General features: G+C 41.6%; 1 protein-coding gene and 1 long non-coding RNA gene across 4 annotated transcripts; one reads left to right on the top strand and one right to left on the bottom strand.

The window, feature by feature from the left end:
- Nucleotides 1–12,532: 12,532 nt before the first annotated feature.
- LOC146559101 (uncharacterized) lies at nt 12,533–22,522 on the top strand. The gene is made up of 5 exons (XM_085244680.1): nt 12,533–12,669; nt 14,239–14,245; nt 20,250–20,417; nt 20,538–20,633; nt 21,383–22,522. The coding sequence occupies exons 1-5, from the start codon at nt 12,533–12,535 to the stop codon at nt 21,698–21,700; spliced, it is 726 nt and encodes a 241-aa protein (XP_085100806.1). The 3' UTR covers nt 21,701–22,522.
- Nucleotides 22,523–25,318: 2,796 nt separating this feature from the next.
- LOC146559102 (uncharacterized) lies at nt 25,319–29,501 on the bottom strand. 3 transcript variants are annotated; one of them, XR_014888283.1, is made up of 5 exons: nt 29,155–29,501; nt 28,389–28,454; nt 27,882–28,038; nt 27,337–27,429; nt 25,319–27,038 (listed from the first exon to the last, which is right to left on the bottom strand). It is a non-coding gene; the product is annotated as an uncharacterized LOC146559102 (long non-coding RNA). The 3 variants fall into 3 exon arrangements; XR_014888284.1 differs by lacking the exon at nt 28,389–28,454; XR_014888282.1 differs by having other exon boundaries at nt 28,389–29,501.
- Between the last annotated feature and the right edge of the window lie 42,588 nt (nt 29,502–72,089).

A 72,089-nucleotide genomic window follows, 5' to 3' on the forward strand; every position in this document is an offset into this window, starting at 1 on the left:
GTCTACAGTGTCACAAGATCTTGTGAAAACAAGAAAAACATTCTTACCATCTTATTTTTGACCACTTTAGTATCGTCAGTTTGTTTTTTACTTAAGCAGTTATTCAGATTTGATGGAATGGTTCTGGTGCCTCCCTAACAATTAGAACAATTAGTGAGCATAAATTCAAGATTGCAGATTTCAAGCTACCATGTTTAGGTCTAGATTTTGTTTAGATATTTGGCTATGCAAAGTGAAGGATTTGGGGCATGCAACCTATGCAGATATGCTCACGTTCAGTTTTCAAGAAAACAAAAGGAAAAGAAAAACAGGGCATTGAACAACAGTGATAAAGATATAACCCCTCTGTGTCTCATTTCAACAGGCATTACGTCTTTAGTTTTACAGCATTGGTCTTCTAAAGGTTGGTTGTCATTTATTGGGGTCCAATTTTGACACCAATTGTGCACCGAGGTACCAGTGCCAAAGAGATCATCTGTAAGACAATGGGAACATTGTTTAAAACAATTCTGGGATAAGCATGTGTTGTTCTAAAGAAAAAAGCTAGACAATATCAAGGGTATGCTCTGAACAGGATGGCTTAATTAAGGCCACCACGTTTACTATAACCTGTTCTGTTCTTCATTAAACTTAAAATGGAATTGAAATATTTACTCAAACATCCAGGATTCTCTCACATGCAGTGTACATGGAGTTCTACACAACACTTGAATTTCACACAGACACACGCACACAAGGATACCAGGATCAACTAACTTGTTTGTTTTTCTTTTTGCACTGCTTTTTTTCATAGCTGCCAACAACACACACAACAACATCAAGGACCTTTTATTTGTCTGCAGAAGTTATCGGTTCAGGAATGTTGTTTGTGATACAGCTCTTACTTTAAGACTTTTTTCCCATAATGAGTTGGACCCCTGAGCCCCTGAAATAACCACTGAAATAACATCCTCAAGAAATCAAACAGTGGTTCTGCTTTGATGGAATTTCACCATTTCAGTGTACAATCACATGACTCTAGAGGATTCACTTTCAGTCACTGAAGGTATGTTAACAGCATACTGAAAGACTGACACACAAAGCTATATCTATCAGCACAAAGAAAGGGTTCATGGAGGCTAAAAAACAAATGAGATAAGATGACGCCAAGATCATCAATGATGATAGAATGGAAACTAAAAATAGTGTAAGGTGAGATAGTAGATAATACAGTGTCAAATAAGCAAATGACAGTAATTTATAACAAGGAACTTCTTAAAAATGAAAAAAAAAATTGCTTTTTTGTGCACTGTAATGGCAGTGTCATATATTTGACACAAGCTCTAATGGAAAAGCTACAATCCAGGAACTTGCGAGTGAGTGACAAGAAAGTATGAGCTCACTGTGGCCCTAACACTGCCCTCAGCGCCTGCAGCAGACAGCCGCTAACCTCAGACTCTCCTCTCGTCCAATCGTGCACGAGCTCATTACTGCCGCAGCCTCATTGTGTTAATTGAAGCCACGCTAACTACACCATTCCTCCTGCTCTATAAAAGCAGAAGACTCGTCACCCTCTTTGGCCGCTTCTCCCTCCAGCTACACAGGTAATTGAATTTCGGCAGGTCTCTCAGTAAGCTGGCTTGTTTTAATAACTTCACTAGATTATGTTTAATAAGTGTGCCTTAAACGCTTTTTTCGTCAGGCCAGGGAGGATGAGGAGGGTCAAATGTGATAATAGAAATGAGGAAAAGGGCCATTTTCCTGGCACTGCTCTAGGGATAGATGTAATCACTGCAGCCTATCACCTTGTCTGAGCAGTGTTAGGTTCAACTGTGGGCCATGGTGCCGAAGTTAAGGGAGATATGCTCCAATTCACAGATGATGTTACAGAAGGGGGACAAAAAGAACAAAATCATACTAATTCCACAAGCTTTCCTTTTCTGTACAAAATACATTTGTCATGTCTCCTGCTAGGAATTTTTATAAAAACACAAAAAACTAGGGCATCGTATGAGGAGGCTCTGAAATTAGAGCTAGAAGAAGAAGCAAGAAGCAGAGTAGCCAGAGTGCTCCAACTTTCCAACAAACTTTCATTAAAAATCTTCTCTGTTTTTTTTTTGTTTAGTTTTTTTTTTACATAATCTTCTTGACAGTCAAATAGTATCTCTTTAACACCTACTTCTCAGTTTCTTTACAGAGGAATTGGATAAAACATCACTTTTGTTCTTTTCTTGTGAAATTCAGAAAGATGTCAAAATGCCTTTCCTGGAATAGAGAACCTGTAGATCAAAATATTTTACAGAAATTAGAAGAAGAAGAAACAGAACACTGGAAACATTACTTTTATTCTAAGGGTGTCACAAATCTATCCAAATAATTAAATCAGAACCAACATCTTCATAATGTTCCAATTTTCCAGCTAACCTTCATAAAATCTGCCCTGGTTTTTTTTTGTTTTTACATAATCTTCTTGACAGTCAAAAAGTGTCTTTAACACCCACTAATTCTAACCAATTCTTGTTTCTTTGCTTTGCATTTAATAGTAGATAAAAGTAGTGAACTGACTGGAGCTTTTTTCACTCACTTTTCTGAGTGCAAGTCGTCCCACATGTGTCTTAAAGGCATGTGCAGTGGAGCACCCCCAGAGACAGTGAGACAGTGAAATAATGTTAGTTAAGTTGATGTCAAACAGTTTCTGTTTCTGTAACTTGAAAAAAATATCAGCTCCAGACAAAACCTTGGTGGATCATTTCAGTGGTATAAACTTAGTCATTCTGAGAGACAGGGCTCTAGAGTGCGACCAAATTGGTCGCAAATGCGACCAAATTTTTCAATGGTGTGACTAAAAAAAAATCTTAGGTCACACCGGTGCGACCAACTGTTCGAGTAACAAAAAAAAGAAAAAAAAATACTCTGAAAGTCTTCGTGTGGTCAACAGCAGACACACATTGTGCTCCTATCGTGGTCCAAACCAATCAGGGATAGTCAGGGGCGGGAGCTCTCTGATTGGTCGTGGTCTAGATATTCATGTAGTCCGCGTGTACGTTTGAAAGTGCAGGGCGGAGGGAGAGAGAGAGGTGAGTAGCTTGAATAAAGCGATATCGATTAGTTAAATCCTGAATTGACTTTTAAATATAAATGTATTTTGCCAGAAACGCCAGAATCTCAGGTCACAAAACCTTTTCAACAACCACCAAACAGTAAATGAGAGCAGGCACACGGACTCCACACAAAGACGTAAACGCAGAGCGGACCCGACGCATCAGAATCAGATTTCTCTTTCTCGGCTTTCTCACCCGACGGCCCGTAGACGGACACGCCGTCGGGGCTGAAAGCCGACAGCTCACTGATTCTGATGCGTCGGGTCCGCGCTGTGTTTACGTCTTTTTTGCGCTCGATTCTGAGCTGCAGGTTTTGTCTCTCTCCAACCAAAATTCACTGAACCATGCAGTAAACTACGCTTCACATTTGATAAACATCGTCATGAATTCCCTCTGACTTTTGCTGTTTTGCCTCCACCACGATAAAAATCACACTTCATGCACAGCTCTCTCTCTCGCTCTCTCTGTACTTCAAGAACAGTTTCCCATCTCAAATCTGTTTTCTGTATTATTCATTCGCTTATTACCCACCAATGTACCGTTGTTTACAGCGCTGTCGGCTGCTGTCTTTTTTTTTTCTTTTTTTTGTTTTACTTAATGACCTCAGAAAAGAAAGTCTAATTTCTGCTGTTCAATACTGAAGAAGACATTTAAACTTTTTAAAACTATGCAAAATTGCAGAATATTGCAGAATATTTTAAGGTTATCTGCTATAAAAAGCCAGACCAGGAGAATCTCCTTCATGTTTTTTCTGAGTTTTATCCTCAGTTACTTTCACACAAAAGCATCTGCTGTGATGTTAACAATTCTGATGAAGTCTCACAAGTGTCAGTACTGATAAATGATCAGAATTATAATATTTCTGACTGTCTGAGGCAAAATTGAATCGAATTGGGACTTTGTGAATCAGAATCGAATGGATTATAGAAATCAGTGATGATGCCCAGCCCTAGTCAGCAGCCTAGGCCTGACAGAAGTGGATGTAGCTGTGGGTAATAAGAAAAAATTAAAAGAAGGATTGATAACTTTTTTGTTAACTTAAGGCCTGATCCGTCTGAAATTCATAGCCAGCTCTGACACAGAGCCATCAATCTCTAAACGCTGAAAAAGCACCGTGTATCCGGAAAACACATTATATGTCATCATAAATGCACTGCCCAAGTGTCCCCTCTCCCCACTGCCTTTTAGCGGCAGGCAGCAGCAAACAGGTCGTCAGAGGAGGCCAGGATGATGATTAAGTTTAACATTGTCTACAATATTGCCAAAGAGTGCCAAAGCACTTTAAGCACAAGCACAAGATTGTTAGTTAATCATTTACAAATCAATATTGTCTGTATGGACAGCAATTTTCCGCCCAAAAAAGTACACATGTAAAACTGCGGTGTTAAGCGATGTGGTTGAAAAATTTGGCTGCGCCTAAGAAAAAAAATTTAGGCACACTAGTGCAACCGTAGCAAAAGGTTAGTCTAGAGCCCTGAGAGATCAAAATTCATAACAGGTAATTCACATTCAAGTTAAACAGGAGAATATTTTTCAAGAATTTTTTTATGAAGAATTCAGAATTTGTTGAAATTTTTGAGAAGAGCATATTAATAGAAATTCGCTCAGAAACAAATATTTTTGATTTATCAAAATTCTCTCTCCGCTCACTTTCTTTAGTCTACCAGGAGTTTCTCTGGCTATGATTGTTTTGACTAGCTCTGTTCATTTTAAGATCATCTGAGAGTTCAGGAGTTTAAAGGTCAGACTGGGGTCAAGTCTTATCATTCTTGATGATGGTTTGGATTTACTGCCAGCCACGTGTTAGCTTCAGCAGCTTGGTGAGGCTAAGCTGTAGTGAAAGGCACGACAAAGAGACACACACAAATGTGTCAAAGGTTACACCACTGAGCAAATAAGAGATAAGGGAGCAAAAACATGAAGGTGTCCTGTGTCAAGTTGGTTCTAACTATAATGTGTCAAAAATGAGAGACTGATCAAAAATTGACATTTTTTTCCCCAAGACACAGTAATAAAGAGAAACATGTGAGCAGAGGGGCAAAAATAAAGACAGAAGTTTAGACAGTGAAACAGAACGGGAGAGACAAATTTGTACTTCAGGAACCAGATGTTGGTAAAGAGGCTGAGACAGGCTGCAGACAGAGATGCATGGGGAATGTAAGTAAGCTGATCAGCACTTGGAAAGGCCATTTGAGACACACCAGCAGCAACACCACTGTCACACGGAAGCATATTTACATAATATTGTGTGTTGTCAGTGGAGTGATGGCTAGTGCAGGTAGCTATCTGTAGGAGCAGGATATACATGTTAACCTGATTGAGTATGTGTGTGTGTGTTTGGTTGTGTGTCTATTCTGGCCATCTCCCGTCACCCTCACTGGACAGGTGGCATCCCCTAGCCCTGTGATTAGCATGTCAATGTCTTCACATGTTGATGGGAGCGCCACTGCAGGCATCTACAATTCATATATAAATGTAAATTCAAAACCCTCCCCCATCCCGTCACCTTCACACACCTGCACCATTTCAACTCTGACAGTTCAGGATTAATTTGGTTGCTTCCCATCTGTGGAGATGGTGGCAGAACGGGTACTGGGATTGCCTCGGACACCGCCAAACAATCATGACATGCGACAGGGATGGTGGAGCCAGGGGAGGAAATGACAGCCACAGAATGTCCCAATCAAGAAAACTTTGTATGAAAGCCATCTAAGAAACTTTTGACCCCTTATTTCGTCTTTCATATTCTAATGATGTGTTTCTGCAGATGAGTCCTCATCAGGACTCAGACAAAATGACAGGCTTCATCACATTCTAGGAGTGTCCGTGCTGTCAGTCCAAAAACAGTGATTTAGAAGGGTTTGGAAACACTTAAACTCCATCCTGAAACTAGAAGGTTTCAACTGAAGTCTACAGCCTTAATTTTATTTTGCTTATATTTGATGTGTGTGTGTGTGTGTGTGTGTGTGTGTGTGTGTGTGTGTGTGTGTGTGTGTGTGTGTGCGTGCATGTGTGTCACACAGTCTAGATACTGTGTTCTGAAACACTGGAAATCCCCCCAGATTATGCATTTCATATCTATATATCTATTCACCTCAGTTCCACTGGAGTAAAGACAGAAATCTTAGACATAGATATATTCGTACAGAGATCCTAGAGAATGAAATTAAAATTGCCTATATCACAGGTATTTATCCTCCAACATTTTTTAAATTACATTTTCACAAATATTAGTCTATTTATTGAATTTTCAGTGGGATCGTATCAACGATCCTTTGAGATGGCACTGCGCTAAATTAAAATCCAATAGATAATTCATAGTAAATTCTGTAAACTGTTAATTGGTCTTCAAGATGAAAAGGGCCATTAGTGTAAGTTCTGTTTAGTAAAGACTTTAAGTAATCTGTGTAAAAAAGGACTAATAATATTTTGAGAATGAATGCATGAACTTTAACACCAAAGTTAAAATAATATTGGGTATTTCAAGAATTTCATTTATATGTGGTATTTCTCCTATTCTGCACTCCCATTGGCATCAGTGGCCACATTTAACATTGGACCAACCATTTTATCAGTAAGGTAAAGAACAGAATGACCATTTTTAATACATGGTTAGAAACCTGACTGAGCTAAATCAATGAAAAATGGTGAACTTGAAGGGCACATATCAAACACACCCTCTGCCAACTAACAATTTTATACAAAATCAAATATGTGAAAAACTACCTGCAAAGAGTTCAGATGCAAAACTGTCTAAATATCACTCCCATGAAAATCTGATAAATGACACAATGATATTAAGTTCAGTTCAATTCTTTTTGATTTAAATATAACACATAATCACAACAGTTGCCTCAAGTGAAAGCTTTCAGTAGAATATTCAAATGCTTTTGCTTGGAACTTCCAGTCATTTCTATATTTAGTCTCCTCCACTTTGCCACCATCAATAAGAACATATGATTCAGATCATGTGATATTCAAAAAAGTCCCCTTTACCACTTTTTTCAAACCTATGTAATAATAATGTGCTTTACCAGCTTACGTGACACGATAACAGTACAATTTGCTTATATCTATTTATTTTACCTACTTATTTCAACATTTTTAATAACTCATATATTGATTGCGTATTTATTTTGAGCACAGTGCATGGTAGAGTGCATTATTTTGTAATGTCTTGTGTTTTTTGATTATTCTGTTATTGTTTGGCAATTAAATGTCATTTGCTATAATTATATGTCGTCGTACTGTGCGGTTATTGCTGATCAGTGTGTTTAGTGTTCCATTTGAATTTTGCTTTCACAGTTTGTAATGTTTTCAGCTCCATCTTCAATAATTTTACAACCATTTCCTTTGTTCCTTTATAGTGTCCAAAGAAATGGATTTAGAAAATCCTGGCAAATTTGCGAAATTATTTTTGTTAAAACTTTTGGTTTTCCTTTGTTGATTTTCAAATATCTTTTATTTGTTATACATCACATTAATATTTCATATCGGAATTCAGAGATGCACATATTTTATTTTGTTACATTTCCCCCTCCTTCTATGATCGTACGCTACTCTTTAAAGAAAAATATTTGACTTTTATAATATAATCAAACAATTTAAAAGGCTGCCAACTGACAGTAAAATGTAATATAAAAAATACAGCTTGTGTGTGTGTGTGTGTGTGTGTGTGTGTGTGTGTATGTGTGTGTTTGTGTGTGTGTGTGTGCCATTCCAATTAAAAAACATGGGCAGGGAAGAGGAATGTGTAGTTTTTTCCTCAGAGACTAAAGTCAATACAAACACTAAATGACACACTGATGCAAGCAAGAAGCTCCCTGCACGGATGAACATGCAGCTGACACACACACACACACACACACACACACACACACACACACACACACACACACACACAAACAAACCCGTCAGCAAAACAAGTTAAAGCCACCCACAGACAGAATCTCTCAGACGAGATAGCAAAAATCCTGTTTCTGTTTTTTTGTTCATCTTTTCTTCTGCATCTTGTGACTGGCCTAATTGAGTTGTAAATCATCACAATTATAAGTTGATTCCATACTGTGATGTCAGAACATTTCTTCACAAAGCTGCAGAAAGGCATAATTACAGAGGGAATTAAAAAATGTGCCTGAATGTGCTGTTCCAAACAGGAACAACAAACATATTACATTCCCCCGAAGGCTATACCAACACTAACTGTACAGTACGCTGCATTCAATAATAATGCATTTAATTAGCTATTCCATTCTTCAGCAGCTTCTTTAAATGGGTTATGAAATGGGTTAATTAGAAAAGAATAAAAAAATACATCTGAAATTTTATTTTTTTTCTTCAAAGTGCACTGTTCAGAATATTGATGGGAGCAGATGGTATTAGCAAGCTGCATGCTGTGTGTCCATGTGCATGTGGCAGGGCTAGTTTCAATTCATGCTCGCTCCACACCTTTGATAGTCAAGTGGATTACACCTTGTGTTCAAACAGAAAAGGGAGGAAAGAAAGCGGCAGAACACAAAATGGAATTAGAAGGCTGCTTATAGGCCCTGATTCATTTATTGTTAACTCCTTCCAGTTCATTAAGCCTAATCCCTGTTAGGATGGTGATGTGGTGAGTAGCAGAGGGTTTGAATGGGTCCAGGCTGGCTGTGAGGCCAGTGAGGGTTGGGGAGGGTGGGCCGGGGTGGGGGGCTATGTGTGCTTATTGTGGACGTCTCAGTCCTAGTCCCCGCGGTGTGTTTGTGCATTGTGTGTGTATGAGATGGGGGAGGAAGAGGCAGTCAGCTGGACAAGGGAGTGAACCCTTTTCTCCTGCTGGGTGCCAGTGCTCTCTTGGGTAGGTGTTGAGTTCCACCCACCCACCCTGAGGGTTTTGTTTTAGCCCCCCACTGCTGAGTCCCTGTGACAAGCGTGAAGCAGTCCTTTCCCTTTGTGAATCAATCTGGCGGGGTTCTTCGCGCCTCGCCTGGCCAGACACACATGAACACACACAGACACACGCACACACACACACATACACACACAGGCAGGGTCACCAATGGCCATGTTAATACAGATGTACATGCCAATAAGGTCCCTTAATCAGTACACAAGAGGGAGAGATTGACTTTTAAAGAAGACATACGGCCGCTTTCTTTCAACCCCAGCGGAGCTGTTCACTCTGTGCAGCACTGACTCTTTTAATTTTCCCTGTATGGCTGACCAAGGCCACATTCTGCCTGAACAGAAGCAGAGTGAAAAAATAAATCTAGAATCTGTAAACACACTATTTCATTAATAAGACAATTTGTATCCACACTGGCAGTTAACGTGCTCTAAAACGTGCATTAAAAAATTACACAAACGTAGTGAACGACAACAACAACTAATAAAAGTTTAAAGAAAAAACACTGAATGTAACATCTAAAAAACTTTTATATGTTACAAAGAAACAACATCGACAAAAATATAAAAATTAAAATAGATTAAAAATGTCGACATCCTACGTACCTCCTTCAGCAGATTCATGTGACAACAGCTTTTAAGATTCAGGCTGTGCATTCATCATTATGACCAGTGAATCTCAAATCTCCAGGAGAAGCAACAACACAAGGTTTTGCCTGGGCGGTTCTTCTAAAGCACCATCTTTATTTTATTTTTTTATTTGCCACTTGCTTACTGACATGTGATGATTTCCAGGCTCTGAAGTGCTTTTCCCCTCTGATGTTTAATCAGATTCAATGATCTTTGCTTGGATTCATTTGGTTTGGCCTGCTGAAAGTTCATGTTTTACACACCACTTTGCAAAATCCTGTTTGGAACAAAGAGATACATTTCCAAAACTCTTACAGGATATTTTACATATACAGTAATGTCCCAATGCATAAATTATATAACAGTTTTCCTGGAAATTTCAAAAATATATAAAGACTTAACTGGAGGCTCTACTTAGGGAAAAATATGGGCTCACGGTTCTTTTTCATACAATGAATAACATAGAGCAACAAGTACGACACACAGTTATTTATTTTTTATTTAATATATATATTCATTAAATATGACTCAAGTGAGTACATCAATCTAAAAAGAAATCACATTGCTTTTATACTTTTGTAATGTTGTGGTCTTTAATGAGAGCTTAATGGTATTTCTGGTGTTAAAATAGGTCAGTAAAATGAATTTATGTCTCACAGCTGTCGTAATATAATTGGCTTTTCATTATGCTGCCTGCACTGTTAACATGCACTTCATAAACAACCGTGCTGTTACTGGAAACTCTGTCATTTTTTTTCCTACTGGAAACATGAAAAATCAAACTCCTCCCTTCACCCTTCCCAGAGCTTTATATGACAAAGCTTTCCCTTCTATGTAATGTAGCTTATAAAGTACCCAAGAGCGTAGATTTGGTTTTGGCATTGGTGGGGACGGATGGTTCAACCACCGAACCTGCCCTGTTTCTTTTTTTCCCTTTTTGTCGTTGCTTCTTGATAAATAAAGGAGAAATATACTTGCCTACATATGCTATTCTACATGCTTTTAAACCATTTAAAATTACAATTCATAGTTTTATATGTGAATTATATAATGTTAAATTACTATTAAACAAATGAATGACTAAGTATTTTAGACTTTAGTTTACTTCAGCCATATTCCATATAACTCAGGTATCATACAAAAATAAAAATAGAGTGTGACAATAAAAGAATATGACTTTAAGGACTTAACAACATTACTTCAGTTACACCAACATCTCTGATACATCAGCACTAAGGGAACACTGAGTGACCTGGTGGGTTTTGTCCATAAAACTACTCGTCTAAGATTACCACAAAGTAAAAGATCTCTCAGCAAAATTATGCAACATTTTAGGCACTATTGCCCCGATCAACTCAGTGAGCTGGGATGTTTTATTCTAAACATGAACTACGGTTACAGCAACATGGACTACTGGTGTCCCACACAACAACTCAACGTCCACTACACTGTAAGACCGAATAGTAATAGGTTGATAAATGAAATGAGTTCCAACTACTTAAAAACCTGTTATAAGTTCATACACCTTTATTTTTTTGAGTAGTTTGAACAAGTTTGTTTTTCAAGTTATTAGTACTTGAATATATTGATTAGTTTCTGGCATTGCCCTCAAATAATTTGAGTTTTAACACTGACGTCACTTACGTGCCTACGTACGTACCTACGTGCGCCACCTGTTTCTTTATGAAGTGCTGGCAACCATCTTGGATTCCTCGCTTCGAGTGCGAATGCCCGCTCATTACTCCGAAAGAAACTTGTGGAACGTTAATATCCGAACAGAAATAAAAACATTTGTCAAGGGTTTTTTTGCGGCATTGCCTTTGACGCTGGATAAAGGAGGGCATGCTATGGTATGTTACGGACTTTTGAACTGGAACAGCTAACGCTCTGCACTTGGCTAGCTGCATTTACCGCCTTTGCAGCATCTTCAGGAGCGCTTTTGTGGTAAGTTTTATTTTTTCTGAAACTATAGTTCTCCGTTGTAATATGGGTTTTTTATCGTCATAAATGTACAACTCTAGCAGGCATTTAAGAATTACATGCATGCGTCGTTTTATCCATGTTGGCTTGGCCCCAAAGTGTTTTGCATGAATTATGCTAATAAGCTCATATTTAGTATAACACATTATTAGTCCCAGCAGAGGCTGGGACTAATAATGTGTTAATAACTTTTCTAATCTCTTACTATTTTAAAAGAAGTCTTTTGAAGGCGTTTCTGGATTTGCAGATTATAAACTGCCTTGTGGTTAAATTGTTGAATCTATAATCACTGCTGCGCTGCTTCACACTTAGCGCATACGTGGATATTGACTTTGGCTAACCCATTTGCTAACTGGTGGAACTTAAAACTTACGTTTAGTTCTCTGGAGTTGTACATATTAAAACTGGGGCAGCAAAATTGTAGGCACAGGACATACTTACAAAAGCAGTGATTAATCATTACATAATTAGGCGGTAGAACTTGGTTTACATTGCAAATAGTTATGTATACCAAGTTGAAATGTAGAATCTTCTGAACTGTAAAATTGTTGTGCCTGGTCTATTTTAGGTTAGCTTAAGGGTGAATCCATCAATAATATATTTACCAAACAGTTATTTTTTCGTTTTATTTTATTCTGATGCCCAGTGTTCATTAGTGAAAGACTTAGTTTTTTATCTGTCAGGGGCTGGGTCTGTGACACAGCATTTTGAGTTTATTTTGTATTTTTGCTTTCTTATGTTATATTGAAATGAGGTGAAGTTCTTGTATTGTTGTTATTATTAGTTAAGGTTTAGTTGAGTTCTGGGCTGTTTATGTTTCATCTGTGTCTCCTTGGTTGTGTGTCTTTTCTGTTCTCTGTGTCTTCTGTGTTTTACTGTTATGTCCATGCCAGGGCAGAAGTAAATTTTCAGGGGTGAAGATGCTGTTTACCATGGCCAGCTAAGACTACAGATTGTAGATGAAGTCGAGAAAAGTGAAAAGAATCCTGATTACAAAGCTGATGCACACAACTTTGGCCTTGCAATGCAAAGAGATCATCAATGATGACCTACCAGTAGGTCAGATCCTGGATTGCTGGCCTACTCTGAAATCCCAGTGTCACGGGCGAGAATGCGGTGGACTCAAGAGCAGACTCAATTTGCTTCGAACTGTGTATAATTTATTGAAAAGAACAAAATGTGAACAGAACTGGGTTTAACAGAAACCATACGCAGAAACTAAGGGAAATCCGTGGGCGGAGAGACCGGCGTAGAGCACGGGGAGAACTCTAACGGGAACTTCTGTAAACACAGGAGAGAGATGTTACTGAATGGAAAAAAACGAGTAAGGGACAGAGGTACGGAGTGCCAGTGGATAGTCTTGGGCTTACTTGGAGACCCTAGTTATAAGGCGGGAAAAGGGCTGCCGTGGGAGTATTCCAGAGAGGGTCAAGAGTGTGGAGAGTCCGGTCCAGATTCCAAGGAGGTGGAGAATACGGACTGAAGGGCAGGCTGAGGAGAAGTGGAGTATATAATCCTCGGGTTCAGAGCAGACGGAAGAACAGAATGGAGACCAAACCAGCACTACTGATGAGTGCGACGGGTGGTGAATCTGAAGAATACAGGAAACAAAAACACATTAACCCATGGTCCAGATATACAGAGTCAGAGCTCAGAGGAGGGCGAGTTTACCACAGATGGTAGCAGGATGAACTGGCGAGGAGTGGCAGGCCGTGCCGGCTTAAAAACCCTCTAGGTGGAGCCCCGGAGATTGACAACAGGTGATGAGCTGGCCAACTCCACCCCCAGGGACGAATGACAGGAACCTGGACCACGCCCGACCAGACACTCCCACAGCATATGACAGTACCTCCCCCTCAAGGGCCGCCACTCGGCGACCCCCCAGCCCGGGCCCTGCGAGGGGAGGAACGAAATGCAGCAATCAGGGACGGGTCCAGAATGAGCGACCGGGGAACCCAAGAACGCTCCTCAGGCCCATACCCCTCCCAGTCCACTAGGTACTGGACACCACGACCACGGCGGCGCACGTCAACGATCCGCCGGACCGAATAGGCCGGATGACCGTCCACGAGCCGGGTGGGAGGCGGGGGAACAGATTGCGGACACAGAGGACTGCTACGGACCGGCTTGACCTGAGAGACGTGAAACGTCAGGTGGACGCGCCAGGAGGCCGGGAGCCTGAGACGGACCGCCGAGGGGCCGACAACAGCAGTGATCTCATAGGGGCCAACATAGCGGGGAGCCAACTTTCGAGAAAGCAACCGCAAGGGAATGTCCTTAGCACAAAGCCACACCCGTTGTCCAGGCCGATACGCCGGAGCGACAGAGCGGCGACGATCCGCATAGTCCCGTTGCCGGTCGACAGTCGCAAGGAGAGCCCGTCGGACCCTCCGCCACATCCGCCGGCAGCGTCGAAGGTGATGCTGGACCGAAGGAACAGCCAAATCCGTCTCATCCTCCGGGAACAACGGTGGCTGATACCCCAGCGAGGCCTCAAAGGGGGACAAACCCGTCGCTGAAGACGTGAGAGAATTATGGGCGTACTCCACCCAAGGCAACTGAGACGACCAGGCAGCCGGGTTCAGCGACGAGACGCAGCGAAGAGCGGATTCCAACTCCTGGTTCAAACGCTCAGTCTGGCCATTGGTCTGCGGATGGAAACCAGAACTCAAGTTGGCCTTGGCACCCAGGGCTGTACAGAAGGCCCTCCATACTCGGGAGACAAACTGAGGCCCCCTGTCAGACACAATCTCCGAGGGTATGCCATGAAGACGGAACACATGGTCTGTAAGGATCTGGGTGGTCTCCGCAGCCATCGGCAGCTTGTCCAGGGCCACGAAATGAGCCGCCTTGGAAAACCGATCAACTATGGACAGAACCACCGTCTTCCCCGAAGAGGCTGGGAGGCCGGTAACAAAATCCAAGGCGATATGAGACCAAGGCCTATGCGGGGTACTCAGCGGTCGGAGTAAGCCAGACGGGGGCCGATTAGAGGTCTTGCTACGGGCACAAACGGAACAGGCAGCCACATAAGCCTTCACATCCTTGTCCATAGAACGCCACCAGAAATACCTCTTCAACAGAGCCGTGGTCCTACTCACTCCCGGGTGGCAAGTAAACCGGGCTGTATGGATCCAATGGATAACAGCCGACCGGGCGGGCCAGTTCCCGGATCAGCGTCGTCCCGCAGTCCTTGGCGTATAGCCTCCTCCACATCCCAGGTGAGGGAGCCAATCCTGCAGGTGGAAGGGAGAATGAGCTCCGGGTCCCGGGAGTCCGAGTCCGAGGAGTACTGGCGAGACAGAGCATCAGGTTTAAGATTCTTGGAACCCGGGCGATAGGAAATGTCAAAGTTAAATCGGGCGAAGAAAAGGGACCACCGAGCCTGGCGGGAGTTCAGTCTCTTAACCGTTCTGAGATAAGTCAGATTCTTGTGATCTGTCCAGATGATGAATGGATGTTCCGTCCCCTCCAGCCAGTGGCGCCACTCCTCCAAAGCCAACTTAATGGTCAGGAGCTCCCTATCCCCAACGTCATAGTTCTGTTCGGCAGGAGATAGGCGTCGAGAAAAATAGGCGCAGGGCTGGAGCTTGCCATGAGGACCAAAACGCTGAGACAGCACAGCCCCCACCCCCACGCTTGAAGCATCAACCTCCACCACAAACTGCCTACTCGTGTCAGGATGGACTAAAACAGGAGCTGAAGTGAAAAGCCGTTTGAGCGTGGCGAAGGCCGAGTGAGCCTCGGGGGACCAAACGAAGGGGACCCGGGAGGAAGTAAGGCGAGTGAGAGGCGCAGCCACCCGACTGTAGTCCCTGACAAAACGCCTATAGAAATTCGCGAAGCCAAGGAACTGCTGCAGCTGTCTACGCGAACCAGGAACGGGCCACTCCACTACTGCCTTAACCTTTACAGGGTCCGTCTTCACCTGCCCTTCCACCAGTAGGTAGCCCAGAAACGAGATAGACGAGACATGAAAGTCACACTTCTCGGCCTTCACATAAAGGCGGTTCTCCAACAGTCGCTGCAGCACACTCCGGACATGCACACGATGCTCTTCAAGGGACCGAGAAAAAATCAAAATGTCGTCCAGATAAACAAACACAAAAACATTAAAAAAAATCCCGGAGCACGTCATTCACCAGTGCCTGGAAGACTGCAGGGGCATTGGTGAGGCCAAACGGCATCACCAGGTATTCAAAATGCCCCAGAGGAGTGTTAAAAGCAGTCTTCCACTCGTCGCCCTCCCTTATGCGGACAAGGTGGTACGCGTTCCTCAAGTCCAACTTAGAGAAGACAGTGGCCCCATGGAGGGGTTCGAAAGCTGAACTGATCAAAGGCAGGGGATACCTGTTCCTAATCGTGATCGCATTAAGGCCCCTGTAATCAATGCACGGCCGGAGCGACGCATCCTTTTTAGAAACAAAAAAGAAACCAGCGGCCACCGGTGAGGAAGAAGGACGAATGAGACCGGCCGCCAGCGAATCCCGGACGTACGTCTCCATAGTCCCCCTCTCCAAACGGGACAGATTATAGAGACGGCTGGAGGGCAGAGGGGCACCGGGGAGGAGATCAATAGTACAATCATAGGGCCGATGAGGAGGCAGCGACAGAGCCCTGTCCTTACTGAACACTTCTTGTAGATCATGATATTCAGGAGGGACAGAGGTAAGGTCAGGGGGGGAGACAACCACTGGAGGAGAAACAAAAGCCCCCGAGGGCAGTGCTGACTTTAAACAGTTGGCGAGACAAAACAAACTCCAACTCGCTACTCTCTTCCCTGCCCAGTCAATGTGTGGATTGTGCTTCTGCAACCACGGAAAACCAAGGATCACTGGCACGTCAAGGGAAGAGGTGGTAAAGAGAGTTATGTCTTCCTGATGATTACCTGACGTGACTAACTTGACAGGCGCGGTCCGGTGAGTGATCATCGCGAACACCTCATTATTCAAAGCGGCGGCCGGGATCGGAGGCTCGAGCTGAATGAGGGGCAAATTCAACGATTTAGCCACCGCAGCATCTATCAAATTCTGCTCCGACCCGGAGTCAACGAGAGCACAAAGAGAATGAGCCCTAGTACCGGACATCAACGAAACCGAAAGCAAAAGACGGGGTTTATCACTCTTAAAAACACTGCCCACCCGTAACCCCGGACTTACCGGCGGGCCACGCCTTTTGGCCGGACCGGGCAAACAGCGATGCGATGGCCGCTTCCTCCGCAGTAGAAGCACTCTCCGGCTCGGAAACGCCGCTCCCGCTCCTCAGGAGTGAGCCGACCGCGGCCAATCTGCATAGGCTCAGGGGAAGGAGAGCGAGGACGGACGGATGATGTCACCGGAAGCGACGGGGGTAACGCCGAAACGGCCGCGGGTCGAAACAGTGACGGAGAGGGTCTGGACCGCCTCTCAGCGTCTCTCTCCCTCAGTCGACTATCGATCCTGAGAGCAAGAGAGACAAGCGCTTCAAATGTGGCCGGCTCGTCGTGCACAGCCAGCTGATCCTTCAGTTGTTCGGAAAGGGACGCTAGGAAAATACCCCGCAGCGCAGCGTCTGGCCAACCCGCTTCAACAGCAGCGGTGCGGAACTCGATCGCGTATTCCGCAACGCTGCATTTTCCCTGGCGGAGTCCCAACAGCCTCTTAGCTGCAGTACCCTCAGAGATCGGGTGAGCGAACGTAGCCTTGAATTCCTTGAGGAAGTCCTCATAGGAACACAAGGCAATCGGATGAGAAAACAAAAACGCCTCAGCCCACGCAAGCGCCTTACCCCTAAGCAACCCAACAAAATGGGAAATCTTGGCAGCATCATTAGGAAACGCATGCGGCGTGCGACTGACGAACAATGACCACTGAAACAGGAACCCCCCACACAGCCCCAGCTCTCCGTGAAAAGGCTCCGGTGGAGGGGAAGAGATGCCCCGATAAGCCGATTCAGGACGCGCAAAGGCGGGTGCAGACAACGGTTCCGGCTGACTAGGGAAAATGGGTGGATTCGACTCCCTGATTTCTGAAAACCGGGTAAGTAACTCCTCCTGTTTATCACTGATAGCATTACACTGATCCATTAAGGACGTCAAGGTCTGTTCATGCCGTCCTAACACCGCGCCCTGTTCATTAATGGCGGCGCGAATTGGGTCCGCTGAGTCCATAAGTGGCCAGTTCGTTCTGTCACGGGCGAGAATGCGGTGGACTCAAGAGCAGACTCAATTTGCTTCGAACTGTGTATAATTTATTGAAAAGAACAAAACGTGAACAGAACTGGGTTTAACAGAAACCATACGCAGAAACTAAGGGAAATCCGTGGGCGGAGAGACCGGCGTAGAGCACGGGGAGAACTCTAACGGGAACTTCTGTAAACACAGGAGAGAGATGTTACTGAATGGAAAAAAACGAGTAAGGGACAGAGGTACGGAGTGCCAGTGGATAGTCTTGGGCTTACTTGGAGACCCTAGTTATTAGGCGGGAAAAGGACTGCCGTGGGAGTATTCCAGAGAGGGTCAAGAGTGTGGAGAGTCCGGTCCAGATTCCAAGGAGGTGGAGAATACGGACTGAAGGACAGGCTGAGGAGAAGTGGAGTATATAATCCTCGGGTTCAGAGCAGACGGAAGAACAGAATAAGATAAGATAAGATAAGATAACCTTTATTAGTCCCACACGTGGGAAATTTGTTTTGTCACAGCAGGAAGTGGACAGTGCAAAAGTTATGAGGCAAAAATTAGAATACAATAAGAATAAATACAGTACACAACTGTACAGAATAGAATAAAATAAAATACTATATACAGTAGAATAAAATAAAATAAATATACAATAAGATAAAAATAGAATACAAATACAAATACTATATACAACTGAGTAAAAATACAACGATGACAGAAAGGATTATTGCACTTAGTATTATTGCATATGTATGGATGTGTGTGCTTGATCAGTTAAAGTCTTTATTATGGAGTCTGACAGCAGTGGGGAGGAAAGACCTGCGAAATCTCTCCGTCCCACACCGTGGGTGCCGCAGTCTCCCACTGAAGGAGCTGCTCAGTGCTGTCACAGTCTGCTGCATGGGGTGGGAGATGTTGTCCATCAGGGATGACAGCTTAGCCGCCGTTCTCCTGTCACTCATCACCTCCACTGGGTCCAGAGGGCATCCTAGAACAGAGCTGGCCCTTCGGATCACCCTGTTCAGTCTCTTCCTGTCCCCAGCAGAGATGCTGCCGCCCCAGCAGACCACGCCATAAAAGATAGCAGAAGCCACAACAGAGTCATAGAAGGTCTTCAGGAGTGGGCCCTCCACTCCAAACGACCTGAGTCTCCGCAGCAGGTACAGCCTGCTCTGCCCTTTTCTGTAGAGGGCGTCTGAGTTATGAGTCCAGTCCAGTCTATTGTTCAGATGAACACCAAGGTACCTGTAGCTGTCCACAGCCTCAATGTCCATACCTTGGATGTTCAGTGGTTGCAGTGGAGAATGCTTGTGCCTGCGGAAGTCTACCACCAGCTCCTTGGTTTTACTGGCGTTGATCTGGAGGTAGTTCAGCTGGCACCAGTCCACAAAGTCTTGGGTCAGACCTCTGTACTCCTTGTCGTCCCCATCAGTGATGAGGCCGACTATTGCAGAGTCATCAGAGAACTTCTGCAGGAAGCACTGGGTGGAATTGTGGGAGAAGTCTGCAGTGTAGATGGTGAAGAGGAACGGAGCCAGAACCGTTCCCTGTGGGGCCCCCGTACTGCAGACGACCCTGTCCGACACACAGCCCTGAGTCCTCACATACTGTGGTCGGTCGGTGAGGTAGTCCAGGATCCAGGTAGTGAGGTGATGGTCCACTCCAGAGTTAACCAGCTTGTCCTTTAGAACCGAGGGAAGAATGGTGTTGAAGGCACTGGAGAAATCAAAGAACATGATTCTCACAGTGCTTCCAGCGGTCTCCAGGTGAGCGAGGGAACGATGTAGGAGGTGAATGACGGCATCATCCGCTCCAATGCCAGGCTGGTAGGCAAACTGAAGTGGGTCCAGTGATGAGCTTATTAGGCGCCGAAGCTGAGCCAGGACCAACCGCTCCAGGGTCTTCATCAGGTGGGATGTCAGAGCCACCGGCCTGTAGCTGTTGAGGTCCTTGGGGCGTGAAGTCTTTGGCACTGGTACAACACAGGAGGTTTTCCAGAGCTGTGGGACTCTTCCCAACCTCAGGCTCAGGTTGAAGAGGTGTGGAGACCAAACCAGCACTACTGATGAGTGCGACGGGTGGTGAATCTGAAGAATACAGGAAACAAAAACACATTAACCCATGGTCCAGATATACAGAGTCAGAGCTCAGAGGAGGGCGAGTTTACCACAGATGGTAGCAGGATGAACTGGCGAGGAGTGGCAGGCCGTGCCGGCTTAAAAACCCTCTAGGTGGAGCCCCGGAGATTGACAACAGGTGATGAGCTGGCCAACTCCACCCCCAGGGACGAATGACAGGAACCTGGACCACGCCCGACCAGACACTCCCACAGCATATGACACCCAGTCCCAGGTAAGAATGTATATAGATGTATCTAACAAGATGTATTTTATATCAACTCCTGTTATCTGGCCTGTCTGAACAAATTATGCCTTTGGAGTGTAAGGATTTTGATGTATTTTGCAAAGATTTCTAGACTAATTGAAACTTGTAAACACAAATGTATCCTGTGTGTTCAGATCTGTGCAGAATTCCACAGGATTACAAACCTTCACCTGAAAAACCACTTTTATGCTGTGCTGGATCAACATGCTCCCCGGCTCCAGAGCTTATTCAGAAAGAAAGCTGTTTGCACAGGGAACGTGTCTGATGTCCTGTCTCAGCTCTTCAGAAGCTATAATCTCCAGGTTAGTGGGTTTTTGTCTTGTTTTTTGAGCTTTAATTAATTTGATCAATTTTTCAATTTTAATTACCATTCTTGACTAGGTTAGCCAATAATTTAAAATAAAAATTTTCTTGTGATGTAGGAACAAGCTGATATCCATGCCCAAAGTGCTGGTGTGCTTCATGCCCTCTCTGCCTATTTGTACGAAGACACCTGTACCTTCATCAAAACATGGGATGTAAGTTTTGGACAAAGTTGTGAACAATATCTTAGTAGCATCCTTGTTTAGATTTCTCAAAACATTATGACACTTTGACAGTTTGAGAAGCATCTCCATGCTTGGATCTGTCTACAACAGTGTCCATGTCACATAATGGAAACACTACATGTTTTTAATGTGTGTAGACCTTCTATAATGTTCCTAGCCCAACCATACATCACTGTACAAATGAAAAAAATATATAACTCCTATTGACTTTCTGTTGTTATTGCTACGAAGAGGTATGACTTTGCTTTACTAAAAGTACTATTTTTGTCAGTTTGTTTTCTCAAATCTTTGGTGTGTTGTGGCTTTTTTGTTGTTCAAACAATTGATTTCTGAGCTAGTAATAATCCAGAAATGTGACTTGTATAGATGAAACTAAGAGAAATTCAACTTTAATTTATATATTTTATCTTATTCTTTCCCAGTTAAATTTACCCTTCATTCTAATTTGTGTTGTACAGTTATTTCATTTTTAACCTTAATTTATATTTTATTCCTTCCTAGTAAAATTTACCCTTTTTAATTTTTCATATTTATTTCCCTTTTTAATTTTTCATATTTATTTCCTATCTTATTCATAGCCTTTTCCTTTTTTTGTTTTCTTTAGGTCACGAGCAGTTGTCCAAGCATTTCACTGCATATCGTACTGTGTATGACTGTGTACGTGACAAATAAAATTTGAATTTGAATGCACTAACATGAAGTAATTTTGTTTTCTGTAGATGATGCATTCTGATAGACCAGATATTAGTGAAGTGCCACTTGGACGAGTCCTGATCAGAGCCAATTCCAGCGATGCAACATTCTTCTGCCCTGAGAAGACTGCAGTTTTGGTCGAGGGTAACATGATCATTGTTTTCACCACCCTGGCTGATGCATTTCTAGTGATATTTGGACTGACCTACGCCCTGCACCTAAGCTACCCAAAATGTTTGGCCAACATTTTTGACTTCATTCAGAACGTTTTGATGGGTCTGGAGGGTGGGAAGTTGAAGCCCAAAGTGCTGAGTCTTAAAAATGATCTTTTGGCAGCAGAATAATGTCCAGGGTTCTTACACAGCCCTCAAGTGCCTGTTAAAGCAAGTAATTCAGTTTATCATGTTTCCAAGTCTGGATAAGTTTTTTTTTTATTTTTTTATTTTTTTTAAGAGAGAATAGAATAAAGAAATCTTTGCAGACTCTGTTTCATACTTCATTATCTAAAAGCCACATCCAAAGTAAAAGGGGTGATTTTTATTTTATTAATTTATTTTTTCCCCCATCATCACTTGTGTTTTTAGTTGATTTTGATTGTGTTTTTAGTTAGATAACTGTAAATCTATAGAGAAAATGAAGGACAATCTCACTACATTTCTGGCTTCTAGGTGGGATCTTGAATGTCACGTAAGGAACGTTCCTCCTGAACTATTCATAACTGACATAAGGCACTAAGGAGGTTTATAACACTTTGTTTTATGTCTCTAAAGAAGTATTTTTCTATTTAATGTTTTATTGCTTTGTTGTTGAGACTGTGATTGCACTCTACAAATGTGCATTTTGCATAACCACAGTATTGGCATATTAAAAAGGTTAACAATTATATTTCAGTGTATTAGCTGCACTATACTATAACTTTCATTCGGTTTTCCCACCTAATAATGCAGGATTTTCTTTTCCTTTTGTTTGTTTTTTAATAAAAAGGCCATACTCATGTGTTAATCAAATTTGAATACTCTTAAAACATGTTGTGAAATTCTTTATTTCTAATATTGTAACCTTGTGCCAAAATTTCCGACATTATTCCCTATAAAATGTGGTGGATTTATGTCTTTGGGCTTTTTGTTAGAAAGGCTATGTGTTAAAGTAACTCAATAAATTTGTAACTTGAATTTATATTTTCTGTCTTATGTTTTTACAAGTGTAATTATTTTGGGCACTTTTTTTTTATATCAAATTCAAAACACAGTAGATTTGGATATTACAAGCATTTGTATTTTAAATTTTTGAGTTGTATTAGCTTAAAATGGTTAACATTTTGAAACTAAAAATTAATTCCTTAAAGTTACTTGAGCTAGATTTGTACTTGAAACTCAAAATATCAAGTAGACAGTACTAAACCAAAAATGTGGATATAACATAAAAACATTTGTCAATGGTACTTAAAAATATTTATCTAAAGCTAATAAATAAAGTGTGTTTATTTAACTTTTATTTTTAAGTTTTAGTTACTTAAAATATTTTATGTAATCAGTTTCACCAAAAGTTTTGAGTAAAATTAACTTATTGGGTTTTAGAGTGTATGTGAAGCAGCCAAACACATGCCTTCTCCTCTCGTTAACTGAGATAAACTGCTGGCATATTGGTTTTACATCTATACTGTCCAGTATGTCCTGGTGGACATACAGCAGCATTGTTTAATCTCATTTGAGTCATTGTTGACCTTGGCCATGTTTTTAGTCTTCTGAGAGCACTGAAGCTTCTTTCATCCTCAGTACCTGCATTTTATCCTGAGATTAAAATTATTATTCTGTGCTTAATTTCCCCCAGGGATCAATAAAGTATTCTGATTCTGATTCTGATTCTCACCTTTGGCCCTGGCTCTTCCCCTCTGACTGCACTAGGACATATTGCCACCTGATAAAATAACACATTGATTTGTGCCATATAAAAAGTGAGAAATGTCAATTCAGATTCTTTGTCAAATGTACACTAAAGAATCAATTTACATCAGCAGCCTAACAACTGTCGTGATAATAAATACTAGTTAATCTATAGCACCAAAACATCAGTCAGTCACCTGTGACCTCGCCTCTTCACCTCTGAGCTACAACATGGCAGAGCTGCCTCTGTCACCTGATGAATAACAGTGAGACATTCCACATACATGCAGTCACACATGTGCTTCAAATACAGTCATGAACCAACACGTCATCATCCAATTTCACCTGTGATCTTGTGTCACCATTACTCTCTGTGTTGGTTCTTCTGACACCTGACAAATAGGACATACAGTGGGGCAAAAAAGTATTTAGTCAGCCACCGATTGTGCAAGTTCCCCCACTTAAAATGATGACAGAGGTCAGTAATTTGCACCAGAGGTACACTTCAACTGTGAGAGACAGAATGTGAAAAAAAAATCCATGAATCCACATGGTAGGATTTGTAAAGAATCTTACAGGTTTCTTTGAAAAATACTTTTTTATAGCCAGGTTCTTCCTTTTTGCTGCCGTCCTCCTCTCCTCCTTGCATGTCCTTGCAGCGCAGGCTTGCCGCTGCTAAAACTAAACAGAGCTCCCTGAAAGGCACAGCTAATCACATTGGCCATATTAGTCACATGATGTAGGAGAGAATGTAATTTAACTCTTTCTGCTCCGCTGGGTGAATGAGACATTGACAGATCGTTTTTTTTTCTTTCTATCGGGTTTGTTTTTCTTTACTCGAAGAGATCAAATTATTGGTGGGAACAATTCAATAATCGCTGGATATTGGTGGGGACATGTCCCTTCCGTCCATACCAAATCTACGCCCTTGATAGTACCTCTGTGACCTAATATTAATTCTGTTCATTTCAATTTCATTTATTTACTTATATATATCTCCTTAAGGTGCTTTATATTGTCAGGTAGAGATGTACAATAATACAGAGAAAACTCAAACGATCACCCTACCCCATCTGAGCAAGCACTTGGCGATAGCGGGAAGGAAAAACTCCCTTTTAACAGGAGGAAACCTCCGGCAGAACTGGGCTCATGGAGGGACAGCCATCTGCTATACAATGCATCAATACAATTAGGACAGTGAAAACAGGAAACACTAAAGCAAAAACACAGTTAAAAAAAATTCTAAATAGCTTGAATAGCAATATTTGCAACGACCACCTTTATTCTTCAACATAGTCTGAAATCTTTTTGTGAAGTTTTCTTGTAATTTCTTCAAATAGTCCTCAAGAACAGCTCTCTATGCTAAGGTTCAATAGTGTCCCATTGTGTTTTTCTACAAAGGGACGCTTTTCCTGCATTAGAGGTGTCTTTGGAATGAAAAATGGAGTCTTTGCCAATCAGACACATTCCAGATGGTACTGCATGGAGGGTCAAATCTGGCTGTACTTTTCTGCATTCACAACTGCATCAAATCTGACAAGAACCTCAGCACCACTGGCTGAAGTGGCCCAGACAAAGCCTACACTGCTTTTACAGGTGGCTGTAGACACTCCCTGTTGTACCTCTCTACTGACCTTCTTTGTTCTATGACCACTTTCATTTATTTGAACCAAAAAATTTCAAATATGGAATTGTTAAGGAAGACGTCTAGATCATTTTGCTTAAGACCATTTTAAAAATGACAAGAACCTCTGGCTCCTTGGAAGCAAAATATAAAGAACTTAAGGGTTGCTCAAGACAAAACAAAATATAGAGTATCCATCCATCCATCCATCCATTTGCTTCCGCTTATCCTTTTCAGGGTCGCGGGGGGCGCTGGAGCCTATCCCAGCTGCACTCAAAAAAATGAAACGTTGACTTTAATTAAAATTATTTTGTCAACAGGTTCCACGAAATTGAATTATGTTAGTTTAAAGCAAAAATCTTTAGTTCATCTAATTTAAAAAAACTACTTAAGATTAACAAGACATATTTAAGACTAACTAAATCAAGTTATGTTTTATGAACATAGATGATATATTTTCAGGTTAGATAGTTTAGATTAGTTACTTCAACACATTTCTTATTTGTGGCAGTAAAATGTTAAATTTAAGTTAGATTAATTCAAATATTATATTTTCAGCCACCTTGTGCTTTATTAATTAGTTTTACATAAATCTATTTTGTCAACAGGTTCCACACAAATGAATTAAGTACATCCAACTTATTTTTTAAAATTTATTTTATTGCCAACACATTCAGTCAGCATTTGTGTAAACCCAGTCCAAAATAAAACACAACAGCTCATTAGGGTTAGTAATTAACAGTATGTAGACAGATGCAACATCAAGACTTTAAATTAAATGTCTGTATCTACCAGAAATAGAAGAAAGAAAAAAAACGCATTGAAGATCACATAACACATTGATAAGATGACACTTGAGTTATGCACATGTGATGCTAGTAAGGTCTGTGAGTGTTTTTTTTCTTTTAGTGTCTAAAATGGATAGCAAAGTTGCTATTTGCAATGATTGCTTAGGGTCAGTCCAGTAACACAATGCCAATGAAGTGCTTTCCTTTAACAATGCAAAGTGAAGTGTCCACCTCAACAGCCACAATTTAAAAAAAAAAAATATATGTAACAACAACAACAATAATAATAATAATAATAATAATAATAATAATAATAATAATAAATAGTCCACTGATATTAGCAATCAAAGAAAATTACATCACCATCCCAAATAAAACTTTAACAAAACATGCCAACATTATGGTCTAACAATAAAACAGCTTGTCAGCGTTCAGTTTTTTTGCAACAGCACAGCAGTAACCATTTAACACTTGCCACTGTCAACATTTATTTTACCAGTGTTTGGGCAAAAAACTTCAGATGTAAACATTTTAACATGGAAACAATTGTTCGTCTTTAAAAGTCCACAAAATATACATTCATCCTGCATTCCCAACTTGGATGATCTGATATCCTCGTGTTGGTGTTGTTCCCAGACCATCATGAAAATGTTGTTCCAGGTTCAACATTGCAAGTGACCAATCACATTGTTGTGACGTTATTCTATTCCAAGCCATTTGTGCATTTATGAAATTCCAATGTTGCAAGGACAATATCAATTCTGCTTACTGTTTATTAAAGGGTTAGGGTTAGGGTCAGTTGATCGGCGGACAGAGGCGGTTTCACGCAGCTTAAGTACAGTTTTTTGTTTTACGCTGGTTTTTCCCGAAGTCGCAAAAGTATGACGTCACAACATTCTGATTGGTCACTTGCAATGTTGATCCTGGAACAACATTTAGTATGATGATCTGGGAACAACACCAACACGGGGATATCAGATCAACCTCCTAACTTACCCTTATTTTTAGTATGTATTGCAATTACCTTTACAATGCACACAATGTAACACAAACTGAATATGAACATATTTCCACCTCATAACAATATGCCTTGAACGCTAATATACACACCACCCTTCAACATTTCTGGTGCAGTATCATCTCTCAATTAAATCCTTTAAATCTCAATACTTTTGATTGTCTCTTAGCTTTCAGTCTTGAGGTTAACTGAGATTCAGTGCATATATCCCACCCATTAAGAGTGCACATGCAGAGGCCAGGTCTTCCAGGTCATGCAGGACACACTAGATGGTTATACCCACATCGGCTGGAGGAGTGCTGGCATCAGCTCTTTCGATGGTAAAGATAGCAAGGGTAATTTGTTCCAGCTCCCTCTGAACAGCTGTAGCTTAGACACAAAAACATAGAAAAATGGCATCCAGTTTTAAAAAAAAGAAAGAAAAAGGGCCAAAGCTACCCTTTAATGACGTAAACACAATATTAGGAACATGCACCCCAGTGCGCCACTATTTCAGACTACAGATTCAACGATAAATATAAATAGTTTGGGTATACAAGAAGATTTCCCAAAACATTTAAACAGGTTCCATGCAAATTACAACAACAACAACATTACAACATGCAACAACATTAGTTATTCAAAATTAGTTTTTTATCTGTATTAAACCAAAACTAAAATTACCAACCAATTATTCTTTGAAGAGGATGCTTGGGTCTTCATTCAGGTAAAAAGGTAGTGCCCTGAGGACACACTCCCTCCCCTTTTCAATGGTTTCCTTCTGTAGAGAGTGGCAGAGATACAGGAAGAGAAAACAGAAATACTTTAGGATGACAGAAACTCACATTATACGCAAAATGAATGACATATCCACTGCACAGATAGACATGTACACAAGACCAACTAATCATCACATGGACATGAATAGTTAACCTGTTGGGCAGGGTTTCCACCACATTATACATGTCCATAATGGAGGTAAAGACAAACTAATACATCATCTTTTTTGCATTCAAAACATAACATAAAAACATTCACTTCTGGTTTAACCTAAATCAAGGGATCAGATTTTACATATGTTTAGGTAATTTAAATTTTCCAACGTTTTGAGTACCAAACTTTGTCTTGCTTAATATAAATGTAAGTGCACTGTGCAGCTACCATACACTAGCTGTTTAAATTTGAAAATGATCTTATTAGCCATAATATTTTGCTACCAACAGAATAACGCACCTGTGTGGCTGGGGCCAAAGTTTGTCTAATTTTCTTCCCTGCAACGCCTCCTTTTTTTCTTGAAGACTTTTATGAGCTGGTCAGTGTATTGGTCAAGTTGTGTAAAAAGCCTTGGAACATGTGCAGCAGTAGTAATCCTCACATATTCTGCTTCCACCTGAAAATATGTCAACAAACACAACATACTGTACTGTAAATATACATACTATATGTACACATATACAAACTAAAACTAATGTAGAAAGACCTCATTAAAGCTATAATTTTAACACAAACATTTACACAAAATGCTAATGGAGCCATTACAGCTTTTATTGTTATTTATCAAGTTCCAAAAAATATTGATCACAGCTGATCTGAAAAGAATTTCATGCCTCAGGCCCTTGAACTGCAACCTTTACCATGGTTCAGATGTGGAGACGAAATAACAGGGGCATGGGATGGGTCACAAAAGAAAACTTAACTTATAAAACAGTTTTGTTTTTAAAAGTATAACAGTTCACATACCACATACAAGCTCAGCAGTACCACATACACCACATCAGTATAGGAGGGAGCAGGTAAAGGCAGGATCTGAGATTTATAAAGTAAAATAAGAAATTCATTACTTAATTTCAAGAAGCAAATTATTGTTTGAATTACAACTAAATAAAATACTACTCAGAAGAAAAGCAAGAGATTGACACTGCCATGTGCTAACTTTCTATAGAAGCAATTATCACCAGGTCTGTCGACCTCCATTGTCTGTCCACTCATATGTCTTGAATAATTTTATTAAAAAAATTAAGTGTGTACTTTCACAAACTGTAATTTACAACTACATTGATATGTATAACTCCGCTAGGAAACATGCTGTATTTACAGACCATTTTTACATAATACAGATTACTGATAGAGCAGAACAATGGTGTCACAGTGGCTTTCGCCCTTGACTTTTTGGATTTTAAATGTCACTTTATGCTATCCTTGCTATCCTATTCGATATTTCCGACTCTCGGATTACAGAAAAGGAATCCCAAGAAAGCAAATGGAAAAATAACCCCTTGAAAGAATAACCCCATGAACCCCTGTAGCTAATCCCTTAATAAAACAAAAAACAATAAAAATGTTTCTTACACAGTCCACAAAATAAGCATGTCCAGGACCCAGTAAAACTAATGTAAAACAAGCGCACGCAAACGATATAACATGTCTTGTAAGACAAACGCAAAATATAACCATGCTGGACATATAGATACTACACAACATAGTCAAAGAAAAAAAGTGGTCTTACCTCTCAAAGAAACAGCAGCTTGGCGCCAAAACAGCCTTTTTCAGTTAAATTTGAAGTCTTGCGCATGAGCAGGCACAAGCCGTGAAACCTTCTTGTTCTGCGCGGTTTCATTACAACTGTTTTTGCATTACTGCCACCTTGTGGATATACAAGGTATATCGATCCTCATTGACTTAACTTAAATGTTATGCGATCAAGTAACACATTAGTATTATGTACGTTGAATAATAGACACAATTACGTAGACTTGATTAGAAAAACATATGTTAACTTAACAAAAACATATATTTTAAGTAAAATGAAAATAAATAATTAATATACACTGAACAATCCACCTCATTCATTTTTTTGAGTGTGTCAAAATATAGAGTACTTTTCGTTAATTAGCTTCGGACAGGCAAACATTGTACGATGCATAGAGTTGGGGCAGTGCACATATGGGTCAGACATCTGAGGAAAAGGATATACAAGTTCTGTAATCAAAAGTCAAATGCTAATGTATTGCTTTGTTACACAGGATGCAATTTGAATGGACACTGTCTGGGGAAAAAAGTGTCCTGAGAGAAACCAATCAAGCCTAGAACTATGGTAACACATGGATTTAAATGCCTCTGAATCACAATGAATCACATTGGACAATAGGGCCACAATGACCCCTAGATTAGCGTCTATTACTCAGATACATTAGTGCCTTGCGACTGTATTAAGAGTCCTCGTTTAACATCGTTCAAGGGGTGGACCAGAAATCCCCAAGTTTCTAAATTGGAATTTCATTCCCTCAGGTACTTTGGCTCATATGAGAAAAGTTGGAATGCATTTGATCTGTCCTAATTTCAATTAATTAGCGACAATGGTTGCTCAGGGAGTCCCACAGGGCAGAGGAAAAAATGGGCTGAAGGGAAGCAAGCATCAGAAAAGTGAAGGGAGAAGTGGCATCAATAAACTGTTAGAGACTCATTAGCAGGCTAAATGGCTCTCCCAAAGTCACGACACTTTAACACGGGACCTGGCACTAATTACTGGCCACAGTATCCATTACAGGCCCCTCCTCTGCTTCCCTCCCTACATTCCTCTTTCTTTTTATTCCACCCATCTCAACCACAGTGGAATTGGCCTGTAAATGATTGCTCTACAGAGCAAGATTAGAGGGCCATTGTAGTAGGATAGTCAGTGAGTGAGAATGTGGGCAGCTAACATGAGGGAGTGAATGCGTAAGTTATTGTCCGTGTTGATTAAAGCTTTCTAGGATGCAAAGAATGAAAAATTACCTCCTTCGGCTGACCTCTACAACTCTGGCTTGGCCCCTGTGCTCCACCATGACAACAACTATGATAATCAGTGCTCAAATACACTCACTAGCCATTAAGTCAACTTTCTGCTTTAAGAAATAAGCAGTTTAAAATGAGAGGTAACCTTTAAATAGGTTATATACAGAAGGTCATTATACAGTAATCCAAAAGTCCAAAAAGGGAAACATAAACAGCAAAATCCAAGCTTAACACAGAACAAGGAGCAAATGAGGGCAGGTTAATAGGAGGGTAAAAAGAACAAAGGAAATAGGCCGTAAATACACACCAGGGAATTATGGGATGTGAGCATAGTTGGGGTACAAGGCTTGGATGAATATAGTTAACAGAAGTGTCAGCTAACTACTTAGCAAAAATGCAAAGAATGCAAAACAAGACACAGGTGACAAATGTCTACCAAAATAAAACAGGAAGTGATATATAATAACTGAAAGAAAGAGATGCTGAAACAAGGCCTGTACAGAATGAATTAAAGCATGGGTGGAACACTGAATGAACAGCTTAAAGTCTACAATCATAAACTTTCTACTTTTCATGTGAAAAGAAGATATAAGCTGATGGTGACGATTCAATTCAATTCATTTTTATATAAATATTTATCTCCAAAGTACAACAATAGCCATCTTAATGCATTTTATTTTATTGTAAGTTGAAGACCCTGCAGTAATAGAGAAAAATACACTACACAACAATCAGACGAGCCTCAATGAGCAAGCACTTGGTGACAGTGGGAAGGAAAACTGTCTTTTAACAGGAAGAAACCTTCAGCAGAACCATGGTTAGGGAGGAATATCCATTTTCTGGGAGTAAGGAACAATACACAAGACATTTAAAAGCACTGTAATTTGTGAGACTCTTATACAACATGTACACTGGTAATATGCCTCTGCCCTGTTTTGTGTAGCCCTTGACAACGTATAGGTAACTTTTAAAGGTTTTCATAGAAACACCACAGGTACATTATAAGCATCAACATGGCTATGGTGCAAATTCATCTTTTCACAACATCCCTTGACATACAGTGTCACATATAACATCATGAGTTCACAGAGAGAAAGAAAAACAAGTGTAAATGCAGATGACACCTGAATAGATAAATCTGTCTAAAGCTCATGAAGCATGCGTGCTGAATGCTAACATGTGTGCAGGTAGCTTAAAAGGTAGAACTGCTAACATCACCTTAGTCATTAGTCACTCTGCTCAAAATCACAAGAGGGAAGAGTTGACTTAATGGCTAATAAAGAGTTGTCAAATATAAGACCCAGGGGACAGATTCATTTTTATAATTTCAGGACAATGAGCTAGCAGGACTTTTTCCATAATTTTTTACAAGTGTGGTACTGAGTTTCAGTTTGGTATACTTGCATTATAGGTGCAGTGTGCACTGTTGCGCCTGCTGCTGATTGTGAATTATCTTTTCTTCTTCTTCAACAATTAGTTATTGTTGTTTTTGCAATAATAACAATGTTTTTGCTGTCACTGCATTCATAGTGCTTTGTAAAAAATAAACACTAGCTGGACTTGTAAAGTGCAGTTTACTCATCATTACATTAGGATTTTCTGCAAGGTCCTCCTTAAATATATAGAGTTAGTATTAGATGCAGTACCCTCTTTGGCTCTCGGAGGAGGCGGACGCATCTTTCCCCTCTCCCTCCCTTATCTTCCCTGCTGCTGCTTCTATGTGTTTGTCTAGTCTCGTCTAACTCTAACCCTCAAAGAGTTTCCCAGTCTTGTTCTCTAAAACCTAAAGAATTATGGATTTGATCAACTGGTCCCGTAATGGAATTGACACCCTGCTAGGCTTGGGAGAGCCCGATTGTCCTGCGGAGACGTTTGCTGCCGGATACTCGATGGTCAGTTGCGTCATGTGTCTGGCGACACTCTCGATGGAGGACAATGAACAACATCTACCAATTTGGAACCATGATAACAGAGTTCGGGCTGACTGGAGCTGGCTTGGACCTGGTTTATCGAAGAACAGGAAGCGGCTACAGCCGTTCAAAATCCCATAAGGCTGGCCGACATGATAGATGATTGGCAGGGCTGAGAGTACTCAGACTGTGTTTTGAATGCAATATGGATAAGATCTTGGAGAAGCTCATGGCTCTGCAATATGGATAACCTCTTGGAGAAGAACAACAGGAATTGAGAGAACTGGTGTCCAGTGATGGACATTAGACCAACTGTAAAAATTGGATGCAGTTGTTCGCACTAAACCCAAACATTCACGATCTTCACTCATGCGGCCCCCCTGCTGCCAGCTGAAGGCCTGCCAAGGTTGAAGCTGACTGGAACAACAAATTCTTCCCATGATAACAGGATTGTTGACGGAACTCTTTGTCCCTCCTTCAAGGCCACCTGGGTCCACTGGAGACTGTTGACTGACGCTTAACCGGGCGTGGTGACACTTTCTCTCAGCTGAACATAGGATACACACACATGCACACGCACGAAACACGCACACTGATACTCCCTCACTATCACCCTCCCTACCCCGGATCCAATGCCTCCTCCCACGCTTACCTCCCATCCGATGTGGACCAACTGGAGGCGCAATCGAAGATTGCAGCAGTCCCAGATCAGCTGTACACACTGGAACACTCTCCCATGTTGCTTGTCTGTGTTTTATTGTGCTATGGTGTGTTGATATCTGTGCATTTCTGTAATATCCTTTTTGTGTTACACATTTTGATGTTTTTTTTCCTCGCTACCTAGCCTGACCTGTCTCCCCAATGTGATGTTTGTGTATTGTATGTACGGTTGGCAAGGTCTCTCATCTCGGTTGTGGGCAACTGCAACTGACAAATAAAGGCTATCTCATCATCATCATCATCATCATCATCAAAATTACAAACAGACGAGGCAGGAGGGTTTAGAAGGGGCAGAGGATGCAGTGACCAAATCATTAGGCTCCATAATATAATTGAGTTAAATCAAGCATGACACAGTAGGTACTCTGAGCACTTAAAATGCTCTTTAGACTTAAAGTTATTTCCATCATTCACAAAAATCTTAATAAAATTCTTTTTTAAAGTGTTATTAAATTCTTTTTTATAGTAATACAGATGATCACAGTAGAGGTAATTTGGGGTTCAGTATCTTGCCCAAAGCCAAGGAGATTCAGGGAGTGGTAGGCTCTCACTACCCACTCTACCTCCTGATGGTAGATGGTGAGCTGATGTGAAACCAAAATGAACTTTTATGAATAAAGTAGTTTGATGTGCTGGAATCAGGGGAGCACGTCGTATGAATGACACTGGATGTAAGCTGAATGGACTGAAGCTTACAAATTCCTGCTTCATTATTTATCACCCATGCAGATATGATGTACAGATTTATCCCTAAAGAGGGCTGGACCCCCTAATGGATAAACCCTATCCTGTCTCATTAGGAACTAAATGGCATGTCAAAATGGTATGAAAGTGAATTCCAAGGTTTGTGATATAAAAATGGCTAGATTGAAACATGTTTAATATTACTACAGGCAAAATCAGTACACAAGTGTCACGTCCAAAATCTAACACCATTATCGAATCAGCTGGCATAAAGCAAAGAATTTCTGGACTAAAAAGCATGACCTAGAGACCAAAAATATTTTTTTAAATTATTATTATTATTATTATTATTGATTTTGTTAATAATGATCATAATACTAATATTATAAAAGTTAACATAATAGTCAAAATCAGAAATCAAGGACAGATGGGCATGCAACTGTAGAGTTTGTCTGAAGCAGCTGCTGCTCACAATTTGCTGTGGCGTGAGAAGGCAGGCCAAGACGATCCAGGAAGCAGGAGTGACAGAAAGTGGGCAAGCAGGTGCACAGAAGTTAGGCAATGAATGACTTTCTGTCCTCTGCAGTGGATGACCAGCTTGACAGCAACACATAAATGTTTGTCCAAAGGTGGTAGCGTTTCCTTGTTTCAATGACATAAAGGTTGTGAGGTGGAGGTGAGACAAAACAAGAGAATTCCCTAGTAGTGATGTGTCGGTCGCGAACGAAGTGGCTCTTAGAGCCGGATCTTTGATGTGAACGATGCGAGCCGGCTCCTTATCGCGAGCCGTGTTTTTTTCTTTCTTTCTCTCACCCTCTCTCTCTCTCGCACTTTTTTCTATGGTGTTATTTTTGTGCCACTATTCTGAGTGCACGTAAAAAAGGTTTGCAGGTGCAAGTGTTGCAATTTGAGGAGAAATTCATTTTGAGCGAAGAAAAGCTGAATTTGAGTGAACAAAATTCATTGCTGCGTGCAAAAAATCTATTTTAGTGTTTGCTATTATCCACACACACACACACACACACAATAGCAGCCCCCTCACTCAGTTTTTGCAGTTGCACTTGCTCGCAATGTGTTGCTCGCACTCTCAACATTTCTGCCCGTGCGCGCTCAACTCTTTCAAATCGAGCAGATATTTGAAGTTTACACAGCACCATTCTCTCATGAAAATAATAAAGTTTACTTTGTGACCCAGACAGAGTAATGTTTCAAACTCCGCCAATCTATGTTCCTCCGCCACTGCCTCGTTTGAGTTTTGAACGAAATGGATTCTGGGATATTGCATTTCGTCATCTCGAGCTGATTGGAGACCAAAACAGCCAATCAGATATTTTTGCATCCAAGTCTGTGATTGGCTGGTTTTGTGGCACAACTATAATGGTGTAGAGAGAGAGTTGAGCATGCACGGGCAGAAATGTTGAGAGTGTGAGCAACACATTGCGCCATATTTTTCCGCTTCACTCCGCACGCGAGCCTTGTGCTTTGCGCTGGGAAGAGGGGGGAGGGGCTGTAGTTACACTCGCAGTAGCACAGGAACAGAGCGGGAGGGAGAGAGAGAGAAAGAGAGCCAGGGACAACAACATCACATTAGAAAGGTATAGTAATCATCCACAACTACTTTCAGTTGCGGATGATAAAGGATTCAGAAAGTTTATTCATGCAGGCCCATATGACAGAGAATGTGCATCTTCTTTTTGTTTTCATATTTTAATTTATATTTAATTGTGTTGTGGTTTGCAGTGTTTTGTGTTGTTTCACTTTAAATATGTATAAAAGGAAAAAGCTGAAAATTTAAATAGTTAAAAGTTGAACTGTGAATAGTTGGTTTTTGTATTATATGATTTATTCATTACATTTTATGTGGAGTGAATAAATAAAAGTATATTTACGGTGGCCCCTAGAGACAAAGCACGTACAAACTTCAAAACACGTAATAACTCAAAACACATACAAAACACAACGGAAGTGCTCCAGGATGCTAGGGGGCAGTGTTGAGCTTTTGTTACCCAGTAGCTACACAAGCCAGCAAGTACCAACGACCGGATTTGGTGTGTGGTAGTAACAGGTAAATGAACATATTTTTAAATTATTTGAATATATACTGAACAAAAATATAAACGCAACACTTTTGTTTTTGCTCCCATTCCCCATGGGATGGACGTAGAGACCTAAAATTCATTCCAGATACACAATATAACCATCCCTCCCAAACAGTGGTCACAAATCAGTCCAAATGTGTGGTAGTGGGCACATCTGCTATATTGAGATAATCCATCCCACCTCACAGGTGTGCCACATCAGGATGCTGATCTGACATCATGAGTAGCGCACAGGTGTACCTCAGACTGCCCACAACAAAAGGCCACCCTGGAATGTGCAGTTTTTTGCGCTATTGGGGGTCTGGGGACCCAGAACCGGTCAGTATCTGGTGTGACCACCATTTGCCTCATGCAGTGCAACACATCGTCACATGGAGTCTATCAGATTGTCAATTGTGGCCTGTGGAATGTTGGTCCACTCCACTTCAATGGCTGTGCGAGGTTGTTGGATATTCGTGGGAACTGGTACATGCTGTCGTACAGTGCATCCCGAACATGCTCAATGGGTGACATGTCCGGTGAGTATGCTGGCCATGCAAGAACTGGGACATTCTCAGCTGCCATCTGCCCTGAACAATGTGAACCATGATTCATCCGTGAAGCGCACACCTCTCCAACGTGCCAGACGCCATCGAATGTGAGCAATTGCCCACACAAGTCTGTTACGGCGACGAGCTGGAGTCAGGTCAAGACCCCGATGAGGACGACGGGCATGCAGTTGAGCGTCCCTGAGACGGTTTCTGACAGTTTGTGCAGAAATTGTTTGGTTGTGCAAACCAATTGTTCCAGCAGCTGTCTGGGTGGCTGGTCTCAGACGATCTTGGAGGTGAACCTGCTGGATGTGGAGGTCCTGGGCTGGTGTGGTTACACGAGGTCTGCGGTCTCTGAAACGCCTGTGGAGACGGCTTATGGTTGAGAAATGAACATTCAATGCACGGGCGACAGATCTGGTTGACATTCCTGCTGTCAGCATGCCAATTGCACGCTCCCTCATTGCTTGTGGCATCTGTGGCATTTTGCTGTGAGACAAAACTGCACATTCCAGGGTGGCCTTTTGTTGTGGGCAGTCTGAGGTACACCTGTGCACTACTCATGATGTCAGATCAGCATCCTGATGTGGCACACCTGTGAGGTGGGATGGATTATCTCAATATAGCAGATGTGCCCACTACCACACATTTGGACTGATTTGTGACCACTGTTTGGGAGGGATGGTTATATTGTGTATCTGGAATGAATTTTAGGTCTCTACGTCCATCCCATGGGGAATGGGAGCAAAAACAAAAGTGTTGCGTTTATATTTTTGTTCAGTGTATATGAGTGCTTGTGTATAAATACACAAACAATACACATATGCTTTCAATTGTGTAATTTAAGTGATCTAGGTAGCTCTGTTTTGGAAGTTCAGTTAATGCTAGAAATGTGTTTTGGAGTTTGTACGTGCTTTGTCTCTACCGCATGTATTTATATATTAACATATATAAATAAAACCACTTTTTTTACATTAGTAATTCATTTTGTGCATAATTTTATATTATTGTTAATAATAAATTAATTAAAGCAACAAAACAACCTGAAGATCCGGTTCGGAGCTGAAAGAGCCAGCTCTTTTCAGTGAGCCGAGCCGAAAGAGCCGGTTCTCTAAAAAGAGCCGGAAATCCCATCACTATTCCCTAGGAGACAGGCAAGAACAACAATAACAGGAGACTAGCAGAAACTGGGGCACAAAGCAAACGTTCAGAGAGCCCGAGTACCAAAACAAGAGTAACAACAATCTGGCAGACATGGTGGAGGAAGATAGTCCTTATAAACAGTGCAGTAATGAGTAGATAAGATGCAGGTGTAATGCCTGAACCTGGCACCCAAGGAAGGGCTCCACCCACAGGCAAGGCAAGAGATGATGAACCTGCCCTTCTCTACACCTAAAAGACAAGAGTAAGCAGGAGGATGAGAGGGAGAGAGAAAGAAAATAGGACCAAGACACAAACTCTACTGGAAGTAAAGCTTACATGAGAAAGTGCTGATGACAGTGGATGAAAAGGAAAGATGAGATAAGTCAGGGAAGAAAAGGCTTTAAAATCAGACTATATCTACAGTAAGAGGAGTTGCACAGAAGAGGTGGTGGTAGGAGGGGGAAACTGATCTCATCTTGTGTCCTCTGAATGGGGTCCTAATTGGAAGGGCTGTGTGAATAGGCAGCTGGCCGAGGAGTGCCTGCACAAAAGAACACACAGTGAGATGGTGCTAGAGATGAGGCCTTCTCTTTTCACCACCTCTACCCCAAAAGTTAAAAAAAAAGAAACTGAAGAGAGAATGAGAGAAAGAAGGGAAAGGATGCATGTGTGTGCGTAGCATTTGTGTGTATGCGTTGGGAGAGGGGGGTATGTTGGTCATGTAACAACTCAGAGGAGTGGAAATCGACAAAATGTAGAGAGAGCAGAAAAGAGATAGAGAGCAGATGAGAAAGAGACGGTAATCATAGAAGATTATCTTCTTGTGATGGAGGCAGAGCTGCAAGGATAAGTAGGCTATCCAGAGGAGGACGATCCCAGAACCAGTCAATAAAGACCCATGTCTGGAGCCCTGTTATGGGTGGATGGGCTGGGGTGAGGTGGGGTTTGAGTGGCAGTTAGGGCAGTAAGGGATCAAAAAGTGGTCGTTATGATGTAGGCTGTAGTAGCTCTTGGAAGTGGCCTGTATGCTCTGATTATGCTGCATGTGTTCAAGTTCCCACAAAACTACAAAAGGGAATGGTGTTAGACACTGAACGCGCTGCAGTTGTTCATTTTGTGTGTTTCTACATGTGAAAGATAGTCATCATAAAAAATGACAGCATAGGTTGTTTGCTCAGACAGTTTGACTGTGGTTCCTAAAAAGTGACGTTTTGTGGTTGTACATTCAGTTGTACAGTTTTTAAAAAAATCTTTTAAGGCCGTACCCCAAACACAAATTCAGACAAATAAAATGTTGAAGAGTAAATAAAAAATATATATTTGGACACAAGCTAATTTTTATACAGATAAAAGAAATAATAAAGCATGAGTGCTAACCAGTAAGATTTAGAGCGTTTTGCCAACCTTTTGGAGGCACGGCACATATTTCACATTAGAAAACTCATGCGGCACACCACCAAACAAAAATGTCACTGATAATTTTTTCCCAATTTTTTGCTAGGGCCTTCATCTGGGTCAGAATTTTCTCCAGGACTCAGGTCTGATTGATTACTTTTTCTTTTTAAATATTTATCTATTGCTATTATGTAATTGCTCAGAGTACTAATCGGATGAAACCAGATAATCTTCCACGGCACACCTGATCATTTCTCACGGCACGCCTATGTGCTGGGGTTGAGAAACACTGCTTTATAGGTCCTGATACCTAAAAGCTATTTAGATGTTTGTGTTGCCTTGATATTGACTGTGTGCACATGGAAGGGCTCCTTTCAGGACATTTACAATGAAGATGCCAATATTAGCACAGGTGATACTTGGCTTGTGTTGTCACAGGTAGCTGTTGGTAGCTTTGGTTCCATTGAGCTGTCCCACCATATATATATATATATATATATATATATATATATATATATATATATATATATATATATATATATATATATATATTTTTTTTTTTTTTTTCTCTAGAGTAAAATGATCATGCCAGATAAATATTTAGCATCTCCATAAATTATTTTCTGTCTGCTCATACTATATGTCAGCTTGTCTCTTCGTTGCTGTTTAAACTATGCAGCGGGAGTAATGCTGTATTTTGCCTGGCTTTTTTCCGCCACTGAAACATCATGCATGTATCATTTGTGGGAAAATGATGCATTTTGGATGAGCCAGGTTAGAAGCAAATGGCATCCGATATGACCTCCATTTTATAGAACAGGAATCACAGGAATAAAAACTCCAGGAGGTGAGGCGGTAAACAGCTGCAACATTCACTTGTGTACACGCACAAATGTTTGAGCTGCACGTATCCTTTGACACACATGTGCATTTGAAGATGCATCCAAAACTGACGATAGAAATAAAATAGAATGAAATGCATAAATACTGAAATTTCATTGTACTGTTGCTCCGTTTAAAATTAAGGTCTGAGAACTTCATCAGCCAATATAATTTAAAAACAAATAGATTGTCTGTTGGTGTTTCCACATCACACATCTAGGCCTTTAAACTGGAGCTTTACAGTATGGGTTATGAAAGTTGCTAAAATACGGTTTTTCCTTTTACTGTGTTACTCTCTTCTGGTGGTCATGAAGATGTGATAAACGCCAGCAAATAAACCATCTGCTTCCCTCACAATCTGTCAATTGGAAGAATCCCTCCTTATCCATCACAGTGGTGCTATACTCTCACTGGGAACCATCGAGCAGCTGTACGCCTCATCTGTGCACTTGCTGCTGGTATAGGCAGCATGGCGGGATACCTGCACATACAACCCACCAGATGTTTATGACTCCACGTTGTGTGTGTGTGCTTGACCATATGTGTGATTTCTGCTTTTGATTTGATGTGTCATTGTGTGTGTATCTCTTTAAATGTGTAAATATGTGTGTGGATGGTGTGTGTTTCTGGACGATGCCAGACGCCCCTCCACATCTCCTGCCATCTGGGTAATTGATCGTTTGCTATCATAAAAAGAATAAAGGGAAAGGGAATGTATCATAATAGGCCTTTTCTTAAACGCCCTGTTTTTTTTATTTTATTTATTTTTTGTTTCCAAGTCTGTTTTATTTGTTTGGGGAGCTGCCAGTTGACATGGTTATGAAAAGGGTATGATGAGTTGAGATTATGCATCATTTTGTAAAGCTTGAGGGTGATCAATGACCTGAGGCTTTTCGTTGTTTAGTGTAATGTAGTTCAAGAACTCTGTTTGAACACAGTACAGAGTTTGACGAGTCTGTTTTACTGTTTTGTATTTAAACCTGTCAGTTTTCCGGTGTCTAAATTTTAATTCAGACAAAAAAGAAGACACATTTTTTGTGTTCAATTACAAATTGTGGCATTATTTAATAATACTGCATACTATTTTATATACTAAATACTACTATACATTATTTTTGTTTACACACACACGCACACATGTATATGTATACTATTTTAAGCTATTTAATAGTTATTTTATTGTTCAGAGATATTTAACAACTCAGCATCACTTTATTTGGCATTATTTAATGTTTATTACATATGACATGTGGATTCTATTTATTTGTGTTTCAGTGGTCAACAAATGATGCAACATGGGAAAATTGAAATGACCAAAATGTTGCTTTTTCAAAATGAGCTCCATAAATTCTGTGTTACTTTTATTTGGTTATTTGGTATCATTTTCATTATTACAGTGCATGAGCAATAGGGCAGTGTTGAAACTGACAGGCAGGAGGGGTGAAAAAGAAAGAGAAAGAAAGAAAAGGTGAAAGGATCACAAACAGAAAAGCACAGTGGATCTCTGACTGCTGCATCTGCAAGAAAACAAACAAACAACCTATAAGAAAAAAACAGAAAACAAAACCGTGTGTGTGTGTGTGTGTGTGTGTGTATGTGTGTGTGTGTGCTGGACAGCAGTGCTCATCTGCAACTCCCCCCAAGACCCTCAATTTCTAATGTGAAGATAAAATTGAGGGGCAGAGAGTGAAGGAGTGAAAGGGGCCACTTCAGCAGCCCCACCCACCAGCCTCTGGGTGACACCTGTCCCCCCAAGGCCCTGTTTGTTTTCTTTTGCTGTGTTGGCTAAAAATTTCTAAACTTTACATTTAAATTTAGGCTTAACTCTAGATTAACATAAAAAAAACCACTGATTTTGATTTCGTTTTCTTACAATTTGTAAGTAAAAATGTCAACTGTTTACTTACTTACTTACCACTTGTGTGGTTTAGTAAAAATGCAAATACATTAATACTCACTTGTATCATGTTCATAAATGATTAAACTTCTAATTAAAACTCCACTAGGTTTATGACTGTTGATGGGAGACAATTGGCTCAGCATTATTGTCAAAAATAGAAGCAACACAGGGACCAATTTTGTTGGCTGACTGGCCGGGCTGCACCCCGGTTTGTGTGGCTGTCCTGAGTGGGTGTTTTCCGTCATAGCTGAGAAGACTACTAGTTGAGCATTTAGGGTAAAATAGCGTGCTGATTGCAGTTTGTGTATCAGATATCTCAGAAAGTGAAGTTAAAATAAAAAGCTCTGAATATTTGAAAGTCTTTGGTTGGTTTCTTTATAAAGGCTGTTTTTCTGAACAGTTAGGATTCTGGATTTTTCCTGTGCTGTCTGTCCTGGTCCCTGGTCATTTGTCCCAGTATTTCTTGTCTTCTAGTGTTTGTTTCCATATTCCATGCTGATTCCTGTTTTTGTTTTTTTTGTTTTGTTTTAATGTTTAGAATAATTTCATGTCTTATTCCTAGCATTTCTAGAGGTCTTTTTTTTTTATGTTTCATGGGTTAAACTTTGTATTTAACTGTATTTCCACCTGTCCCTTGTCTTGTGTGCCTTGTGGTTAGTTAAGTTCTACCACTCTTTGTGCCCCCTTCCTACGGTGTCACCTCCCTTGTATTTAGTCTATTTATGTGTATGCTGCCGTTCCATTTAGTTATTTCTGTTCCTGTTCCTTTTGTCTCTTCCCTATGTTGCATTTCGTTGCGTCACCTTGTGAAGTGTCTGCATTTTTACTCTGTTGTTAGTTTTAAGCCAGCACACTTTTCATCTCGGTCTTTGTAACCTGCTGCTTCCTGTTTTAGTTTGGTGAGCTTTTGTCCTTTCTGTGTTTTATGGAGTTGTGGGTCCTTGTCTCATTAGTTACTATTCAGTTCAGCGGTGTTCCCACGTGTCTCCACTTCCACTAATCACCTACCTGTGTCTCCAAAAGTTGATTCTGTTCATCTGGACGTAGCGTTTTGTGGGAGAGTCATTATGCAAATGTACTGTTTGTAAGATTTGGGGAAACCTGCAGTCAGCTGAGACTGAAGAAGTCACTCGGATGAGTGACGAAACGTTTCTCCCACAAAACGCTACGTCCAGATGAACAGAATCAGCTGAGAATGCATCAAGACACCTACCAGTGTATTTGTCTCAGTCTCCCTTTGTCCTTTGTCACAGCATCTGCTCACTTCCCCTGTGTTTCTTGTTTCAATGTTAGTATTTTGATTTTCAGTAGCTGTGTTTTAATTTCTTTCCATACTTGTGCTTCACCTATATATTTTGCTCTTCAGCCTAAATAAACCGCTCCCCTTTTGTTTTTCACAATCCTGTCCTTTGTGTCCTCATTTTTGATTTCACTCACCTCTCCACTGCATGACAGTATGGTGTGACCACAGCACAACAGCCCTCTCCAGGTCCTTTTCTACAAGTGGCCACGGAAGAAACATAGCACTCGCCAACCTCTATGCCACAGCCCAGCTCTCCAGTCACCTTTCCTGGTAGTAAGACTGATTCTCCATCGAATGTTTTCCTTGAGCCTGCTAAACCTGTTCCTAGGAACTGCTGCAAGCTGATGATTCTGTTACAACGTTTTATAATTAGTTTCATAATTTTAAGAACCATAAGAAAATTATGAGACTGTTTTTTGTAACTGTAGACCCCCGATATGATGTTGGTCCTAATATCAGTGAGTTATTTAGTGTAAGTGACAATTTCTCTGTTCTCAAGTTTCTGGAAGAAAAACTGTATTCAGGGTGCCTCACAATAATAATGTCTCTGAAGCAGTTCATCCTAAAACTACACCCTCTGTTCAAAAGCCAGCCAACACAACTATTCTGAGCCTCCTGTCAGTGACTGTGGTGTTTCTGTGCCAAACAACCCAATTTCTATGCACTGTGATGTTAGACTGGCCAGGTTTGTGTTTGATAACTGTGTATCTGTCCCAGCCTGTGAGAAAATTAAGGACAATTTCTTTACAGTTGATAAATTTCCTCATGATAGGAGTCAGTTTTGTGTTTCAGAGCTGGTGATGAATACTAAAAGGCTAATGTGTAATCCAGCTAGCGTTAAAATTTTGTCACCTGTTTCCGTCATGCCTGAGGGATTTTTTTTTTTGATGCATTCAAAATGTAGACTAGGTTTCAAAGTTTAGTGCATTTATTTAAACTGACAGCTTTGGAAATGAATAACAAGTGGAACACCAAGTTGTCAGTGGTTGGCTCCAAGCAATCTGATCCACAACTTTCTAGTCTCCGCCCCTCTCTGAGCCTGGTTCTGCTGGAGGTTTCTTCCTGTTAAAAGGGAGTTTTTCCTTCCCACTGTCGCCAAAGTGCTTGCTCATAGGGGGTCATATGATTGTTGGGTTTTTCTCTGTATCTATGAAGCGCCTTGAGTTGACTTTTGTTGTGATTTGGCGCTATATAAATAAAATTGACTTGAATTGAAAAGGCACCGCTTAAACAGATCCCTAAATCTCATTCTCACTAAGTCGCTAACTCTTAGGTTTACTCACACCCCAGGTCCAGATATCCTATGCAAGAAGGGAGCAGATGGTAAGTTTTGGTTTCTCTTAGAACAAGCAGATAGAGCACTGGGGAGAGCAGGTTTAATTTGAGAGACGTGAAACATGTTGTGGATCTCCATGATGCAATGTAGCTTTAACCAGACAGAGACAGGATTTATAAGAAAGACTAATATAAGGATTTCAAAGGGACTAATATAACTGGAGTTAAGTTTTTTTTGGATTCTGACCTGAGTGAGCAACCCGTTCTCACTCCCAAAGCGTAACATTTTACGCTAGGTGACAAATCGTCACCATATTACGTTTTCGGCTACCCACCACGTTCCTAAATGACGACCTCGGAAAAAGAGGAAATATGAGAACCGTCTGGACTGAACCTACACATGTTCGCTCTTTTTCTTCAAATCGCTTAGAAACACGCTATTTAACATCATTAAAGTCCTGGTTAAGGTCAGGAATAAGGTTATGGTCAGGGCTAGGGATAAGGTTAGGTTTAGGGCTGGAATACAGGGCTGGAACGTCTACTACCGCGGGAGCGTCATTGCACTGGATTCCAGCCATAACCCGCCGCGTACCATAAGAACGCCGAAGGTCTCCTTTCGCGTTCCTCAGGAACGCCGCGGGACGTGACAAAACGTCGACATGTTACGCCTCGGGAGTGAGAACGCTCTGGAGTGAGATATATTTCATGGTGAGCCAAATGTTTTGGAAGTGTTTTAGGAAAGAGAGGTGGCTGATACCCAAGAGATGCCTTGAAGTTGACGTCATGGATGTGTCGGCATACTCAATCCGGGTAAGTTGTTGACTCCATGTAGATTCCATGTAGATTAGAGGGCATGACACACTGAAGGACAGCCACCAATTCCTGATTTGCCCTCTCAGCTGGGCCATTGGTGTGTGGTGGAAACCTGTACCCCGAGGATCGAACTAAAGTCCTTCCAGACCAGTGATGGAAATTGTGGCCACAGGCTTGATTCAATGTCAGATGGAACGGCTGTTCCGCTACCTCCAGCACCATAGGCAAATTTTAGTTCCCTGCCCCCAATGTCAAATGCTCTCTGGTAGAGAGAGATGAACCAGACTGACCAAACTGTGCCTATAACTTAAGGCTCCAATATGAATCCTGGAATGCCAAAGTGTACAACATTAACAACAGGACTCTAAGAGTCTTCATCAGGAGTTAGATTGGGATGTGGCAAACAACACTAGAGGCCAACTTCAAGCCAATAGCACAAGTTGCCATCAAGTACAGGATTTACCTAGGAGATGCTCCGTCTCCATTTCTGCAAGGAAAAACCTGTCATGTAACGATGTGTGAGGCAATGCAGGATAGGATAACCTGGGTGAAAAACGTTTCTCAGTCATCCAGGTCATCGTAGTCTAAGGAGCTTGGAAAGAAAAGCGTCTGGACTTCTTTAAGTTTCTTGAAGACGTTTCACCTCTCATCCAAGAAGTTTCTTCAGTTCTAAGAGCAATTGGTGGAGCGTCCCAGATTTCTAAGTTCTATTGGGAGTGTCTCTAAGAGGGTCCTGAATCCCCTAGTTTTTTCTCTATCTAATCACATGAGCCACACAGTGAACATAGATGGCTCCTTTCACTCCTCTTTCAGACCAACTAGACAATCAGAAGGACAAACTGAACAATATTGTCATCCCTTACGCAGCAGATTTGTCAGAGAAACTCAGGAGAGCCTTCTCTAAGCATGATATCCCAGTGTACTTCAGACTCAGCCATACACTCAGAGAAAAACAGCTTCATCCCAAAGACAAAACTCCCAAACACAAACTTAACAACATAGTATATGCTGTGCAGTGCAGCAAAGAGTGCTCAGACCTCTACATTGGAGAAACCAAACAGCCACTTCATAAATGCGTGGAACCACATAGAAGAGCCACCTCGATGGACCAGACTTTAGACATCAGCATCTAAAGGACAAATGTCACTCTTTTGAGGATGCCAATGTCCACATTTTGGACAGAGAAGGCAGATGGTTTGAAAGAAGTCCAGACTCTTTTCTTCCCAAACTCCTTAGACCTGGGTGTAAAACCCAAGACCACATGTACCGCAGATAGAACACATGGCTGACATCCAGAAATCCCACCATTGGCTGGACAGAGTTGAGCTGAAAGATAGCACAGAGGCACTAATCATGGCAGCACAGGAATAAGCCCAAAACACTGTGCAGAGATGCCCCTGAGACAATCCAGCACATAACAGCAGGGAGCAAGAGGCTCCCAGGCAGGCCATACATGGTGGTATGTTGTATATTGTCAGCCTGTTCTCACTCCTGAGGGTAATATAGTGACGATTTGTCAAGTCCCGAGGCGTTCCTGAGGAACGCAAAAGGTGACCTCACACGTTCTTATGCTATTCGCCGGATCATGGATGAAATCCAATAGAATGATGCTCCTGCGGTAATACACGTTCTAGCCATGTATACCAGCCATAACCTTAACCTTATTCCTAACCTTAACCAGAACTTTAATGATGTTAGATAGTGTTTTCCAAAGTGATTTTAGGAAAACGAATGTATATGATTCATTCCAAACGGTTTTCATGTTTCCCTATTTTTCCGATCTCATAATGTAGGGACGTGTTGGGTGCCTGGAAGTGTAATATACCGACGACTTGTCACCTAGCCTAAAATGTTAAGCTTTGGGAGTGAGAACATGTTGATATTGTACAGTGGGTACAATATACAGGAACATCTGTGCTGGGTATGGCCTGGAAGTCCTGAGGTCAAAATGGGACACACCCCCATCACAAACTGGTGATGGCGAACTAGCCGGACATCCTAGTGGTGGACAAGCAGAGAAAATGGCCGTAGAAATAGCTGGGTTTGACCTTTTCAGTTTCATAGATCTGTTATCCTGTGTCTTTGGTCATTTTAAACTTATTTTATCTATTGTGCACCAATCAATTTGTGGTTTTTACATTTAGTATTTGCGGCACACATATTACTTGATATGTCATTTTTATAATCACTTTACAATCCAGCCACATAAAAGTCAGATCATGGTATTTATAATCTCTGTGTCAGCTGTAAACATCCCAGGCAATCTCATCTTAATGTAAAGTTTTAAGTTAAACAGATTTCTATTTAAGAAAGTGCACACATACACAGAAAAAGGCACATATAGAATGAGGGACATTTTCTCAACAGCCTGTGATTAGCCAGTTACCAGGCTCTTTAAATGAGTCAGTCTGCTCCTGACAGCCTGCACTCTGCACATGCAGTCATGGCAGAGCAATGCTAAAATTAGTCTATTTCATTCCAAAGTTTCAGGGAGACTTAAGGCAGGGCCAGTCTGTCTGTATGCTCCTGGTTTTGCTGATCTGGCAAAGAACTGAAGTCCACCTCAACTCAGATTATAAAAGGCATAATATAATCCTGTTTGAGACCTACATTCATACTATAGTAAGTAAAATATTAATCTGACTTGAATTGCTCTTTTGTAATATCATTCATTTGAACAGTAAAATATAAATAAAATAAAGCACTAAACATGGCACAGTATGTGCTCTCGATTTATTAATTAATTTAATGCTGAAAATGTTGATCTTGGAAGTACCTGCACTTCTAATTAGTTACATGGTTAAAAATAAGAAAAAAATAGCTTGTAGACAAAAGTAAGAAAACATAAAATATCCCCGGTTTGATATTCACTGTGAGTTAGTCGGCAAGCAAGTTAGCTGACTTTGGCCTCTTAGAGCCTACTTACACTGCTTATATATATATATGTAACAACACCCAGCACGCCCCTGCGGGCGGTTTATCCTTCAAGCTCGGGTCCTCTACCAGAGGCCTGGGAGCTTGAGGGTCCTGCGCAGTATCTTAGCTGTTCCCAGGACTGCGCTCTTCTGGACAGAGATCTCCGATGTTGTTCCCGGGATCTGCTGGAGCCACTCGCCTAGCTTGGGAGTCACCGCACCTAGTGCTCCGATTACCACGGGGACCACCATTACCTTCACCCTCCACATCCTCTCGAGCTCTTCTCTGAGCCCTTGGTATTTCTCCAGCTTCTCGTGTTCCTTCTTCCTGATATTGCTGTCATTCGGAACCGCTACATCGATCACTACGGCCGTCTTCTTCTGTTTGTCTACCACCACTATGTCCGGTTGGTTAGCCACCACCATTTTGTCCGTCTGTATCTGGAAGTCCCACAGGATCTTAGCTCGGTCATTCTCCACCACCCTTGGGGGCATCTCCCATTTTGACCTCGGGACTTCCAGGTTATACTCGGCACAGATGTTCCTGTACACTATGCCGGCCACTTGGTTATGGCGTTCCATGTATGCCTTGCCTGCTAGCATCTTGCACCCTGCTGTTATGTGCTGGATTGTCTCTGGGGCATCTTTACACAGCCTGCACCTGGGGTCTTGCCTGGTGTGATAGACCCCAGCCTCTATGGATCTTGTGCTCAGAGCTTGTTCTTGTGCTGCCATGATTAGTGCCTCTGTGCTGTCTTTCAGTCCAGCTTTGTCCAGCCACTGGTAGGATTTCTGGATATCAGCCACCTCCTCTATCTGCCGGTGGTACATACCGTGCAGGGGCCTGTCCTTCCATGATGGTTCCTCGTTTCCCTCCTCTTTCTTGGGTTTCTGCTGCCTGAGGTATTCACTGAGCACTCGGTCAGTTGGGGCCATCTTCCCATATATATATATATATATATATATATATATATATATATATATATATAAATATATATATAGATATATATGTGTGTATAAACATCTTCATGTTCATGTTCATGTAATATAACAGTTCTGTCTTTCAGTCTTCATAAAAAAGGAAAAAAGAAAGACTGAGCTGCTCGAACACACTTCATGATAGCCTATCGCTGGAACATTTGCATTTATGCAGTCATTTCACCAGTACTATTGTCTATTAAATCCAACATTATTCCTGGCAACATCTTTTCACTCAGCCTTTTTTCTTCTTCTCCTTCTTTCTCCCCCTACTCACAAGCTCCTCACCCTCCTCTCTTGTTCTCAGATGGCTTTCTCCACCTCTCTCCCTGTGCATTATGTAGATAACCCAGGACACCATATATCCCCAGCAGGTCAAATGGAGGTCGCAATCACACACTGTGACAGTGGGAGCCAATCCCAGTCCATCATGGAGGAGGGGAGGGGACTGTGGTTCTCTCACTAAATATGTGTGTATGGTTTGTGCGCATGTGTGTGTGCATGCGTGCTTGCTTGTATGTGTGTTTGTAAGTTTCTGCAGCAGGGATTTAGTAGAGGTGTCGGTAGTGAGCCTGTAAAACAATAAGTCTGGTGGGGGAGTTAGATGTAAAGTTTAAGAAGAAGAGGAAAGGATGTGAAACTTTCATTGCTGAGGTGAGCTTGAGGAGTGATGAGAACATGAAAGTAACATGGAGTAGTAATGAAGAGGGGGTGGAGAGGAATTTTTGATTTTTTAATTTACATCATTTAAAAAAAAAATCAGTGTTTGATTCATCATTCACGTGGTTCCTGAGTGAAGATAAAGTCAGACCTAGTTGACAAAACAATCCTAAAAAACACACAAAAAGTAACCACAGAACCTGGAAAACCTGAAAAGATGCACACCAGAATGGAGAATTTCACATCTGATGATGAGGAATTCGCTTTTGAAGCCTTGTTTTGGGGGCTAAATCTGGTCGGTCACCCATTGGATGTCCTCTTATATAAAATTTGGTTGAAAAGTTGTATGTCATCTATTGAGCCTATTCAACATAATTTCATCCATTCCCCAATTCAAATTTACCTACTGAGTGATTTTCTGGTTCCTTAAAGACACTTATATATCATGAATAGGTTCCAATCAAATATCTATGTCAAAAACTGTTTCAAAAATGCAACAACATTTTATTGACACTTTACTTGTTCACATACATATGCAGTTTAAAAGCATCAAAAATAAGAGAACTTATTTTCAGGGGCAACATTTTTGTACAGAGTGATAATGTTGAAAGTCTCTATGAATTGTTACATTTACTATCTGCCGTTGTGACCTAATTATGAGGCATTAATGGAAGTCACAGCTGACTATCTTCAGACCTGCTCAAGTCACACAATACAGGTAAATTGAAACGCTTGTTAAGAAAAGAAGAAACAGTTAATGATCCTGTGAAAACTGAACTGCTCTCAAATTATTTCAACAGATGTAAAAAGAGAAAGAAGAAGAAATAAATATCCACTGAAATTATGTGAAATTTAGAGCTCCTTTCAAATACTACGCCCTACAGAATCATCAGCAGCTATATATAATGGGGCTATGTTAACACTATTTACTGTAAAATAAATAATTAAATAAAAATAAATATTTGCATATTGATATGACACTGTGACCTTTTTAAAAAAAAAAAAAAAATTCATTCCTGATTTGTCCAGCAGAGGACTGCATCACACATTCCCTCACAGAGCTTGCACTGAGCAACATGCATTAAACCAGGATTTTGTTGAAGTGCACACAAGCACACACATACACGTAGGCAGACACACAAACAGGCACACACATGCACACTAAATGACTGATGCCTTGGTGTTGTTTTTCATATGTAGATCTGTGCTAATCCCTGCTCCTCCGCTGCTGTGATCAGGCCCAGACTGAGTGGATATGACAGGTGGGCACAGTGTGTTTACCCACCACGACGTGTGTGTGTGTGTGTGTGTGTGTGTGTGTGTGTGTGTGTGTGTGTGAGAGAGAGAGATTATAGGCAAGGGGGTGGGGTTAATACTGAGCTGATAACATAGGTATCACTGAACCCTGACTCCTAAAGAAATCTGTTCATCTGTTCATATACTAAAATGCCTAAATCATTTCTCTCTGCCAGAGTACCTTACACAGGCAATGGACACGTTATGAATATGTATAAATATTTATTGCTCTCGTAAAAAGAAAATGTTTCACTTAACATTTGTTTTTTTAATTTAAGCTATTTTTTCTGAAAGTTTGTTTTGTTGGATGTTTTCTTTTCTTCTGTGTGTCAATAGTCTGTTTTTCTTATTTTCTATTTCATCGTTTGTCTTTCTTTTTATTTTTTATGATTTTGTTTGCCTTTGTTTGCCTCTTCTTTTTTCATGCATTGATTTCTATTTGCTCTTTTCTTTTTTTGCTTATTTGTATTTAGGCTTCTGCTAGTTTAATACATTTGCTTGTTTCTGTCATGCTTTGTCTTACTCTACATAGCTTCTATTGAACTTGATGCTTTATCTTTCTTTCTTTCTTTCTTTCTTTCTTTCTTTCTTTCTTTCTTTCTTTCTTTCTTTTTAATAAACAGCTGGCCCACCTGTTCAAAGTGATCAAAGAAGCAGCAGGTATCATTGCATGTGCCTCTGCTGCCCCGTGTGGTGTCACGGTAGTGCACAATCTTTCATATACTTGAGTGTGGTGAAAAGGAGGAGGAGAGAGGGGGGAGAAGAAAAGCAAGAGGGAAATCAGGAGGCAGTCTTACCAGAGATTTGCTTTTGAGCTGCTGGAGTCTGGATGTGTTGCACGGTCACTAATGCTGTGTCTCTGTTTGTGTGTACAGGTACTTAAGTGATGAATCAGCTGCTCTGAAACTAACCTGCAAACTGACCTGGTTTGAACACTGGCTGGGATCTTTTTATGTGGAGATTTACAATATAAATGTGAGTCTATGGGTTATTTCAGCTGGTTTTACTACAGTGCATTGCAGATTCCAAATCCTTTTTAATTAAAATGTTTAAACAACCTTCCCAATTTAAAAAAAAGGAGAGAAAAGCAAGACATGATTAACAGTCACCATGCAGGACAGCAAAAGGACAGTTTCAGCCACTCTCAAGGAGCTCTCTGATTACCACCAGTGTCATATTTTATTTTTTAAAGGAAACAATGCATTAACATTTAACGTGGTTTTTCATGTTCCATCAAATGTAATCACATTCTGTTTGTGTGTGTGTGTGTGTGTGTGTGTGTGTGTGTGTGTGTGTGTGTGTGTGTGTGTGTGTTCTTGACAGACAAACAGAAAACACACACAGTACTTTCTTGATATTTTTCTTTCTTTTTCTTTTTGAACTGATCTTGAGAAACATAACATAGAAGCATAAAGACACATCGAAGTCAAGGGAGAATAGACAACTTAGCAAAGAAACTATTTTAAATAGTTAAGGTACTTTGTTAATGCCAAAGACAGCACAATATGACATTTTTTTAAACCAACCTGATTCTTAAAGAGTCAAAAAATGTCATCTACTCTTGAGTTCCTCATGAACTGGTGACTCAGAATATGCTTTAGCAGAAATGACTGCATATTACCTTTTACTACTAATAATTTCATTTTGGTGCATTTAATATAAAATAGTGTCGCTTCTTTTATTATCAAGTGCAATCTGTTTCACAACTTGATTAGAAGTACCATCACAAGGCCATCACAAGTAGCCAGTGGTGCTTCTGGTCCATGGATGGGGATTTTTCTACTGTTTATTCTGAAAGGGGCAGTAAATTTCTACATAAATGTCAAGTCTCTGACTGATTAATATTTAATGTTGGACAGAAATCAAGAACAGAGAGAAATAACAGAGAGCGCGAGCAAAAGAGAGAGAGAAAGAGAGACTAGACTGATATTTATTCAGGATATTGTGAAAATATGAATGGAAATTTGCAATTTTATTGGTTTTCCACAACTAAAAGAACCTGTGTGTGTGTGTTTGTGTGTGTGTGTGTGTGTGTGTTTAAAGAAAGCGAACAGTCTTAGCACTGTGCACCTATGATGTGCAACATATGAATGTGTGCTTGGCAACTCCTTCAGCCTCAATCAACTATTACTTTCACACTGCCATTCAGCTGATTTTACTTCAGAGAAAACATGAATGAATAAACAAACAACTATAGTAAATAAAAAATGAATATATATATATATATATATATATATATATATATGTATTAGATATACATCACTGACTATTTATACATTTTTCCTGTTGTCAGCAAAGTCAGTTAAATAATTCCATGCGGAATGCAGCAAATTATCAAATTAGATTGGCCATGTCCTAGCTATGGAAAAAATATTTCTGATAGCCAAATAAATTGTATATGCATAAATGTACACTGGTGTCCTATAATGCAGTAAAATTTCATTTGCAGATCAATTTCTTATGAGAAAACATGATATATGTAATCTTTGCTGTGCTGCAGCAAATAACTGAATAAACAAATATATGGATATTTAAATAGTGAAAGAGGTTTCCAAATTCTACAGTATCAGCCAGACATACAAAGCAGGACCTGGTTGCATTACTTTCCCATAGTGTCCATTTCACTGTGGGATAACTTGACCTGTTCACCCCTGAGCTTGTAGCCTCTGCAGCTTGAGACGAAATTGTTCACTGAACCAAAGGTGTGCACAGGTCACTGGCATTTTCCATCCACTCACCAGGATGAAAACAACCCCCACGTGCCTCAGAAACTGAAAGAGAAGGGGAGAAAAAGCAGCCACTAGGAGATGCAGAGCCAGCCGGTGAGATGAGGAGCTAGGATTGTGTGAATCAAGCACACGGAGTGCAGCGGAAAGCAATTTTACCAACTCTAACTTCCTCCACAAAATTATGGCTAAATGGAAAAATAATGGAAGTGGCATCATTGGCCTCCTAGCATGGCGCTATTAGTATGCTGGTGACATGGAGCGGGGAGACCGACAGCAGTTATGTATTTTTGCAAGTATGCATATAATTTATTGTGGGGAACACAATTTACATGGGTAGTCAATGCCTGTTTTATGGGCTCACAAATAGATGTATGAATTGAAGCATATAATGGTGGGGAGCAGCAGGCACAAATACATTCTAAATCTTGCAAATGTGCTCCACGAAATATGTAACCAAGGAATATAAAACAAATTAGTTCTTGCATGTCTTATGTATTAGTTTTTGATTTACAAATCTAATATGGGAAAATTTGCCTTGACGACGTGGCCTTTGTATCTGGATGTGACATATAGTACTGTTAGTACATGCAAACACTATATAAAAATGCCCCATCTGCACCCAAAACCAAAACAGACACCACACCAAAGAGTTGCTTTATTCTTTTATTAATAGCATTCATCAATTAACTTTAATGACAAGTGAAAAAGTGATCTCTGCAGTATAGATGCATTAAAATGTGACATTACAGAGCATAGGTGGCCTCTGAGTTAGGGTTCATATTACATATTACTGCTTGTTGGAAAACACACAACAACAATGTTAAAGACGAAAATCTCTAAACAAATGCAAAACACAAGAATTCTGCAAAATGATATCACATCACAGAAAAGAAACAACTGAATATATTAGAAAATGAAAGGTGCAAAGCAATGAAAAAGCAATACGTAAAAAACAGGATGAATCTTCTATTTAAAAAAAGTTTTTAAAAAATCTGATTATAAAAAATATAATATAATATAATAATATATAAAAAAATTAATGTGTAAAAAAGTGCAAAATTATGACTAAAACATAAAATTACCACTGAGGCCCAACACAACTAACTCAAAACTAAAGATGATTAATAAGAGATGTAAACTTAAAACTTACTAAAAAGAATAAAAGAAAACACACACAGAATTGGACAAAATAATACAAAGAACTGCTGCCTTGCTACATGAACTGAGTCCTGTAAGATATAAACTAGTAAGTGCAACATTTTCTGTCTGGCCAAGCTTTTCAGTTGTAATATTAAAAGTTAGAACATCTGAAATCTAAAAGAAAAACTAAAACATGTATTTTGTTCAATTTGCAACACAAAAATCACATTTATTTTCTTCTTGCCCAGGGAATCAGGAAGCAACAAATGAATTGCACTGAGAAGCAGGAGAATTTACATTTTAATGTGAAACGCAAACATTGTATTTTTGTTGGAAACCCTGCAAACCAGCTTCTTGCTGCAATAAGACAAAAGACCACACAGTACACAGAGTACAGATGACATCTTCTCACATTATTTCCTCTGCAGGGGATGCTGCTCTAAATTTAAATATCCTCAGGTTACAGAATACACTTCCAGTTCAGTTCAATTCAGTCTTATTTGAATAGTGCCAATTCACGTTGACAGTCATGTCTAGACAAATTACAGGGACAGGAATTCTGTGAAATATGAATAATACTCTCACCCAAGCGGTCTTCCTGTCAGTTGTTGCTGGAACAATGCTAATATCAATATTAAGTACAATCAATTTGAACTTAATGACTTTAAGACCCCTGAAACCTTGTATTTTGCTGACCTCCAGTGGTTTAACTCTCACCTTGATAAAGTTGGGATCAGGTATTCTTTAAGCCCTTATGTGATTACAATAGCAACAGAGGACATTTTTGACCACACCAGGGACACCTTGTCTTTATGGAGAATCAATTGTGTGTCCACATACTTCCCCCATATAATAATTTTTTCATTAATAGTCCCTGAGAGGTGCTACCATATGGCATTGTGTCTGACCAAAGAGACATTCATTTTCTTCCTGAAACACTCCTATCTCCCTTCCACAAAAAAGACTCTTATGAGGGGTTATAGCTGTCTGTCAGTGACCCAGGAACAGTTGAATCTATGATGAATTTGAGATAAGATACCCATAAGTCCTTACCCTTAAGTACCAAAGGACAGGTGAGGGCATCAAAAGCATTTTGTGTTACAAGAGAAAGCAGGGGTGGAGTGGGAACAGTGAGGACGTTGTTAGTGCATTAGCCTGTTAAGGGTTTACACCACTCATATTAAAATCGGATGGCAGCAAGCAAGCTTCCAATATAAATCATGCTTAGCAGCAATATTTGGAGGAAAGAGAAAAAGACGAGATGAAGGATTCTGTCCTTAGATGGGTGAGGAAAAGCATGTTCCTCTTGTTCTCACTTTTTAATCAAAGGTCCTTGTATCTCTGTAAAACAGACCAGTATACATTATTCTCACGCACCAAAATAATTTTGATCACTTTAAGCAACAAATAATTTGACATTAAGTGATATACATAATACTTTTGTAACGCTAATATATCTTGGAGAGGTTGTGCCATATCCACAGTGTGTCTGACCAAAGTTCAAAATGGTCTGCCTTACCATAATTCATAGGAAATAAGAAAAATCAAATGATAAAACTGATTCTATCCCTGCCATTCTGGCTGCTAATGAAATTAGGTGACACTGTTCTCCAAACATGAGTAAAATAAGTATTTTTACCACAAATACTTATGCTATCTACTATAGATTCACTTCCTACAGTAAAAAGCTACTTTCAGCTGCTCCTTTGTCACAAGGGGTCACCACGGCGATATCCTTCTTTGTTTGATTTGGCAGAGTTTTATACCAAATTCCCTTCCTAACGCAACCCCAAAGGGGATTTGTGTCTCTGGCTGGAATTGAATGAGTGACCTTTCACTTGCCAAGTGAAAGATAAACATGCAGACACTTTCTGCAACTGGACTGTATCAATGTACCCAACCTATGCAGTGCTGAAATGTAACGATTTTTTAGAGTTTAAATAAATATAACAGTACAAAAGATGTTTGTTAAAACTGTTGCAATGTTTTCAAATGATGGGACGATGACCGTGCTTATGGATTCTGCGCCAGTGGTGACTTTATTCATTATTATTTGTTTTTGTTAAATTTGTTTTTTTTGACTGTTTACATCATTAATTCATTTTGTTTATTATCGTTTTTTTCTTATTCAATGTTTTATATTTCATTTAATACATTTAATAAATGATTTATTATTAACTTGCATTCATTAATGACACATTTAATTAATTATTTAATGATGTGTTTAGTTTATTCATTTTGGCACTCATGGCCCTCCACAGTACTCCACTGGTTTGGGTCAGTTTTCTACGGCAAATTCAGAAACTTTATTTTTACTACTCTTAATGCAGTTCTCAGTAACTCATTTCCTCATCCATGTTAGCTTTTTCTCATTTCTTTTTTGCGCACTTCTATGGTTTTTGCGCATACCTCACTGCTAAAGGTAATTTGCTATTATTGTGTTGATGCATTAATCTGAATCTCAAAATAGGTCTGTTTGTACTTTTGTCAGTCAAAATAAACATCCTGTTTCTTTTACAGCCATCCAGCTCAGAAAGCAAACTCAGCATATTTCTATGAAATAGTCCCAAAAGAAGGTATTCAAAAGAAGAAAACAAGTTGAGGTGTACCATTTACCACATATATATATATATATATATATATATATATATATATATATATATATATATATATATATATATATATATATATATATATATATATATAGCTCCGGATAAAAGGAAATTTTGGGAATAAAACTTCCAGACAGTTATATTGAAAGATGATCGAGATTTAGCAGAAAAAAATCTGCTCATTGGCATTGTTGGTTGACAACCTGCGGTTATGCAACTAAATGACTTTCCTGACATGACAAAAATAATTCCTGTGCCTACATGGCATAAATAACATACAGCTGACAGTTTAATGAAAGGTAAAAAATCTATTTAAGTGTGAGGTTAATTCAACTGACTTTTAATATTTAATTTTCTGTCTGTTCGCTGCCTTCTCTACCACTCCACCTCCCATCCTTCATTACGGTCAACTCAGCAAGCCATGTCCACTCTCCACTCAGTCCCTCTACTTCTCTCTTTCTCTCTGCATGGCTGATCTTGTTCTTTTTGCTTCCCTCTCTTCAGACACCTGGTCAGGCTCAGGCAATCAATACCAGCCGTGGCCCTGAAGGAGAACCCTGACAGCCGCTACTCCGGATCCATGCCATTCCGGCTACTGCCCCACCATCAGTCAACCTCATACCACACATACAAGATGGATAGACTTACCTACACATAAATAGCATATTTACACACGTAGAGTTAAGAAAAGAAAATGAGAACTGAGCCACTGGAAGAGAACAGTGACGATAACAACAAATGATGCTGTCAGATACTGTTACAGGGTTATGTCAAGTAAAAACTGTCTATAATAATTAATAATATGAAATGTGTATTTTATCAGTGGCTCAGTAGCACAACGTTTAGCACTGTTGCCTCACAGTAAGAAGTTTCTGAGACTGACTCCACTATCTGGCCGGGACCTTTCTGTGTGGAGTTTGCATCTTCTCCCCTTGTTTGTGTGAGTACTCTCAAGGTACTCCAGCTTCCTCCCACGGTGGAAAAAAATGAAGTTATGTTAGGTTAATTGGTAATTCTAAATTGCCCATTAATAAGTATCTGTCTGTCTGTGTTAGTCCTGACAGACTGGCGACCTGTTGAGGGTATACCCTGCCTCTTCCCCTATGATAGCTGGGTTAGGTTCCTCTACCACAGACAGAATAGATGAATGGATTTTATCTTTGTCTCTAGTAGTTGAAGTGCTGTGTATACCCAAAATTAATAAATTACTGTATTTCATCACACCATTTCCTATTGTGACATCTTTTGTTACTGTGTCCACGTGTAGTACTCCCCAAGGTTCAAGGTTCAAGGTTCTTTATTTGTCACATGCATAGTTATACAAGTATAACACACAGTGAAATGTAGCCTGACACGCTCCTCGACATGTGCAAAAAAATTGGGGGTGGGGTGTAGAGGAAGAACATTATATATATATATATATAAAACACCCAGCACGCCCCTGCGGGCGGTTTATCCTTCAAGCTCGGGTCCTCTACCAGAGGCCTGGGAGCTTGAGGGTCCTGCGCAGTATCTTAGCTGTTCCCAGGACTGCGCTCTTCTGGACAGAGATCTCTGATGTTGTTCCCGCGATCTGCTGGAGCCACTCGCCTAGCTTGGAAGTCACTGCACCTAGTGCTCCGATTACCACGGGGACCACCATTACCTTCACCCTCCACATCCTCTCGAGCTCTTCTCTGAGCCCTTGGTATTTCTCCAGCTTCTCGTGTTCCTTCTTCCTGATATTGCTGTCATTCGGAACCGCTACATCGATCACTACGGCCGCCTTCTTCTGTTTGTCTACCACCACTATGTCCGGTTGGTTAGCCACCACCATTTTGTCCGTCTGTATCTGGAAGTCCCACAGGATCTTAGCTCGGTCATTCTCCACCACCCTTGGGGGCATCTCCCATTTTGACCTCGGGACTTCCAGGTTATACTCGGCACAGATGTTCCTGTACACTATGCCGGCCACTTGGTTATGGCGTTCCATGTATGCCTTGCCTGCTAGCATCTTGCACCCTGCTGTTATGTGCTGGATTGTCTCTGGGGCATCTTTACACAGCCTCCACCTGGGGTCTTGCCTGGTGTGATAGACCCCAGCCTCTATGGATCTTGTGCTCAGAGCTTGTTCTTGTGCTGCCATGATTAGTGCCTCTGTGCTGTCTTTCAGTCCAGCTTTGTCCAGCCACTGGTAGGATTTCTGGATATCAGCCACCTCCTCTATCTGCCGGTGGTACATACCGTGCAGGGGCCTGTCCTTCCATGATGGTTCCTTGTCTCCCTCCTCTTTCTTGGGTTTCTGCTGCCTGAGGTATTCACTGAGCACTCGGTCAGTTGGGGCCATCTTCCCAATGTATTCTTGGATGTTCCTTGTCTCATCCTGGACTGTGGTGCTGACACTCACCAGTCCCCGGCCCCCTTCCTTCCGCTTAGCGTACAGCCTCAGGGTGCTGGACTTGGGGTGAAACCCTCCATGCATGGTAAGGAGCTTTCTTGTCTTTATGTCAGTGGCTTCTATCTCCTCCTTTGGCCAGCCTATTACCCCAGCAGGGTACCTGATCACGGGCAGGGCGTACGTGTTGATGGCCCGGATCTTGTTCTTACCATTCAGCTGACTCCTCAGGACTTGCCTGACCCTCTGCAGGTACTTGGTGGTTGCAGCTTTTCTAGCGGCCTCTTCATGGTTCCCATTCGCCTGTGGGATCCCCAGGTACTTGTAACTGTCCTCTATGTCTGCAATGTTGCTTTCTGGTAGTTCAATCCCCTCAGTTCTGACTACCTTCCCTCTCTTTGTTACCATCCGACTACACTTCTCCAGTCCGAACGACATTCCAATGTCATTGCTGTATAGCCTGGTAGTGTGGATCAGTGAATCGATGTCTCGTTCACTCTTGGCATACAGCTTGATGTCATCCATGTACAGGAGGTGGCTGACAACTGCTCCATTCCGTAGTCGGTATCCGTAGCCAGTCTTGTTAATGATCTCACTGAGGGGGTTCAGGCCTATGCAGATCCCGCACTTGATGGTGACTTGTGCTATGGGCTTGGAGTTGGCCTCTAGTGTTGTACGCCACATCCCCATTGAGTTCCTGATGAAGGCTCTTAGGGTCCCATTGATCTTGTACAATTCTAGGCATTCCAGTATCCAGCTGTGGGGCATTGAGTCATAGGCCTTCTTGTAATCAATCCAGGCAGTGCACAGGTTTGTCAGTCTGGTCTTGCAGTCTCGGCTGACTGTTCTGTCTACCAGTAGCTGGTGTTTTGCGCCTCTGGTATTCTTGCCAATTCCTTTCTGTGTCCCGCTCATGTATTGACCCATGTGCCTGTTCATCTTAGCCGATATGATGCCTGACAGGAGCTTCCATGTAGTACTGAGGCAGGTTATTGGTCGGTAGTTGGAGGGGACCGGTCCCTTCTTGGGGTCCTTGGGGATCAGGATCTCGTTAACTAGCAGCATTTGTGCTGCCAGACGCTCGTGGAGTGCAGTCAGCTTCTTCAGCCAGTAGGCGTGAACCATGTCGGGCCCTGGTGCTGTCCAACTCTTCATACTGGAGACCCTTTCTTGGATATCTGCCACTGTGATGGTTACTGGACCCTGTTCAGGGAGGTCGCTGTGGTCTGCCCTCAGATCCACTAGCCACTGAGCATTGCCGTTATGGGTTGCGTCCTTCTCCCATATGCTCTTCCAGTATTGCTCCGTCTCCAGCCTTGGTGGTGCTGTTCTCTTATTGTTCCCTTGCCACTGAGAGTACACCTTTGCTGGTTCTGTGGAGAACAGCTGGTTTATTCTCCTGCCTTCTATCTCTCTGGTGTACCTCCTCAAGCGACTGGCCAAGGCTGTGAGTCTTTGCTTGGCAGTTTCCAAGGCCTCAGGTATGGACAGCTTGCTGTATTTCTTATGCACCTTCTTTGCCGCACCTTTCTGCAACTCCGTTAGTTGGCTAACCTCCCTCCGTGCTACTTTGATCTTGCCCTCTAGCCTCCTTCTCCATGGAGGGTACTGCCCCTTGTCGCTGTTCAACTTGTAGCCAAGCATCTCACTGATCACTGCTGCCGTATTGTAGATCAGCTTGTTAGTGTCGGTAATTGTGGTTGTAGGTATTGCCCGTAGTGCTGCATTAACATCATCTAGCAGACCTTCTGAGGGTACTTCACGTAATCTTGGTAACCGGCTACGGGGGATCCAGGTTTCAAGCTTGGCCATGATCCTATTTTTCAGGTCAGTTCCTCTCGCACTCAACGATCCTTCTCCTATCGCACTTGGGGCTATGTACTCAATCTCGGGTGGGGGTGATGATATCTCCCCCCTGACCTGGCGTCCTGACTCCTCCTTGCCGTAGCATTTGTGTTGTACCTCGTCAATCTCTAGCTGTGAGAGCAGTCCCTTCTTTCGAATGTTGGAACACTGAGCTACTAGTTGTTTCGCCGTCATTGTGGATGTTGGGTATCGAAGAATCCATAGGTCCCTCATCCTATACCTGTTCAGATTCAGCTCAATCCCAGCCACTAGTTTATTGTGGATTCATCCATCTCCAGGGTAGTTGCAGTAGTCTAACAACAATCTGCTCCAAGATGTAAGCTTCAGCCTTGCACTTTCTTTTATAGTCAGTTACAGTCAGTTGAATGACAAAACTCCAGGCAAGGAATTTCTTGTTTCCTTCTTTAGACAGGGATGTGAGGGAATATATTGTGGCCTGTACCACATTTGTGTGTAACAAAACCATGTGTCTACTACCAGAAACTCCCCACAGCAACTGAAACAGCTAATCTGGTAGTTGAGCATGATTTCAGACCTCCCGGTCTCTCTCTGAGAGTTCATTTCCTATCCCATATATCTCAGATTAAACATCATCTTTTCTGACCTCTGTGCACTCCAGCTGAACCCACGGCTACGGCCCGGATTGCGGGCGATCACTCTGCAATGTCTGTCTGTCGGATCCTGGATATCAGTCCTTTGTACAGAGGCCTCTAATATGTCATCAATTAGGAAAGATATGGCCCTGAGGAGAGGACTTGGTTTCCCCACTCACTGATGTCAGAACCCACGCTCATTATGGACTTCCACACATAGGATTGGGACAGGTGAGTCCAGTGGGCCACTTCGAGCCAGCCAATAGTGGGAGGGTACTGTCATAGTCTGCTACTGGTTTGTGTGCTAACTCTCTCAGGGATGTATTGGCAGGCATTCTGGTAGAGTCCAGAAATTCTCGCTCCTCAGTCAGACCAACTGCATTTCATCAACCTCAACAGCCAAAATAGAAGAGAGGTATATTATGATAGACGTTCAACACAGTCAGGGTTGATCCCATGTTCTCAAGTCAAAAACATTATCAGAAGATAACAATAAAATTGTAATAATAATAATAATAATAATAATAATAAAAACTATAAAGAACATAAAAAAGGAACTTTCAACACTGTTGCAAATAACAAAATATATTATTTATTTATTGATTATTAAATCAAATGACAAAATGACGTTACCAACCCAAAATGAACCCATAAAACTCAAAACCCATGGTCAACGACCCATGGATCCAGATTGCTTATTTAACTGGAATAATACTACAGTATATGTTGATTCTGTAAAATTTTGAAATTTTTACTAAATTATAAGTTATAACTGTTCTCCATTAAAATATATGTCAAACTCTATATAACTGTGAAGTCATTAAAGTGTGCCACATAGCTGGATATAATTCACACCGTAATTTAATAAAAAGGATTAGAGCTTTAAATAGAGTTTAAAGTAAAATATTTGCCTTTGCGTAGTGCATCTTTTTATGAGTAAATAAAAAAATCACCATGAAAGAGTTTATCTGTACTACACATCACTAAGTTGCTGTCTTGAAGAATATAGCTGTTACTATAGCTGTTATTTCTCCTTCACTTTGATACTGAAATAATCTTAAAAACTGGGGAATTGTAAGGGATATTTTCAAGATCTCCCATCCAAATATAATATGTGTAGTTACATTTGCTGACGACTGAACACTGAGCATTTTTTGTTGGCAGATTAGTATGTCTATGCACCCTTCCTTGATCCTTGCTATAAGTTTTTTGTTTTAATAATAAAAGCTACATGGTACAACAGTACAATGAAAATGAATAATACACATTTCAGGTTGATCATACTTTCTGTATCCAGGTTCTTTGTATTCACACTCAAAAGGAATCATTAAACCCATGTGAACCAGCTCATAATGTCCAGCAATGAGCTTATATGAAAAGGTACACAGATAAATCACACATGAATCCACTGTCTGATCTTTACTGGGTCACCACTTTATCCACCATCACCCTTCTACCATGCTTTTATGGGATAATAGGAAATGCGTGCTCATGGGAGGTGGGTAAGGTAGATGAAACATGGACCCTGAAGTAGTGGAAGGTAGAGTACGCATTCTAAAACTGTGGTGGGCCGTGGGCCAGTGACCATCTATATAATGAAAACAAATAGCTTGTCATGCCACAGGAGGAAATCTATTGCCATGTATTTTATGCCATGAAGTCTCTCCGTAAAAAACATTGTATGTATTTTTCAAAGGCTGATGACAATAACATCGGTAGTATCTGTATTATCTGCTGTTCAGTGTCTCCTCTCACTCATGAATGCATGAAATGGAAACTGCCACTGACAAAGGCCATTTGAAGTCATCAAAATTGTGAAGAGACTAACTTGTGTAATTGAGAGATGATATTTGTAATGTTGGTATTTTATTATGCTCCATATTTAAACTCTGTCCTCTACAGCTGTTTTACAGTAAAAAGCATTTTGCAAAAATTGCTGATGATAGGTGCACTTGGACAATATCCCAGTTAGACTATATACACTGTATACTCAGAAATCCCAGAGGAATTAGTTTTATCATTGGCAAGGTTTGTGGTCCATTGAGTATTAAAATAAAATTCAAAACTGGAACAAAGTCGCGGGCTAACATTAATATTTATTGAAAAAAAAATCTTCCTCCAGATATAAGAATGAATCTTTTCTTATGGACTCAAAAAAGTTTTGCTGGAAAACTGAATATGGAACAAGCAAAGCTTAATACTAAACAATATATATATTAGCTGTATAATACCAGTAGGCCATCTCTAATAGTAATTTGGTATGGCTTCGTGGGCCAAATGTAATTAGGCTGCGGGCCAAATTTGGCCCGCGGGCCAGAGTTTGACACCTATGCTCTAAGCACTCAAAGCGCTTTATGCAAAATGCCCCATTCACCCATTCATACAAGCACTTTTATCTATGATTAAATACTTTCTCTTATTTTCTAGTACTTTTTACTCTGATGGATGCATTGGAGACCAACTTGGAGTTAGTATCTTGCCCAAGGATTTTTGGTATGCAGATTGGAGCAGCCAGGGATTGAACAACCAACATTGTTATTAGGAGATGACCTCCTGTAGATTGGAGTATCATCTCATACTCTGACACACTGCCATAATACGATGCATGGCAGTGTATCAGGTGAGTACAGACAAACAGGAGGGGATGTAGCAGAGGTGAAAAATGATGTTGACCACTTTTGAACATATGTAGGACTTTCGCCATTTGAAAAGTTCTCTTTTAATATCCTAAGATATTGAGGGAAAGCATTCGGCAGAAACAACTTGAACTGTGATGTATGCAACAGGGCAAGATCATATATTTACAAACACAGTTATTAACACACCAACACAATATTTGCTCACCAAGTGCTAGTGATATTATGCTTGATACTGATGTTTCAAAGCTGTGCCGAGCTTACAGATCACAGATGTTTGGAACCCTGCTGCGGAGTCGATCATGTGACATGGGTGTTTTGAACCCTGTCACTACTGCTAATTGAGGTCTTGGTGTGTTTCACACCAGTTTCAACTGGTGACTTAGCTACTTCTTCTAGGTTTGATTGTTGATGTCACTGTCACTATGAGAAACCTAATCAGCAGCAGCAGGACTGGCACCAGCAACCACAGCACAGGTTTCAAAAGATAGCTTGTGGAAACTTTTTGACACAGTGCATGCCTCACTGAAGCATTTTTTCAAGGGGCACATGATCCAGTAGTTTACTGGCAGTAATGATAATGTCATAATAGAGCTGTAATACAGAATTACTGCCAGTAGTTTACTGGCAGTCAGGCTGGAGCTCAGGTCTTGTCATCACTGGAGACATGTTAGTGTTAGTTTCTAGCTTCTTAAATGTTGTTCGTGAGTGAGTTTTTCCCTCCTTGTGACTAACCTTTTCCTATGAACAGTCCCCTCCGGACCTACTACCTATTTCCCGTTTTGGAGTCGGTGTGTGGAGTTGCGTGGCGGAGCACAAGTGTGTGAGAGACCTTCTCTTTTTCGAACCTCCCTTGGACCCCTGCAACCCCACTTGTACACCCGTATTGAACTGAGAATCCCGGTCTGAGTCCACGCCTTACCTGTCACACTACTACTTTATGACTTCATATAAATTTTCACTATGGCCTTCAACATTGTCATTGAATAACATGGTCTAATAACTGGTTGTCTCCTCGCATCACAGTCTCTTCACAGCTGAGAGAATCAAAAATAATTAGTAATCAGTAATTACACATGGACTCTAATTTTATATACATGTTACCACATCATATATTACAATTAACAAAATAGTGTGACACTGCACAGACCATGTTTGTTATGGGAGTTTGTATGTTATTCCTGCGCCAGAGTAGTGTGAATGTCCACAAAGGCTAGATTAAGTAATGACTCTAAATTATTACATTTTTAAAATGTTTTAATATATTTATTGATCCTAAATATGCATAGAAGAATATGAAATGACATATTTCAAAAAAATTATTGCATCCTCTTTAACTTATAATTAATCTATTAAAAAATGCACAGTCACAGATGCTGGATTGTGGATGCTGCCATGTTCCCCTACAATATTTGAATACAGTGGCCAGGAAAGATCATCATTCCGACTAAACACATTTTAAGAATGTGGCTAGAGACCAGTGACTTACGTAGTATGCCAAAGGCACAGAAGAAGAAAAGTTGTAGGTCGTAGTCGTTTCCATGGAAGGACATTTAAATTTATGCCTACTCCTTCAGACTCATAAAGGTTCATACCTGTGTTTTAGTTGGATAAGGGGTCCCCTTCACCAAAGAAGTGAAAATGCAAAGGAAACTTATAATGTGACCTTAATTTTAATCTTATTAAATTATAGATAAACATGCTTATTTATTCCTAATATCGTCTCAATATCTGATTCTCAGCACATTCAACTCTCCCATCTCCGGACAGCTGACAAAAGCTGGCTTGAGTGTCCTCGAAATTACACTCTCCCTCTGATAAACAGTTTAATTGCATTCTCATATTGTATCAGAGTTTATTCACTAAGCGTCAGAGTCCAACGTTAGATCCAAAGCAAAGACAGTTTCATTAACATCGGCTAACAGCAATTAACAGAGGCTAACAGTGGCAAAAGCAGCAGCACTTACCGACAAAAACAGTTAACATATCCTCTCCAACAACTCACCTCGCTATTCAAGGTCAAGTTCTCTGTCATTCTGTCATTTCAACCATATACACTGGTACAGTACACAGTGAAACGAGACAGCGTTCCTCCAAGACCATGCTGCTCCAGTAAACACAGGACTACATAAAGTGCAAGTATGCAAAAATTGCAAAAAAAAAAAAAAAATGCAACATCAGACGGGACAGAACAATGCAGACACAAGACCGTGCAGACACAAGAGATGCTGTTGAACTTTCTTAGTTATGGAGCTGGCATTGAGGGACCAGCTCTTGACGACTTCCACAGAGGATCCATCAGTGTTCAGTGGACAACAATCTCTCCATGCTCTCCTGAAGTCGACAATCATCTCTTTTGTTTTGACCACTTTTAGAGACAGGTTGTTGACTCTACACCAGTCCATCAGCTGTTGTGCCTCCACTTTGTATGCTGACTCATCACTCTTTCTGATGAGACCCACCACAGTCATGTCATTGGCAAACATGATGATGTGGTTCAAACCGTGCATTGTTGCACAGTCGTAAGTCAGCAGAGTGAACAGCAGTGGGCTGAGTACACAGCCCTTAGAGGCTACAATGCTCAGTGTGGTAGTGTTGGATATGCAGTTACCAATTCGGACTTACTGAGGTCTCTCCATCAGAAAGTCTAGGATCCAGTTGCAGAGGGAGGTGTTTGGGCCCAGAAGGCTCAGCTTTCCCATGAGGTGCTGAGGAATGATTGTGCTGAATGCTGAACTGAACTCCATGAACCACATTCGTACATATGTGTCCTTGTTGTCCAGGTGGGTGAGAGTCAGATGTAGGGTGGTGGCGATGGCATCATCTGTTGACCGGTTGGGGCGATAGGCAAACTGCAGTGGGTCCAGTGTCGTTGGCAGCAGGGTCTTAATGGCTAGCCTCTTGAAGCACTTCATCATGATGGTATGGGTGCAACGAGACGGTAATCGTTGAGGCAGGACACTGAGGACTTCTTTGGCACAGAAACGATGATGGTGGCCTTGAGGCACGTTGGAACAACAGCAGTTCTCATGGAGAGGTTGAAGATGTCAGTGAGGACTTCTGCCAGCTGCTCTATACATTCTTTTTTTTTTCAGAAATCAGAAATCAGAAAGGGTTTTATTGCCAAATGTTGAGCAGGTTTACAACATTAGGAAATTGCTGCGGTGCTTCAGTGCAAACATACTGTCATAAAAATATAAAAATAAGAATAAGAATTAAAAGTGCTAAGTGGATAGATATATACATGATATATACATGAGTGCAGGTGGTGATCAGTGCCAAACATGGAATGATGCAGTGAACACAGCGTAGGGTCATGTGTTAGTGGTGGGAACAGTCATACGGTTATTGTTCATGTGTCCGACAGCAGAGGGGAAGAAACTGTTCTTATGGCGAGAGGTTCTGGTGCGAATGGACCGGAGCCTCCTGCCTGAGGGGAGCAGGTCAAACAGACTGTGTCCAGGGTGAGAAGGGTCAGCTGAGATCCGAGCTGCACGCCGCAGTGTCCTGGAGGTGTACAGGTCCTGCAGAGATGGGAGTCTGCAGCCAATCACCTTCTCAGCAGAGCGCACAACACGCTGCAGTCTCTGTTTGTCCCTGATAGTGGCTCCAGCGTACCACACGGTGATGGAGGAGGTGAGGATGGACTCGATGATTGCAGTGTAGAATTGCATCATCGTCCGTGTTGGCAGGTTGAATTTCTTCAGCTGCCTCAGGAAGTACATCCTCTGCTGGGCTTTCTTAATGACGGAAGTGATGGTGGGCTCCCACTTCAGGTCCTGGGTGATGGTGGTACCCAGGAAGCGGAACGAGTCCACAGAGGTGATGGGGGTGTCAGTCAGGATGATGGGGGGGAGTGGAGCTGTGTGCTTCCTGAAGTCCACAATAATCTCCACTGTCTTCTGGGCATTCAGCACCAGGTTGTTGTGGCTGCACCAGGACACCAGACGTTCAACCTCCCTCCTGTAGGCAGACTCATCCCCGTCCGAGATGAGTCCGATAACGGTGGTGTCATCTGCAAACTTGATTAGCTTGACAGACTGGTGGGTGGAGGTGCAGCAGTTGGTGTACAGGGAGAAGAGCAGAGGAGAAAGAACACAGCCCTGAGGGGAGCCGGTGCTGATGGTCCGGGAGTCCGAGACATTCTTTCCCAGCCTCACATGCTGCTTCCTGTCCGTCAGGAAGTCAGTGATCCACCGGCAGATGGGATCAGGCACATTCATCTGGGAAAGCTTGCCTCGGAGATGGTCTGGAAGGATGGTGTTGAAGGCAGAGCTGAAGTCCACAAACAGGATCCTGGCGTAGGTTCCTGGGGAGTCCAGATGCTGCAGGATGAAGTGTAGGGCCATGTTGATGGCGTCATCTACAGACCTGTTGGCTGTGTATGCAAACTGCAGGGGGTCCAGGAGGGGGGCCGTGAGGGTCTTGAGATGGGAGAGAACTAGGCGCTCAAATGACTTCATGACCACAGATGTCAGAGCCACGGGTCTGTAGTCATTTAGTCCAGTGATCCTAGGTTTCTTGGGGACAGGGATTATGGTGGAGGACTTGAAGCAGGCAGGCACATGGCATGCCTGCAGTGAGGAGTTGAAAATGCCAGAAAACACTGGGGCCAGCTCGTTTGCACAGTGTCTGAGGGTGGCAGGAGACACACCGTCTGGGCCGGGAGCTTTTCGAGCATTCAGACTCTTAAACTGCTTCCTCACATCTGCTTCATGAATATGAAGAGTTGTGGTGGGAGGAGGTGGTGTGAAATCCTCTTTTGTGTGGGGTGAGGGGGCGGGTGTTGCAGGTGAACAGTTTGAAGGTGGTGATGGCTCTATGGAGGGGGGAGAGGTGGGGGAATGAGTGTCCAAAGTGTCTCTATTGTTGGGGCCGTTGGAGGTGTGAAGGCTGCCTGATGGCTCGTCAAAACGGCAGTAAAAGTCGTTAAGGGTGTTGGCCAAGAGCAAGTCGTCAGTGGAGTGGGGGGTTTTAGGCTTGTAGTTGGTGATATTCCTAAAACCTTTCCACACAGAGGCCGAGTCATTCTCTGAGATCTGCTGCTGCATCTTCTCAGAGTGCTGATGTTTGGCAATGTCCACTTCTTTAGTGAACCTGTACTTGGCCTCTCTGTAGCAGTCCCTGTCTCCGCTTCTGAACGCCTTTCTCTTTTCCAGCCACAGCTTTTTGAGTTTAGGAGTAAACCAGGGTTTGTCATTGTTATAACTCACCCTGGTGCGTGATGGCACAATGCTGTCCTCACAGAAGTGGATATAGGAGGTGACAGTGTCCGTAAACTCGTCCAAGCTGTTAGAAGCAGCCTTCATTGTGTCCCAGTCTGTAGACTCCAAACACGTGCGAAGCTCCTCCACAGCCTCGTTGCTCCACAGTTTTTTGGTCCTCACGACAGGTTTGGAGAGCTTCAGCCTCTGTCTGTACGCGGGGATTAGGTGGATCATGACGTGGTCAGAAAGTCCGAGTGAAGCGCGGGGCACCGCACGATAGGCCCCGCTGATCGTGCTGTAACAGTGGTCTAATGTCCTCTCCTCTCTGGTCGGGCATTTAATATACTGCTTGTATTTGGGAAGCTCATGGCTCAGATTGGCTTTGTTAAAGTCCCCAAGAGCAATGATGAGAGAGTCTGGGAATGTCCGCTCCATGTGCAGTATCTGCTCCGCGAGTGCGCACTGAGCTGCCTGCGCATCCGCATCTGGCGGGATGTAAACAGCGGCCAGGATGAATGAAGCAAACTCCCGCGGAGAATAAAACGGTTTGCAGTGAATGAAAAGGTATTCCAGAGAGGAAGAGCAGTGCTGAGCAATCACTGTTACATCTGTGCACCAGCCACTATTAATGTAGAAGCAGACACCTCCACCTTTGGTCTTACCAGAGAGAGAGGCCTGCCGGTCAGCGCGCAGCAGATGAAAGCCCTCCAGCTTGAGCGCGCTGTCCGGGATGTCCTCACAGAGCCACGTCTCCGTAAAACATAACACACAGGAGGAGGCAAAGTCTCTGTTCATGCTTCTCATCAGGGCCAGTTCGTCTGTCTTATTCCTGAGTGATCGTACATTGGAAAGGAAGATCCCAGGAAGAGCAGTTCGCAGTCCACGTCTCCTCAGACGCACGAGTGCGCCGGCTCGCTTACCTCTCTTTCGGCGTCTCACTTTCCTGATCAGAGTCTGCAGTAAATCTGCCGCGGATGCGACAAATATTGGAAGTAAATCCACAGGTGTTGTAGTCCTGTGGTTAAGAAGCTCTTCTCTGGTGTAAGAATATCCAGAGGAGTGCCCAGACACAGAAGTTATGCACAAAAACAAGACAGAAGTAACGCACTGAAGCACCAGGGCATCCATACGCGGCGCCATCTTGGATCGTAACAATCTCTGAGTTTTTCTAACATCAGCCTAGGTCAGACACAGAACCTGGTTCTTATGAGGAGGGGTGGTCTTCCTCACCATCATGCCAAACTAGCTCTACTACACAGAACCATCCTCTACTCGGTGGCAGGGGAGGAATATGAGAACATCCTCACCAAAGCTGGAGGCAGCTGGAGAAGAGCATGTGGGAGAAGGACGCAACCCATAATGGCAATGCTCAATAGCTAGTGGAGCTGAGAGCAGACCACAGCAACCTTCCTGAACAGGATCCAGTAACCATCGCAGTGGCAGACATCCAAGAAAGGGTCTCCAGTATGAAGAGTTGGCAGCACCAGACCCTGACCTAATTCACACATACTGTCTAAAGAAGCTGACTGCACTCCTTGAGCATCTGGCAGCACAAATGAACCAGCTGGTAGTCAGCAAGGGACACCCATAATGGCTAACTGAATACCGGACTGTCCTGATCCCCAAGGATCCCCAGAAAGTACTGAGGCAGGCCAGTAATCTTCCTCCATATCTCAGTACCACATGGAAGCTCCTGTCAGGCATCATAGCGGCTAAGATGAACAGGCACATGGTTCAGTACATGAGGGAAGCACAGAAAGGAATCGGCAGGAAGACCAGAGGAGCGAAGAACCAACTACTGATAGACAGAGCAGTAGCCAGTGACTGCATGACCAGATTCAGGCCAAATGCACAAGTCACCATCAAGTGAGGGATCTACCAATTAGATGCTCTATCCCAACTCCGGTTCTGCATAGGCCTGAAGCCCCTCAGTGATATCACTGACAAGACTGGCTACGGATACTGACTACGAAATGAAGCAGTTGTCAGCCACCTCCTGTACATGGA

The sequence above is a fragment of the Mchenga conophoros genome, linkage group LG14, assembly GCF_057382185.1.
Source record: "Mchenga conophoros isolate Kocher_MC1m ecotype Shallow Benthic linkage group LG14, M_conophoros_male_GT1.1, whole genome shotgun sequence".
Classification (NCBI taxonomy): Eukaryota; Metazoa; Chordata; class Actinopteri; order Cichliformes; family Cichlidae; genus Mchenga; species Mchenga conophoros.

Coding starts and splice junctions, on each gene's coding strand:
- LOC146559101 (XM_085244680.1), top strand. CDS start 12,533: ATGAAGTCGAGAAAAGTGAAAAGAATCCTGATTACAAAGCTGATGCAC. Junction 20,418..20,537: donor TCAGAAGCTATAATCTCCAG/GTTAGTGGGTTT, acceptor CTTGTGATGTAG/GAACAAGCTGATATCCATGC. Junction 20,634..21,382: donor CCTTCATCAAAACATGGGAT/GTAAGTTTTGGA, acceptor TGTTTTCTGTAG/ATGATGCATTCTGATAGACC.